The 63035-nt window shown below is 42.9% G+C and overlaps 1 protein-coding gene and 1 long non-coding RNA gene across 2 annotated transcripts; both read left to right on the top strand.

The window, feature by feature from the left end:
* The first annotated feature begins 28522 nt into the window (after positions 1–28522).
* Positions 28523–32534, top strand: LOC127338584 (uncharacterized). Its single transcript, XR_007874424.2, has 3 exons — positions 28523–30811; positions 30896–31077; positions 31940–32534. It is a non-coding gene; the product is annotated as an uncharacterized lncRNA (long non-coding RNA).
* Positions 32535–34952: 2418 nt separating this feature from the next.
* LOC127338583 (uncharacterized) lies at positions 34953–36003 on the top strand. The gene is made up of 2 exons (XM_051364639.2): positions 34953–35358; positions 35472–36003. Exons 1-2 carry the CDS (start codon positions 35079–35081, stop codon positions 35783–35785), a joined length of 594 nt encoding a protein of 197 aa, XP_051220599.1. The 5' UTR covers positions 34953–35078; the 3' UTR covers positions 35786–36003.
* The last annotated feature ends 27032 nt before the right edge of the window (positions 36004–63035 follow it).

Here is a 63035-nt window from a genome sequence, read left to right as displayed (position 1 = left end):
TCTTTATTTTATTTATAAACAGAACACGTATTATATTACAACGCACAATCAGGGAATGTCCAACTGAGCAAAAGGAGAGACTATCACTATATCTGCACAAAGTTTCCCTGGAGGCTCCCTCTGTTGCAGACTCTCCGACCTGTTGATGCAACCTTGATTAGAATGATTAACCAACACTAAATCACACGCTGGAGGAATCATCACAAGCAAAACAACACCTCCGTATAAATTAGATTGAAAAGCATGCATAATTACATAAAACCCAAAAATAAATGAGGGGATTTCGTTGCTGTTTGCCACTAGATTAATAAGAAATCTCAAGATCAAATGCAAGCACTATATTAACTGTTTTCCTGACTCGAGTTTTCGACAAATATTCAGAGCAATAACTACAGATCTAGCTAAGACATGACAAATACGGTGCACACTTATTAAAGAATGAATCACATACTGCAAAGTGTGAAACATCTGTACCAATAGACATTAGACAACGAGTTTCCATGTAGAAAAGAATTGAATAGAAAGAAGAAGTCACTGCCAGGCATATATGCATTAATTATTATTTATAAATAAGCATGATTCGTAAGGAGATCTGGCAATATTCGAGAGTGACTAGGAAGAGATCTAGCTGCAAATAAAGTGGAAAAAAATGACCATGGATAAAATCGAGAAAAGAGGAAGTATTCATCCACGTTTTCTTACGAAAAACCCTTTTATTTTGAATATAATTCTACTTACTTTTTTCCAATCTAAAAAAAAAAGATTCCTGCTTTTTTTGCTCCAGTTTCTATTACTCTCTTCAATAGATTCTATCTTAAAACATACATTGTTAACACAATAAAACTTTCTGTTTCTTTCTATTGAGATTAAAAAGGATAGCATATCTTCTTGAACTCAATAGCAAATGTGAAAAACAGATCAAGTGTAGTGGTATTTTCTTCTAACTATAGCATATAAGGACGACATCAGCGGAATCTAACCAAACCGGATCAAACCAAAAAAAGGAAATTGGCGAGCTCGCCTTGCAGATCACGCGCTACTCCAGACATATGTTCTGAATTATTTTACAGTTCATGTCGGTGTTGCTTAGAGAGACTTCAGCTGCTCTTTGCAGAAGCATCTGAAGTAGGTTTCCCTTCTCAAGTTACATGGCAAATAACTCTCGAGACCGATAATCTCCTCTGGTTGGTCGAGCAAAGGAAGGACGGAGAGGAATCCAGAAGCTGGTACCTTTGAATCCGATGCCGACAAGATCCTTCACGAGGGCGTCTTCAGGACGAACGGCTCGACCTCCTGCGACCCAGCCCGCGGCTGCGTGCTGCACTGTCCGCACCGCGCGCCGTCGAATCGACGCACGCGGCATCGACGAGCAGGCGAGTGGCGCCACCATGGCAACTGTGGCGAGTCGCGCCATGCGGTGGGGAAGGGGGCGAGCCTGGCGACGCCCGAGATCGTCTTCTGCGACCAGATCCGGTGAGCAGGTGGCGAAAGGGAGCCGGAGGAAAGGAGGGGATCCTGAGGATGGGGAGAAGGGGCTTTGGCGGCCCGGCGGCACGAACTTGGCCACCATCATCTCAATCGGTGGTGCGGGGAAGGGGATGCGCCCGTGGTGAGGCGGGCTCGGTGGGTGGCCGTCGCCGCCATGTCTGGGTGGGGAGGAAATGTGGATGTAGGGTTTTCTTTCTGTGTGAGCGACTTGTGCGTGTGTGGCGACGAGCGTGTGTAGGGTGTGGGGTGGAGAAATCCAAGATGACCAAATACCCCCGACGAAAACAAAACAGGGACGCCGGCGATAATTTCGGCCCAAATGGCTCACAGCAGCCCACTTTATCCCTGGCACGTGTAAATCGATTTCGCCGACGGTAGTTAATTTACCCCTGGCATTGATGACCCACAAGTATAGGGGGTGTATCGTAGTATTTTCAATAAGTAAGAGTGTCGAACCCAACGAGGAGCAGAAGGTGTTGACAAGCAGTTTCGATGAAGGATTCACTGTAAATGCTCACAAACAAGTATTCAGGGGGTTTTGATGTAGCAGATAAATAAAGTACGAGTAAGTAAAATGCGAGAGAAATAATTGCAGCGAGTGGCCCAATCCTTTTTAGCACAAAGGACAAGCCGGTTTGTTTACTTATAATGACCAAACGTTCTTGAAGACACACGGGAATTTAGTCTAGTGCTTTCGCTTCATATAGCTGATTAATCTTCATTGTTTTGATAAGTGTTGTGTGGGTGAACCTATGCTAATGCACTGCCCTTCCTAGGACTAATACATACTTGTGATTATACCCCTTGCAAGCATCCGCAACTACAAGAAAGTAATTAAGATAAATCTAACCACAGCCTTAAACTCTGAGATCCTGCTATCCCTCCTACATCGATATACCAACGGGGGTTTAGGTTTCTATCACTCCAGCAACCCCGCAATTGGCAAACGAGTACAAGATGCATTCCTCTAGGCCCATAAAGGTGAAGTATCATGTAGTCGATGTTCACATGACACCACTAGAAGAATAACACCACAACTTAAATATCATAACATTGAATATTACTCAACCATAATTCACTACTAACATTTAGACTTCACCCATGTCCTCAAGAACTAAACGAACTACTCACGAGACATCATATGGAACATGATCAGAGGTGATATGATGATAAATAACAATCTGAACATAAATCTTGGTTCAATGGTTTTACTCAATAGCATCAATAACAAGTAGAAATCAATACCGGGAGAGTTTCCCCTATCAAACAATCAAGATCCAACCCTAATTGTTACAGCGGTGACGATGTGCAGCGGTGGAGACGGCGGTGATGATGATGAAGATGATGGTGATGATGATGGAGATGATGTCCAGCTCGATGACGGTGACGATGGCGTCGATTTCCCCCTCCGGGAGGAAATTTCCCCGGCAGATTTCAGCCTGCCGGAGAGCTCTTTTCTCTCTGGTGTTTTCCGCCCCGTGATACGTCTCCGACGTATCGATAATTTCTTATGTTCCATGCTTGTTTTATGACAATACCTACATGTTTTGTTCACACTTTATGATGATTTTATGCGTTTTCCGGAACTAACCTATTGACGAGATGCCGAAGTGCCAGTTCCTGTTTTCTGCTGTTTTTGGTTTCAGAAATCCTAGTAAGGAAATATTCTCGGAATTGGACGAAATCAACGCCCAGAATCTTAAAATCCCACGAAGCTTCCAGAACACCCGAGAGCCACCAGAGGAGAGCCCTGGGGGCCCCACACACCAGGCTGGCGCGGCCAGGGTGTGGGCCGTGCTGCCCTATTGTGTGGCGGCTCCGTACCCCCTCCGACTCCGCCTCTTCGCCTATATAAAGGTCCCTGACCTAAAACATCGAGACGGAAAAGCCACGGTACGAGAAACCTTCCAGAGCCGCCGCCATCGCGAAGCCAAGATCTGGGGGACATGAGTCTCTGTTCCGGCACGCCGCCGGGACGGGGAAGTGCCCCCGGAAGGCTTCTCCATCGACACCGCTGCCATCTCCACCGCCATCTTCATCAACGCTGCTGTCTCCCATGAGGAGGGAGTAGTTCTCCATCGAGGCTAAGGGGCTGTACCGGTAGCTATGTGGTTAATCTCTCTCCTATGTACTTCAATACAATGATCTCATGAGCTGCCTTACATGATTGAGATTCATATGAGTTTTGTATCACTATTCATCTATGTGATACTCCATGATGTAATATTGACAGTGTGTGCATCATGAAGTACTTGGTATATGCTATGATTGTGATCTCTTGTAGATTATGAAGTTAACTATTACTATGATGGTATTGATGTGATCTATTCCTCCTTTCATAGTCTGTCGGTGATGGTGTGCATGCTATGTTAGTACTCGGTATAATTGTGTTGATCTATCATGCACTCTAAGGTTATTTAAATATGAATATCGAATGTTGTGGAGCTTGTTAACTCCGGCATTGAGGGTTCGTGTAATCCTACACAATTAGTGGTGTTCATCATCCAACAAGAGAGTGTAGAGTATAGCATTTATCTATTCTGTTACGTGATCAATGTTGAGAGTGTCCACTAGTGAAAGTATAATCCCTAGGCCTTGTTCCCAAATACTGAAATCGCTGCTTGTTTACTGTTTTACTGCACCTGTACTGCCTGCAATATTTCCACCATCATCCACACGCCAGTTGTAGCATCAAGCTATTTTCTGGTGCCGTTACTACTGCTTATATTCATTCATACCACCTGTATTTCACTATCTCTTCGCCGAACTAGTGCACCTATACATCTGACAAGTGTATTAGGTGTGTTGGGGACACAAGAGACTTCTTGCATTGTGATCGCAGGGTTGCTTGAGAGGGATATCTTTGACCTCTTCCTCCCTGAGTTCGATAAACCTTGGGTGATCCACTTAAGGGAAAACTTGCTGCTATTCTACAAACCTCTGCTCTTGGAGGCCCAACACTGTCTACAGGAAAAGAAGCGTGAGTAGACATCAAGCATATTTTCTGGCGCCGTTGCCGGGGACCTGAAGGAACAAGCTTTCCTCCCTCGTCAACTACGCGCCAGTCCTGGACAGCATCACCCCGCAGAGGCGGCTGTGACTCTTCGCGACTATCCCTGATAACCCACAAGTATAGGGGATCGCGATAGTCTTCGAGGGTAGTATAACCCAAATTTATTGATTCGACACAAGGGGAGGTAAAGAATACTTATAAGCCTTAACAACTGAGTTGTCAATTCAGCTGCACCTGGAAAAGCACTAGTAACAGGGGTGATGTGAAAGTAGCAGTAATATGAGAGCAGTAGTAATAGTAACACAGCAGCAGTAATAGTAACACAGAGGTAATATGATGACATGTAGAACAAGTATTTTATGATGAAATATGGACCGGGGTTCCCAGCGATCTACACTAGTGGTAACTCTCCAATAAGTGACAAGTGTTGGGTGAAAAAATTACAGTTGGGCAATTGATAAGAATCAAAGCATTAAGATAGAACATCAGGCTTATTAATTATGTAGGCATGTTTTCCGTATATAGTCGTACGTGCTCGCAATGAGAAACTTGCACAACATCTTTTGTCCTACCAGCCGGTGGCAGCCGGGCCTCAAGGGAAACTACTGGATATTAAGGTACTCCTTTTAATAGAGTACCGGAGCAAAGCATTAACACACCGTGAAAACATGTGATCCTCACATCACTACCATCCCCTCCGGTTGTCCCGATTTCTGTCACTTCGGGGCCATTGGTTCCGGACAGTGACATGTGCATACAACTTGTAGATACAATCTAAGCAACAATATAGAGCTTAAATCTAAGATCATGGCACTCGGGCCCTAGTGACAAGCATTAAGCATAACAAGATTGCAGCAACAATAACTTCACAAACTTTATAGATAGACTAATCATAATGTATCATCCATCGGATCCCAACAAACACAACACCGATTACATCAGATGAATCTCAATCATGTAAGGCAGCTCATGAGACCATTGTATTGAAGTACATGGGGGAGAGTATACCGACATAGCTACTGCTAGAACCCGTAGTCCATGGGGGAACTACTCACGGAGCATGGCGGAGGCGGTGGCGTTGATGGAGATGGCTTCCGGGGGCACTTCCCCGTTCCGGCAGGGTGCCGGAACGAGTTCGTCCCCGAATTGGAGTTTCGCGATGGCGGCGGCGCCCCTGGAGTCTTTCTGGAGTTTCGTCAATTGGTGATGCGTTTTTAGGTCGAAAGGGATTTTATAGGCGAAGAGGCGGCGCAGGGGGGCACCTGAGGGCGCCACACCCTAGGCCGGCGCGGCCTAGGCCTGGCCCGCGCCGCCTTGTGGTGTGGTGGCCCCCTGGCCCCTCTCCGACTCTTCTTCGGTGTTCTGGAGCCTTCCGGAGAAAATAGGAGGTTTGGCGTTGATTTCGTCCAATTCCGAGAATATTGCCCGAACAGCCTTTCTGGAACCAAAAACAGCAGAAAACAGGAACTGGCACTGTGGCATCTTGTTAATAGGTTAGTTCTGAAAAACGCATGAAATCATCATAAAGTGCAAGCAAAACATGTAAGTATTGTCATAAAACAAGCATGGAACAACAGAAATTATGGATACGTCGGGGACGTATCAGCATCCCCAAGCTTAGTTCCTGCTCGTCCCGAGCAGGTAAACGATAAAAAGAATAATTTCTGTAGTGACATGCTACTTACATAACCTTGATCATACTATTACAAAGCATATGAAATGAATGAAGTGACTCAAGGCAATGATCTATAGTTGCTAACAAGTAGATAACATATAGCAAAACTTTTCATAAAGAGTACTTTCAAGACAAGCATCAAAAGATTGCACAAGAGTTCACTCATAAAGCAATAAGTTCATAGTAAAGGCATCGAAGCAACACAAAGGAGGATATAAGTTTCAGCGGTTGCTTTCAACTTTCAACATGTATATCTCATGGATATTGTCAACATAGAGTAATATGATGAATGCAAATATGCAAGTATGTAAGAATCAATGCACAGTTGACACAAGTGTTTGCTTCTTGAGTTGGAGAGAAATAGGTGAACTGACTCAACATTAAAAGTAAAAGAATGGTCCTTCAAAGAGGAAAGCATCGATTGCTATATTTGTGCTAGAGCTTTGGTTTTGAAAACATATAGAGAGCATAAAAGGTAAAATTTTGAGAGGTGTTTGTTGTTGTCAACGAATGGTAATGGGTACACTAACTACCTCGCCAACCGGACTTTCAAGAGCGGCTCCCATTTTATTTAATTTTTGTGTGGCACTCCTTCCAACCTTTCTTCCACAAACCATGGCTAACCGAATCCTCGGGTGCCTGCCAACAATCTCATACCATGAAGGAGTGCCTTTTTATTTTAGTTTTATTATGATGACACTCCTCCCAACCTTTGCTTACACAAGCCATGGCTAACCGAATCCTTCGGGTGCCGTCCAACAATCACATACCATGGAGGAGTGTCTATTTAGTTTGATTAATTTGGGACTGGGAATCCCATTGCCAGCTCTTTTTGCAAAATTATTGGATAAGCGGATGTGCCACTAGTCCATATGAGAGTCCGTCAAAAGTAAATGACAAGGTTGAAAGCTAAACACCACATACTTCCTCATGAGCTATAAAACATTGACACAAATCAGAGGTGATAAATTTTGAATTGTTTAAAGGTAGCACTCAAGCAATTTACTTTGGAATGGCAGGAAATACCACATAGTAGGTAGGTATGGTGGACACAAATGGCATAGTGGTTGGCTCAAGTATTTTGGATGCATGAGAAGTATTCCCTCTCAATACAAGGTTTAGGCTAGCAAGGTTGTTTGAAGCAAACACAGGTATGAACCGGTACAGCAAAACTTACATAAGAACATATCGCAAGCATTATAATACTCTACACTGTCTTCCTTGTTGCTCAAACACTTTTACCAGAAAATATCTAGACCTTAAGAGAGATCAATTATGCAAACCAATTTTAACAAGCTTTACGGTAGTTCTCCACTAATAGGTTTAAACTACATGCAAAAACTTATGATCTACTTGAGAGCTCAAAACAATTGCCAAGTGTCAAATTATCCAAGACATATGAGGCATTTTCCTTTTCCAACCAAATAAAGATAAGTATTGTAGCTTCCAACTTTTATCATTGAACATTAAAAGTAAAACGAAGAACAAGTGTTCATATGAAAAAGCGGAGCGTGTATCTCTCCCAATCAAGGATTGCTAGGATCCGATCTTATTCAAACAAAAACAAAACGAAAATAAACACACAGACGCTCCAAGTAAAGCACATATGATGTGACCGAATAAAAATATAGTTTCAGGGGAGGAACCTGATAAGTTGATGAAGAAGGGGATGCCTTGGGCATCCCCAAGCTTAGACGCTTGAGTCTTCTTGAAATATGCAGGGATGAACCACGGGGGCATCCCCAAGCTTAGACTTTTCACTCTTCTTGATCATATATCATCCTCCTCTCTTGACCCTTGAAAACTTCCTTCACACCAAACTTCTCATAAACTTCATTAGAGGGGTTAGTACTCAAAAAAATTTGAATCCACCTTGGTCCTGTAGTGGCACATTGCAAGAACTCAATAAAACATTAGCTACAGCTCTCTACGTCTAGAAAAGCTCGCTTAAAGTCCACAAGAGACAATGCAAAAAACAGAGACAGAATCTGCCAAAACAGAACAGCCAGTAAAGACGAATTTTAATAAAATACTTCCGTTGCTCAAATCAGAAAACTCAAAACTAATGAAAGTTGCGTACATATCTGAGGAACACGGACGTAAATTGGCATGTTTTTCTGATTTTTCTACAGAGAAAACATCCCAGATTCGTGACAGATAGAAATCTGTTTCTGCGCAGAAATCCAAATCTAGTATCAACCTTCGATTAGAGGCTTCACTTGGCACAACAAAACACAAAACTAAGATAAGGAGAGGTTGCTACAGTAGTAAACAACTTCCAAAACACAAATATAAGACAAAGTACTGTAGCAAAATAACACATGGGTTATCTCCCAAGAAGTTGCTTTCTTTATAGCCATTAAGATGGGCTCAGCAGTTTTGATGATGCACTCGCAAGAAATAGTATTTGAAGCAAAAGAGAGCATCAAGAGGCAAATTCAAAACACATTTAAGCCTAACATGCTTCCTATGCAAAGGAATCTTGTAAATAAACAAGTTCATGAAAAGCAAAGTAACAAGCATAGGAAGATAGAACAAGTGTAACTTCAAAAATTTCAGCACATAGAGAGGTGTTTTAGTACCATACAAATTTCTACAACCATATTTTCCTCTCTCATAATAATTTTCAGTAGCTTCATGAACAAACTCAACAATATAACTATCACATGCATCATACTTTCCATGATTTCTAAACACATAATTTTTATCTAGTTCAAGAATAGTGGAATTAAAACTTTCAAACTTACTTTTATTAATAATATAACAAGGTAGTTGATCAATCTCAAGAGATATGGGACTCCTAGATAAAGTCATGAACTCTCCAATCCCATTTTCATTAGTAGTACAATTAATATTATCAAGTAACATAGGACCATCATCTAAAGCTTTATCATAAACATTTGCTAAGCAAAATTCTTTAGTACCATGCATTTCGACATCAGACACAAACAAAGCATTATCATAAGATTTATCAAAGTAGCATGGATTATCATATATAACAGTAGCATAATTATTCTCAGAAGTTTTACTCATAGGGAATATTTCAAGAGAATCCACAGGAACATAACATTCAGCCTCTTTCGGTAAGCATGGAGGACAATCAAATAGTGTAAGAGATGAAGAGTTACTCTCATTAGAAGGTTGGCATGGGTAGCTAATCCATTCTTCCTCCTTTTGTTCGTCGCTCTCCTCTTCTTTTTCATCCAATGAGCTTTCTGGTTCATCAATTTCCTCCTCTTTTTCATCCAATGAGCTTTCAGGTTCATCAATTTCTTCTTCCACCGGTTCCTGCAAATTGTGAGTGCATTCTTGTGCATTAATGTGTCTCTCTTTATAATCAATGATATAAGGATTATTACCGAAGCATTCTATGCAACAATTAAGGATAGAAGAGACATAATCTTTAAGGTCCTTACAAACAACACAAGTTTCATAATTCTCAACCATGAAGGATTCGATCTCAGAGGCTCCCAAAAACACGACAAATTGTTCTACCTCTTCGAACCCATAATGAATATAGCAATTCCGATTATAGTTCTTAATTAAAAATTCCTCACTAAAGCCACATTGAAATTTAAGATGTTTAGTATCCTGTTGAGAGCAACAGTTTATATCATGGCGTTTAAGCAAGATTTTAGCAATTGTATTCACTTTTTCTATCATAGCACTCATTATTTCACCAGCTCTTGATTTCCTATAATTATTATAACATTCTATGAGCTCCAAGTAGGTTGTTGGCTCTCCCATAACAGTAGTTTTTAATTTTTCGGTTTTTCAAATTTTTATGGATTTTTGGGTATATGAGACAAATAAAACAAGACAAAAATAAACTAAGCAAAAGTAAACTACGCAAACTAATACTAGACAGAAATAAACTAAGCACAAATAAACTAGACAAAAGTAAACTAAGCAAAACAAAATAAAATAAAACAGAGAGAGAGGTAGAGTGTACTCCCCAGGTGAACTTATGAGTAGAGCTATGCCTCCCCGGCAACGGCGCCAGAAAACAGTCTTGATAACCCACAAGTATAGGGGATCGCGATAGTCTTCGAGGGTAGTATAACCCAAATTTATTGATTCGACACAAGGGGAGGTAAAGAATACTTATAAGCCTTAACAACTGAGTTGTCAATTCAGCTGCACCTGGAAAAGCACTAGTAACAGGGGTGATGTGAAAGTAGCAGTAATATGAGAGCAGTAGTAATAGTAACACAGCAGCAGTAATAGTAACACAGAGGTAATATGATGACATGTAGAACAAGTATTTTATGATGAAATATGGACCGGGGTTCCCAGCGATCTACACTAGTGGTAACTCTCCAATAAGTGACAAGTGTTGGGTGAACAAATTACAGTTGGGCAATTGATAAGAATCAAAGCATTAAGATAGAACATTAGGCTTATTAATTATGTAGGCATGTTTTCCGTATATAGTCGTACGTGCTCGCAATGAGAAACTTGCACAACATCTTTTGTCCTACCAGCCGGTGGCAGCCGGGCCTCAAGGGAAACTACTGGATATTAAGGTACTCCTTTTAATAGAGTACCGGAGCAAAGCATTAACACACCGTGAAAACATGTGATCCTCACATCACTACCATCCCCTCCGGTTGTCCCGATTTCTGTCACTTCGGGGCCATTGGTTCCGGACAGTGACATGTGCATACAACTTGTAGATACAATCTAAGCAACAATATAGAGCTTAAATCTAAGATCATGGCACTCGGGCCCTAGTGACAAGCATTAAGCATAACAAGATTGCAGCAATAATAACTTCACAAACTTTATAGATAGACTAATCATAATGTATCATCCATCGGATCCCAACAAACACAACACCGATTACATCAGATGAATCTCAATCATGTAAGGCAGCTCATGAGACCATTGTATTGAAGTACATGGGGGAGAGTATACCGACATAGCTACTGCTAGAACCCGTAGTCCATGGGGGAACTACTCACGGAGCATGGCGGAGGCGGTGGCGTTGATGGAGATGGCTTCCGGGGGCACTTCCCCGTTCCGGCAGGGTGCCGGAACAGAGTTCTGTCCCCCGAATTGGAGTTTCGCGATGGCGGCGGCGCCCCTGGAGTCTTTCTGGAGTTTCGTCAATTGGTGATGCGTTTTTAGGTCGAAAGGGATTTTATAGGCGAAGAGGCGGCGCAGGGGGGCACCTGAGGGCGCCACACCCTAGGCCGGCGCGGCCTAGGCCTGGCCCGCGCCGCCTTGTGGTGTGGTGGCCCCCTGGCCCCTCTCCGACTCTTCTTCGGTGTTCTGGAGCCTTCCGGAGAAAATAGGAGGTTTGGCGTTGATTTCGTCCAATTCCGAGAATATTGCCCGAACAGCCTTTCTGGAACCAAAAACAGCAGAAAACAGGAACTGGCACTGTGGCATCTTGTTAATAGGTTAGTTCCGAAAAACGCATGAAATCATCATAAAGTGCAAGCAAAACATGTAAGTATTGTCATAAAACAAGCATGGAACAACAGAAATTATGGATACGTCGGGGACGTATCAATCCCCTGTAGCTTAGGTTTTCGGGACGAAGAAGTACGCGAAGGAGAGGAGGCCAGTGAAGGAGATATGCCCTAGAGGCAATAATAAAGTGGTTATTATTTATATCTTTATGTTTATGATAAATGTTTATATGTCATGCTATAATTGTATTAACCGAAACATTGATACATGTGTGATATGTAAACAACAAAGAGTCCCTAGTATGCCTCTTAACTAGCTTGTTGATTAATGGATGATTAGTTTCATAATCATGAACATTGGATGTTATTAATAACAAGGTTATATCATTGTATGAATGATGTAATGGACACACCCAATTAAGCATAGCATAAGATCACGTCATTAAGTTATTTGCTATAAGCTTTCGATACATAGTTACCTAGTCCTTATGACCATGAGATCATGTAAATCATTTATACCGGAAAGGTACTTTGATTACATCAAACGCCACTGCGTAAATGGGTGGTTATAAAGATGGGATTAAGTATCCGGAAAGTATGAGTTGAGGCATATGGATCAACAGTGGGATTTGTCCATCCCGATGACGGATAGATATACTCTGGGCCCTCTCGGTGGAATGTCGTCTAATGTCTTGCAAGCATATGAATAAGTTCATAAGAGACCACATACCACGGTACGAGTAAAGAGTACTTTTCAAGAGACGAGGTTGAACAAGGTATAGAGTGATACCGATGATCAAACCTCGGACAAGTAAAATATCGCGTGACAAAGGGAATTGGTATCGTATGTGAATGGTTCATTCGATCACTAAAGTCATCGTTGAATATGTGGGAGCCATTATGGATCTCCAGATCCCGCTATTGGTTATTGGTTGGAGAGAGTACTCAACCATGTCCGCATAGTTCACGAACCGTAGGGTGACACACTTAAGGTTTGATGTTGAAATGGTAGAACTTGAATAAGGAATGGAGTTCGAAGTTTTGTTCGAAGTCCCGGATGGGATCCCGGACATCACGAGGAGTTCCGGAATGGTCCGGAGAATAAGATTCATATATAGGAAGTCATATTCCAAGTTTGGAAATGATCCGGTGCATTTATGGTAGGTTCTAGAAGGTTCTAGAAAAGTCCGGAAGAAATCACCATGGAAAGTAGAGTCCCGGAGGGACTCCACCTTGCATGGCCAGCCAACCCTAAAGGGGAGGAGTCCAAGGTGGACTCCCCAAGGGTGGCCGGCCAACCCCCCTCATGGAAGGGGGGAATCCCACCCCAAGTGGGGTTCCCACCTTGGGTAGGTTTCCCTACACATGGAAGGTTTTTGGTTCGGGTCTTATTCGAAGACTTGTAGTCCAACACTTGGGGCTTCCACCTATATAATGAGGGGCATAGGAGAGGGGGCTGACCACTACAAGCCCATAGCTTGGCCGCACCCCTAGGTGGCCGGCCACCCCCTCTCCCAAACCCTAGCCGCCCCCTCTCTCCTCCTCTTCTCCCGCACGCTTAGCGAAGCTCCGCCGGAGATCTCCACCGCCACCGCCACCACGCCGTCGTGCTGCCGGATTCAAGGAGGAGCTACTACTTCCGCTGCCCACTGGAACGGGGAGAAGGACGTCGTCTTCATCAACACCGAACGTGTGACCGAGTACGGAGGTGCTGCCCGATTGTGGCACCGTGATCAAGATCTTCTACGCGCTTTTGCAAGCGGCAAGTGATCGTCTACCGCAGCAATAAGAGCCTACTCTTATAGGCTTTGGAAATCTTCAAGGGTTAGTTTTGATCATCCCCTCGTTGCTACCGTCTTCTAGATTGCATCTTGGCTTGGATTGCGTGTTCGCGGTAGGAAATTTTTTGTTTTCTATGCAACGAATCCCTACAGCCAGAGGGGGCTGTGGGCCCCCTCCCCACATGGTGGCGCGGCCAGGCATGGGCCCGTGCCGGCCTATGAGGGGGGCCCATGGGGCCCTCCTCGGTTCCTCCTTTTGGCTCTCTTCGTCTTCTGGAAAAATAGGATTTTTCATATAATTTCCGTCAATTGTTGATCTTCCGAAATATTGCATTCTGACGGCGCTTTTTCCAGCAGAATCCTGACTCCGGTGCGGATCCTCCAATAATCATGAAACATGCAAAATAGATGGAATAACATAAGTATCACCTCTAAATATGAAATATATCAATGAATAACAGTAAGTTATGATATAAAATAGTGATGCAAAATGGGCGTATCAGGCATCTTCGAGAAAAACTTGCCGGCGGTAAGGGGAGGCACATCCAGGTGCTCTTAGCCCACCTTACCCCTGGCTGTTCCAATCTCTATTCGCCGGTGGTAAGTGCCCTATCCCCGGCGACCTGAAACCAACTCGCCGGCGGTAACGTGAGGCGACCCTGAAAAGCCTTACCGCCGGCATCTTGGAATCGTACTCGCCGGTGGTAAGGAGTGCGGCTATAAGCCTTTTCCTAGTAGTGATATACCCCGGTCTCCCAACTAAACTTTGAGACCAGTAAGAAAGAAACCCTATAAAGACCAAACCTTAACCTTGCACATTTCACTTGGACTTGATGATGACGATCTTGACCGCAATAAGATGGAACACCTTTTTTGATTGTGATTGCTTGATGAAGTCTTGCGAGTGCTCCCCCATAATCCACTATTGGAGAGCTTCTAATTCGGCGCATCTTCACATATCCATGAAACATATGGATGACAAGATCAAGCTCATGATATCATCGGGATGGCTCATCTTAAACTTGCACACCATTCCTTCTTTCTCCATCTTGTTGATGTCTTGAAGATACACTTGAGAGATTACTCAATCTTCTTCTTCAATACATACATATCAGTTGATCTTTATCACATTATTCTATTTGCAACCTTGAATCCAACTTATGGTTCAAGTATTGCCTATAGAAACTCCTACCTCAATGCAAACATTAGTCCATAGTGATTGTCATTAATTACCAAAACCACACATGGGGACTCTATGCACTTTCAATCTCCCCCATTTTGGTAATTAATGACAATCTCTTTGAGAGGGTTTATATAAGAAATTTAAGTAACAAACAAGTTGAATATATAGAGCAAACTTCCCCATAATATATGCACGTGTGAATGAACTTAAATTTCATTGCATATATTGGCAATCAAAACCTAGTGGAGTTTCCTCTCAAGATTCAACCAAGCAAGGCAACAAGATGCAAAACATGAAAGGAAAATACTTTGGCACAAAGAAAGAAGCATAAAACCCAAATTCCCTTAAACCCTCGAAACTTCTCGCCCATTGGCATCCATTGCCGAAATGGGCAAAAAATCTAGAGAGGTGAATATAGAGAGAATTCCTTCATAAGATGTGCATTTATCATATTGTGAGTGGAATCAAATGCATGTATCCAATGATGAACACTCGGAGGGGTTTAAACTATATCTATGATCAAAGATTGCAAAAAGATAATAAAGTCAAGAAACTTCAACACATGAAGCAAAAAATCCAATGAACCCAAACATGGAACCACATGAAAGATAGATATTATGATAAGATCAAGAAGAGTACTCTAAATAATATAGGGAAACTCCCCAAGGTTTGTGCACAAAGATAGAAAATTTACATTGGAGTATATGTGCACACACATGGAATCATCACTCCCATAATATCATTCAAAGTAAAAGATACCAAGTGAAATAAAATATTATGATCACCTCAAAATAGCGCTTTAAATAAAATGAGGAAGCTCCCCAAGGTACATGCATAGATTAGATTGTTGCATTTCAATACAATATGCATAACATGGAATCCTCACTCCCTAATTACTATTTAAAACACAAACCATTGCAAGAGACCATATATAAGAAATTAAGTTCGACACTTGGAGTCAATTGATTGAGCAACTAGTAAGAGCCAAATTAATAAAAAGGCTCAACCAAAAGATATGTGAGAGGCATGGGAAAGCACATTATAAGACTAATATAAGATGAGAAAATAGCATCATCATAGTCTTCAAAGAATGTTTTTTCTTAGCATGACCAATCAACACATATCAATTAAAAAAGATATCAAATGGAGATGTATCCTCTCTCATGTATATAAGTTCCTCTAAGTAGACAATATCACGAAGATATTTATCCACAAAGAAACATGTACACACAAAATAAATATACAAGAACTAGAACATGATATCTAACATGAATTCATGCAACATACCAATAGGAATTTTTTGCTTAATAGCATGGCCAACGGCTAAATTTTATCTTATTGTATATTAATGAACTTCAACCACAAACACATCTAAACAACTATCAACAAGGGAAAGAAGATATTTGGGATGCTTGGAGAAAAGCAACAAGTATCACGACTAAACAATACCAAAAGAAAGAACTCAATTTTCAATAAGGAGGTTTCATTAAGACATTTGCAAATAGAGAGATTCATGCCAAGATGCAACCACGAGGTTGGATACAAGAAAAGCATGCATGAGAAGATACTTGTTACCAAATAGCATTGATGTGGATGTAGTAGATATGAGTCCGTTGATCATCCTAGCTTGCTTCAAATAATCATTTAGTAACCACTTCTTCCTTATGAAATTGGCAAGCATCAGATGCATCTTCATGTACCTAAAACAAATTTAAGTACAAAATGGTCCCCAAACTAATTGGGTCCAAAGTAGTTAGACACCAACATATAGGACAAACTCCACATAAATATGTGCTTCTTAATATGAAATTGAATTTCAAGCACATCTTAGCCCATTTAGGATCTGTTGGAGTTTACACTATATATTCGAACAAAGAAATCAAAGCATGCCATAGAATATACATATAGTAAATATGAATGCATGGACTCTCAAGAACCAAACGGAAATACAATTTGGACGAGACACCAATTAAATCAAGAACAATAGTTGTCCAAATTATATCAAAGAATCAAATCAACACAATATTGATTCCAAAGACTTATCTCATTACAAGAAGCTAATTAAACCCAAAAAAGCAATGAGATGACCAACTCCCAAGAGAGCAAGGTTCCAACAAATAAACCAAACCCTCATACTTTTTATGGTAGCACAAGTACCGAAAAGAAAAGGTTTGTCTTCCAAAATCAAGTACTTGATAAATATCAAGCAATGAAATGATATGATCATAAAAGTGGCATTCTAATAAAAATAGGAGAGCTCCCCCAAGATTAGTGAATTGTTTAGGATTTTGCATTTGAATACACAATGCACAAAAGTGGGATCATTACTCTAACCATATTTAATAAAACGCTAAGAAAGTTCAAGTAAACAAATTATATCCATAAGATGCAAGGAAGACAGATGGGAGTCAAAGGCAAAACCATTTAATGTAAAGAAATAAGGCAATTAAACACAAGAGCCAATATAAAGATGATCAATAAATATCTACCTCGTAATATATTGCCAATCGTCCTAGGACAAGAGGTTTTAGGAAATATTTCCCGATGGTAGTTTCCAAGTATATCCAAGATCATCTTCATACCAAAGAAAGCATATGGTAAAAGATACGAGTTAACCATCATGCAGCAAGAGTTTCTTGATAGCTTCAATTAATTACACCATCATGCAAACCAATGAATAGTATAACTTGAAACACATGATTTCCCAAAAAGGATACGAGACACACAATCTAGAAAACCATGCCAAGAGAAGCTCTTACAAACAAGATCCACAAAGATATTAGCAAAGAAGCCATTTAAGCAAATTTGGATTTGATTGAGCAAAACATACCACATAGGAACGAGATAATTTACAATATCAATACTATGTGACACAATCTCAAATGTACATATTTTCATGGCATGTAATATGCACAAAGCATAATACTCCCCCATAATGTGATATAGAATTTATTTTCACAAGAGGCAACAAAGAAACAACAAGAGATAATTAATGGACATTTTTAGAATTAGAATTTATCATGAAGATGACATACCACATAAAGACAAGATAAAATTGCAATATCAATTCTAAGTGGTATTCCTCATGTACACATATTTTTAGGGTTGTGACATTCCCAAGGGCATATCACTCCCCCAAAATGGGATAGTCCATTAATCACTCTCAAGAGCCATATAAGATATAAACAAGATGCAAATAGGATCCAACACACACACACACACACACACACACACACACACACACACACACACACACACGGTGCGCAACCTAACATGCATAAAATTGGTTTCTCAATATAAGTTAAGTAGGAAGCACAACATATACAAGCATATGCAAGGTACAAATGTAGGATAACGTTGCATAGAAAACAAAAAAATTTCCTACCGCGAACACGCAATCCAAGCCAAGATGCAATCTAGAAGACGGTAGCAACGAGGGGGTATCGAGTCTCACCCTTGAAGAGATTCCAAAGCCTACAAGAGGAGGCTCTTGTTGCTGCGGTAGACGATCACTTGCCGCTTGCAAAAGCGCGTAGAAGATCTTGATCACGATCGGTTCCGGCGCCACGAACGGGCAGCACCTCCGTACTCGGTCACACGTTCGGTTGTTGATGAAGACGACGTCCACCTCCCCGTTCCAGCGGGCAGCGGAAGTAGTAGCTCCTCTTGAATCCGACAGCACGACGGCGTGGTGTCGGTGGCGGTGTAGAAGTCCGGCGGAGCTTCGCTAAGCTACGCGGGCAATATGGAGTGGAGGAGCAAAGCTAGGGTTTGGGAGGGGGTGGCCGGCCACTCAAGGGGGGCGGCCAGCTTATGGTCTTGGGGTGGCCGGCCCCCTCCCTTGGCCCCTCATTATATAGGTGGATCCCAAGTGTTGGTGTCCAAGTCTTCGAATAAGACCCGAAACCAAAACCTTCCATAGGAGGGGGAAACCTAGCCCAACTAGGACTCCCACCCAAAGGTGGGATTCCCACCTCCCATGTGGGGGGGTGGCCGGCCCCCTATGGTGGAGTCCACTTGGGACTCCACCCCCACTAGGGCTGGCCGGCCATGGAGGTGGAGTCCCTTGTGGACTCCACCTTCCTTGGTGGTTTCTTCCGGACTTTTCTAGAACCTTCTAGAACCTTCCATAGAACCTTCCGCGACATTTTATTTCACATAAAATGACATCCTATATATGAATCTTATTCTCCCACCATTCCGGAACTCCTCGTGATGTCCGGGATCTCATCCGGGACTCCGAACAAATATTCGAACTCCATTCCATAATTCAAGTGCTACCATTTCAACATCCAACTTTAAGTGTGTCACCCTACGGTTCGAGAACTATGCGGACATGGTTGAGTACTCACTCCGACCAATAACCAATAGCGGGATCTGGAGATCCATAATGGCTCCCACATATTCAACGATGACTTTAGTGATCGAATGAACCATACACATATATTACCAATTCCTTTTGTCTCGCGATATTTTACTTGTCCGAGGTTTGATCTTCGGTATCACTCTATACCTTGTTCAACCTCGTCTCCTGACAAGTACTCTTTACTCGTACCGTGGTATGTGGTCTCTTATGAACTCATTCATATGCTTGCAAGACATTAGACGACATTCCACCGAGAGGGCCCAGAGTATATCTATCCGTCATCGGGATGGACAAATCCCACTGTTGATCCATATGCCTCAACTCATACTTTCCGGATACTTAATCCCACCTTTATAGCCACCCATTTACGCAGTGGTGTTTGGTGTAATCAAAGTACCTTTCCGGTATAAGTGATTTACATGATCTCATGGTCATAAGGACTAGGTAACTATGTATCGAAAGCTTATAGCAAATAACTTAATGACGAGATCTTATGCTACGCTTAATTGGGTGTGTCCATTACATCATTCACACAATGATATAACCTTGTTATTAATAACATCCAATGTTCATGATTATGAAACTAATCATCTATTAATCAACAAGCTAGTTTAAGAGGCATACTAGGGACTTCTTGTTTGTCTACATATCACACATGTACTAATGTTTCGGTTAATACAATTCTAGCATGATATATAAACATTTATCATAAACATAAAGATATAAATAATAACCACTTTATTATTGCCTCTAGGGCATATCTCCTTCAGTCTCCCACTTGCACTAGAGTCAATAATCTAGATTACATTGTAATATACCTAACACCCATGGCATTCTGGTGTTGGTCATGCTTTGCCCTAGGGAGAGCTTTAGTCAACGGATCTGCTACATTCAGATCAGTGTGTACTTTGCAAATCTTTACTTCTCCATCTTCGATGTACTCGCGAATCGAGTGGTAACGCAGCTTGATATGCTTCAGCCTCTTGTGTGACCTTGGCTCTTGTGCATTGGCGATGGCACCCATGTTATCACAGAAAATGATTAATGGGTCCAATGCACTAGGAACCACACCGAGCTCTACAATGAACCTCTTCATCCATACCGCTTCTGATGAAGCCTCTGAAGCCGCTATGTACTGATTCTCGTTGAAGACTTCGCCACCGTGCACCGCTTCGAGCTTGCCCAGCTTCTTTGCACCATTCAATATAAACACGTACCCAGATTGTGACTTAGAGTCATCGGGATCGGTGTTCCAACTTGCATCGGTGTAACTTGTTACAACGAGCTCTTGGTCACCTCCATAACAAAGAAACATATCCTTAGTTCTTTTCAAGTATTTCAGATATTCTTGACCGCTGTCCGGTGTTCCATTCCCGGATCACTTTGATATCTGCTAGTCAAACTAACAGCATGTGCTATATCCGGTCTTGTACATAGCATGGCATACATAATAGAGCCTCATCTTGAAGCATAGGGGATGTTACACATCCTTTCTCTTTCTTCTGCCGTAGCCGGTCCTTGAGTTTTACTCAATACCTTGCCTGGTAACATAGGTAAGAACCCTTTCTTACTTTCGTCCATTCTAAACTTCTTTAGAATCTTGTCCAGATATGTACTCTGTGATAGCCCTATTAGGCGTCTTGATCTATCTCTATAAATCTTGATGCCTAATATATACGATGCTTCACCAAGGTCTTTCATTGAAAAACTATTATTCAAATAACCCTTAACACCGCTTAATAGTTCTATATCATTCCCGATCAATAATATGTCATCTACATATAATATCGGGAATGCTACGTAGCTCCCACTCACTTTCTTGTAAATACAGGCCTCTCCATGACACCGTATAAACCCGAAGTCTTTGATCACCTTATCAAAGCGTCGGTTCCAACTTCTTGATGCTTGCTTCACCATAGATTGAACGCTGAAGTTTGCATACTTTGTCGCATTTTTAGGATCGACAAAACCTTTGGGTTGTACCATATACAACTCTTCCTCAATGTCTCCATTAAGGAACGCCGTTTTGACATCCATCTCGCCAAATCTCATAATCGAAAAATGCAGCTATTGCTAACAAAATCCTCACAGATTTTAGCTTCGCTACAGGTGAGAAAGTCTCATCGTAGTCAACTCCTTGAATTTGTCGGAAATCCTTTGCGACAAGTCGAGCTTTATAGACAGTAATATTACCATCAGCATCTGTTTTTCTCTTGAAGATCCATTTATTCTCGACAGCCTTTCGGCTATCGTAAGTCTACCAAAGTCCATACTTTGTTATCATACATGGATCCCATTTCGGATTTCATGGCTTCTTGCCATTTGTTGGAATCTGGGCTCATCATCGCTTCTTCATACGTCGCAGGGTCCTCATCATTGTTATCCACAATCATGACATTTAGACAAGGATCATACCAATCAGAGTGGCACGTTCCCTTGTCGATCTGCGAGGTTCGATAGTTTCCTCGTTCGAAGTTTCATGATCATTATCATTAGCTTCCTCTGTTGCCGGTGTAGGCGGTATAGGTACAACTTCCAAGATCGCGCTACTCGATCAACGAGTATAGATTCATCAATCTCATCGAAGTTCTACTTTTCTTCCAGTCACTTCTTTAGTGAGAAATTCTTTCTCAAGAAAGGTTCCGTTCTTAGCAACAAAGAGTTTGCCTTCGGATCTGTGATAGAAAGTGTACCCTATAGTTTCCTTAGGGTATCCTATGAAGATGCATTTCTCCGCTTTGGGTTCTAGCTTGTCCGGTTGTAACTTCTTTACATAGGCTTCGCAACCCCAAACTTTCAGGAACGACAGCTTAGGTTTCTTATTAAACCATAATTCATACGGTGTCGTTTCTACGGATTTTGATGGTGCTCTATTTAAAGTGAATGCGGCTGTCTCTAATGCATAACTCCAAAATGATAACGGCAAATCAGTAAGAGACATCATACTACGAACCATATCTAAGAGAGTTCGATTACGACGTTCGGACACACCGTTTCGTTGAGGTGTTCCCGGCGGTGTCAATTGTGAAAGTATTCCGCATTTCTTTAAATGCATGCCAAACTCATAACTCAGATATTCACCTCCACGATCAGATCGTAGAAATTTGATCTTCTTGTTACGTTGATTTTCTACTTCACTTTGAAATTCCTTAAACTTCTCGAAAGTTTCGGATTTATGTTTCATGAAATAGATATACCCATATCTACTCGGATCATCCGTGAAGGTTAGAACATAACGATAACCACCGCGCGATGCTACGCTCATTGGTCCACATACATCGGTATGTATGATTTCCAATAAGTCAAGAGCTCGCTCCATCATACCGTAAAATGGAGTCTTTGTCATTTTTCCCATTAGACATGCTTCGCATCTATCAAGTGACTCAAAGTCAAGTGATTCAAGTAATCCATCGGTATGGAGTTTCTTCATGCGTTTCACTCCAATATGACCAAGACGACAAGCCACATATAAGTAGAATTATCATTAAGTTTAATTCGCTTAGCATCAATGTTATGTATGTGCGTATCACTACTATCGAGATCTAACGAAATAAGCCATTCTTTTGTGGTGCTCGACCATAAAAGATATTATTCATAAAAATAGAACAACCATTATTCTCAGACTTGAATGAATAACCGTCTTGCATTAAACAAGATCCAGATATAATGTTCATGCTCAACGCAGTACATAATAGCAATTATTTAGGCTTAAAACTAATCCCGAAGGTAGATGTAGAGGAAGTGTGCCGACTGCGAGCACAGTGACCTTGGATCCGTTTCCAACGCGCATCGTCACTTCATCTTTCAATAGCTTGTCGTTTATTCTTTAGTTCCTGTTTCGAGTTACAAATATGAGCAACCGAACCGGTATCAAATACCCAGGTACTAGAACGAGAACCAAGAAATGAACATCTATAACATGTATATCAAATATACCTTCTTTCTTCTTCTTGACAAGGCCGCTCTTCGGATCAGCCCAGATACTTGGAGCAATTACGCTTCCGGTGTCCCTTCTCCTTGCAAGAATAGCACTCAAAGCATCGTGCTTAGGGCCGTTCTTAGGTTTCATAGGAGGCGTGGCAGCTTTCTTGCCACCCTTCTTGAATTTTCCCTTAGACTTGCCCCCTGTTTCTCGAAACTGGTGGTCTTGTTGACCATCAACACTTGGTGCTCTTTCTTGATCTCAATCTCAGCAGCTTTTAGCATGCCAAAGAGTTCAGGTAACTCCTTGTTCATGTTCTGCATATTGTAGTTCATCACAAAGTTCTTGTAACTTGGTGGCGATGATTGAAGGACACGATTAATCCCCGATCTGTTAGGAATCACTATTCCCAAGTCAATGAGTTTCTTCGCATGCCCGGTCATGGCGAGCATGTGCTCACTAACGGAGCTGCCTTCTTCCATCATACAGCTGAAGAAATGTTTCGATGCTTCATAGCATTCCACGGCCGCATGAGTCTCGAATATAGCTTTCAGCTCATTCATCAACTCATGAGGATCATGGTGCTCAAAACGTTTTTGAAGATCGGATTCCAGATCGCACGGGATGGCACACCGAACTTGAGAGTACCGAGTTTTCCGAGTCGCGTAAACAGCTTTTACTTCATCGGATTCATCTTCTGCAGGAGGGTCACCTAGCGGTGCATCAAGCACAAATTGCAGATTTCCGCCGAGAGGAAGATCCTCACATGACGGAACCGATCGGTGAAGTTGCTACCGTTGCTCTTAAGTTTCTCTTTCTCTAGGAACTGATTAAAATTGATTGGGGACGCCATCTCTACAACATATATTTGCAATAGTTTAGACTAAGTTTATGACAAATTGAGTTCAAATTTTAATTCAACATAATTAAAAACCTAAGTGAACTCCCACTCAAAACAATATCCCTCGCATTGTCTTAGTGATCACACGAACCAAATCCACCGCACCTAAACCCGATCATCACGAGAAAAGGTGTGATTTCAATGGCGAACACTCAAAGTGTTCATCATATCAACCATATGATTCATGCTCTACCTTTCGGTATCACGTGTTCCGAGACCATGTCTGTACATGCTAGGCTCGTCAAGGCCACCTTAGTGTCCGCATGTGCAAAACTGTCTTGCACCCGTCATATGTACTTATTGAATCTATCACACCCGATCATCACGAGGTGCTTCAAACGACAAGACTTGGCAACGGTGCTACTAAGGATGAACACTTTATTATCTTGAGATTTTAGTGAGGGATCATCTTATAATGCTACCGTCGCGATCTAAGCAAAATAAGATGCATAAAAAGGATTAACATCACATGCAGTTCATATGTGATATGATATGGCCCTTTTGTTCTTGCGCCTTTGATCTTCATCTCCAAAGCACGGATATGATCTCCATCATCTTCGGGCATGATCTCCATCATCGTCGGCGTAGCGTCAAGGTCAATGGCGCCGTCTTCATGATTGTCCTCCATGTAGCAACTATTACAACTACTTTGAAATACTACTCAACATGAAATTTAAAGACAACCATAAGGCTCCCGCCGGTTGCCACAATACAATAATGATCATCTCATACATATTCATCATCACATTATGGCCATATCACATCACCAAACCCCTGCAAAAACAAGTTAGACGTCTCTAATTTGGTTTGCATATTTTACGTGGTTTAGGGTTTTCGAGAGAGATCTAATCTACCTACGAACATGAACCACAACGTTGATACTAATGTTTTCAATAGAAGAGTAAATTGAATCTTTACTATAGTAGGAGAGACAGACACCCGCAAAGCCTCTTATGCAATACAAGTTGCATGTCGAACGAGGAACAAGTCTCATGAACGCGGTCATGTAAAGTTAGTCCGAGCCGCTTCATCCCACTATGCCATAAAGATGCAAAGTACTCAAACTAAAGATAACAAGAGCATCAACGCCCACAAACCATTGTGTTCTACTCGTGCAACCATCTATGCATAGACACGGCTCGATACCACCGTAGGATAACGTTGCATAGAAAACAAAAATTTCCTACCGCGAACACGCAATCCAAGCCAAGATGCAATCTAGAAGACGGTAGCAACGAGGGGGTATCGAGTCTCACCCTTGAAGAGATTCCAAAGCCTACAAGAGGAGGCTCTTGTTGCTGCGGTAGACGATCACTTGCCGCTTGCAAAAGCGCGTAGAAGATCTTGATCACGATCGGTTCCGGCGCCACGAACGGGCAGCACCTCCGTACTCGGTCACACGTTCGGTTGTTGATGAAGACGACGTCCACCTCCCCCGTCCAGCGGGCCGCGGAAGTAGTAGCTCCACTTGAATCCGACAAAGACGACGGCGTGGTGTCGGTGGCGGTGTAGAAGTCGGCGGAGCTTCGCTAAGCTACGCGGGCAATATGGAGTGGAGGAGCAAAGCTAGGGTTTGGGAGGGGTGGCCGGCCACTCAAGGGGGCGGCCAGCTTATGGTCTTGGGGTGGCCGGCCCCCTCCCTTGGCCCCTCATTATATAGGTGGATCCCAAGTGTTGGTGTCCAAGTCTTCGAATAAGACCCGAAACCAAAACCTTCCATAGGAGGGGGAAACCTAGCCCAACTAGGACTCCCACCCAAAGGTGGGATTCCCAACACCCCTGTGGGGGTTGGCGGCCCCCTATGGTGGAGTCCACTTGGGACTCCACCCCCACTAGGGCTGGCCGGCCATGGAGGTGGAGTCCCTTGTGGACTCCACCTTCCTTGGTGGTTTCTTCCGGACTTTTCTAGAACCTTCTAGAACCTTCCATAGAACCTTCCGCGACATTTTATTTCACATAAAATGACATCCTATATATGAATCTTATTCTCCTGACCATTCCGGAACTCCTCGTGATGTCCGGGATCTCATCCGGGACTCCGAACAAATATTCGAACTCCATTCCATAATTCAAGTGCTACCATTTCAACATCCAACTTTAAGTGTGTCACCCTACGGTTCGAGAACTATGCGGACATGGTTGAGTACTCACTCCGACCAATAACCAATAGCGGGATCTGGAGATCCATAATGGCTCCCACATATTCAACGATGACTTTAGTGATCGAATGAACCATACACATATATTACCAATTCCTTTTGTCTCGCGATATTTTACTTGTCCGAGGTTTGATCTTCGGTATCACTCTATACCTTGTTCAACCTCGTCTCCTGACAAGTACTCTTTACTCGTACCGTGGTATGTGGTCTCTTATGAACTCATTCATATGCTTGCAAGACATTAGACGACATTCCACCGAGAGGGCCCAGAGTATATCTATCCGTCATCGGGATGGACAAATCCCACTGTTGATCCATATGCCTCAACTCATACTTTCCGGATACTTAATCCCACCTTTATAGCCACCCATTTACGCAGTGGTGTTTGGTGTAATCAAAGTACCTTTCCGGTATAAGTGATTTACATGATCTCATGGTCATAAGGACTAGGTAACTATGTATCGAAAGCTTATAGCAAATAACTTAATGACGAGATCTTATGCTACGCTTAATTGGGTGTGTCCATTACATCATTCACACAATGATATAACCTTGTTATTAATAACATCCAATGTTCATGATTATGAAACTAATCATCTATTAATCAACAAGCTAGTTTAAGAGGCATACTAGGGACTTCTTGTTTGTCTACATATCACACATGTACTAATGTTTCGGTTAATACAATTCTAGCATGATATATAAACATTTATCATAAACATAAAGATATAAATAATAACCACTTTATTATTGCCTCTAGGGCATATCTCCTTCAACAAAACCAACACATGCAAAAGGAGCGAGTAACTTATAATCGTCCAGAACATAGATTTAGAATATCCATGTGGGGTGCTACTTTCAGTCCATAATTCACGTAAGCTCTAAGAAGTCGCTCCGATGCACATGATCAATTATGGTGAAATGTACTTTATGTAGATGTGATGCATTCTTGCTATTGAAATTTGTGTTCTTTGAATTTTAACGTTGTAATGTATAATCATGTGGTTTGTTATTATTCCTGTGGCATATGCTTATATTTCCTAGGGGATTTTTATTTCACTTTTTATAAGCATATTTTAGCTACCTAGAAGTTGAAAATAAGCATATTTTAACGATTTTTTTCTCAGCGTCTTCATTATCTGTTTTTGTAGGATTTGAGTAGGTTTTTGCCTACCAATTTATCTTGCAATAATTTTTGAAATTAAGTTCTCATCACACTCTAATCTATCAAAAATAATATTTTATTGGTACTAATTAATTTCATGAGAAATCGAGTATGCATGCCACTAAAATCTCCTACTCCCTCCGGTTCATATTAATTGACTCTAATATGAATGTATCTAGACACATTTTAGTTCTAGATACATCTATATTGAAGTCAATTAATATGAATCAGAGGGAGTATATACATTTTAATTTTGAGAATCAAAGATACTGATAAAAGGTAATTGTGCTAGACAAAGTAGATTCTATAGATACTGAACTCAGACCAGTTGATGTGTTGCTAGAATTTATGGAATTCTTTAAATGGATGTGCTGCACTTTTTGTAGGACCTAGCCTGACACGGCAGGCAGAAAAAGATTTACATGTAACATCTGGACATAACCAATGAATCGATGAGCGACCGGCACTCCATCAAGCGATTCTCCCGGCGTGATGTTGGTCATTGCCGATCTCTTTGTACGCGAGTAATTTTAAACGTTATAATTGAAATCCTTGATTTGTATTTTTTTGTTTGTGTTGATTAACTTGGCGCCTCAAAAAACACTTTTTATATTGTTTTTAGTATATAGCAATGCATCATGTAAATTTAGACAAATTTGAAACATCCTTTATTCGACGGAGGGAATAATAGATTTGACTGTGCACACATGCATATATCTATACACTTATATACGTTTAAACTTCACTATATTATAAGTTCAAGCTATAGAAAATATACTAAATCACCCTTTCAACTTTTAGCTAGCTATAAACCTGTACGGGTACATCTTTTTTTATGGTAATCTATACTTGTATCCCTTCTTATTCTGTTAATTTTTTTGTTTCCTAAACGGACCCGCGTAGCTAGACATTCCTTTTTGTGATTGGAGTCTCCTATCCGAACAGATATGCTCCGGCAAAAAATCAATTAGAAGTCGTTTGGTATCCATCATTTGAGCCTGGAATTATGGAATTCATTTTGGAACTTCACAGGTGGGTTGATTGCCACAGAATTAGACGATCATTTCATTTGGGAATCCAGCAAAATGAGATCACGGGTAAACACAATTCCCAGGTGAGACCTGTCATTCGCTTTTCTCTCGTTCCCCGTCCCCCGTCTGCGTCGCTGCGGCCTCCTCCCCCGACGTCCGCCTTGCCGACGCTCCTCCTCCGCCTGCGTCGCCGCCTCCTCTCCCCTCCACCTCGTAGGATCCTTCTCCCTCTACATCGCCCCCTCGTCCACCAACCGCATCGCCGCCTCCATCCCCGATCCCATCTCACCGGTCCTCCTCCCACCGCCTCGTCGGCCAAGAACGGTACGCGCGAGCTTCCTTCACCTTGCTCCTTGCTCTCCCTATATCTACCCGCTTGGATCTTGGTAGATTTGTGCTCTTCCGTAGCTGTACGTAGATCGGAGCTGGTGGAGAGGATTTGTGCCTGACGCGGTTTGTAGCGATTTTGGTGATCCGTGGTCGTGCCGACGTCGTGGGGATCCGGGCAAAGCTGGCCGCGTCCGCCTCGCGTGGCTGACAAATGGCTGCCCACCTACGGCCACGCCCCTGCACGCAAGATGCTCGACCGGATGGTCAGTGTTTAGTTCTTGGACCTGTTTGGCCTAGAATAGGATTCAGTCTGCCACCCACTTAATCCATGTAACTTGAATATTGCTGATGTTAGTGACGATCAGGGTCCACTTAGTCTTCTGATGGTAGTGACGATGAGGGTCTCAACAGCTTGAATATTGCTCTCAAATCCATGTAACTTAGATGGTACGTCCGACCATGATAGTATATTGCGTGCATCTTTGGCTTCTGCATAGGTGCATGGTCAGTGTGCTAGGCCCAGGCTCAAATCCCTCCCATGTTTACTATTTTTTAGAATTAATTGATGCTTATTATTGGTCAGATTTTTCTAAAGTATCAAATTACATTTGTTGCAGTAGTTCTGCTATGTATTTATTTACACTCACGACATTACTGATTAATCCATTTGTTGTGAACTGGTTGTTAGGCTGCCTTTACAATTTTCTCTGGTGGTTGGTGAATTGTGTGTCTGCTACATGGTTTTAAAAATAATGACTCACTTAGCCCTTGACTCTGCACCTGTTGGTGAATTATATTAGCCAGTAGCAAAAATCATCTTACCTATACACGTAACTATGAATTCTAATCCTGGGCTATAAATGTGTGATAATATATTGCTTCTTTCTTTTTTCTTGCTCGATCCTTCACGAATTCTTGTTTGCTTACCTAGTGGTGGTAGGCTGATTGATTGATTCTTAGAAAATATATTTGCAGATGGCTGATCTACCACTAGAGTTATATCATGAGAAGAGGAAGAAAAGGAAGCGGGCAACAGCTGGGTTCTTTATTACCGTAGTTGCAGTAGCTCAACATATGTATTGTAGGAGAAAGATAGTTGAGCTTGGTGATTTCAGTGAGGAAGAGGCCGAGACTAGAATTAGGAGGCAAATGCTTAGGAATATTTACCTGGGTCCAAATCTATATTGCTATGATACTCTAAGGTTTACCAAAGGGTCCTTCTTTGACCTATGTGCCATGTTACGTGAAAGGACTGAAAGACACCTTTCATGTGACTGTTGAAGAGGCTGTGACCATTGTATTGCTTGTACTTAGCCATGGCATGAAGTTTAGGTTGATTCATAGCACCTACAGGTTGACACTTGAGCCAATTAGTAGACATTTAAATGAGGTGTTAGGACCCATTCTTTCTTTATCCCATGAAATCATCAAGTTGCCAGATCCTGGTACTGAACTACCTGAGGATCACAAATGGAGGTAGTTCCCCGATGGGCATGGAGCCTTATATGGCACACATGTTGATGTCCGTGTTCCGCTACGCAAGCAAGGTAGATATAGGAATATGAAGAAGGCCATAACAACAAATGTGTTGGGCGTCTGTGACCGCAACATGAAGTTTGTTTATGTGTTGGCTGGCTGGGAAGGTTCAGCGTCAGATGGTAGAGTGCTGGGAGATGCAATGGATAGAGATGACTCTTTCAAAGTTACAAATGGTAACTCCTATCTTAGTATGATACAACTTTTGACTAGTTATTTGCATTTTTCAACTAAAATCTAATGTGGCCTATTTTCATATACCTTAGGAAAATACTACCTAGTAGATGCTGGATACACGAATGGTCTAGGCTTCTTCGCTCCATTTAGGAATACAAGGTATCACTTGAAAGTACAGCTGGGCATGGGCAGCCCGGCCCGACCCAGCCCAAAAATCCCGTGCTGGGCCTGGTCAGGCTTGCATGTCGGGTCGGGTTCGGGCCTCATTTCGGAGCCCGAACGTCAGGCCGACCCGGGCTCGAGCTTGCAGAAAACGGGATTATTTACACCTAGTTCGGGCCGGGCTTGTCGAGCCGGGCCGGGTTTTTCTCTGTTCGGGCCGGGTTCGGGCCTGATTTCTAAGCCCTAAGGTCGGGCCGGGCCGGCTCAGGCCTAGGAATTTTGGTTCGGGATTTTTCGGGCCTGGTCTGAAACCCGGCCCGGCCCGAAGAATGCCCAGGTGTACTTGAAAGAGTGGGCTGCCAATGGGAATAATCCAGAAACTCCACAAGAGCTCTATAACCGGCGGCATGCAATTGCTAGGAACTTAATTGAGAGGATTTGGGCTCTTATAAATATGAGATGGGCTACTCTAAGGGCTAGTTCATTTTTTGGAATAAAAAATCAGGTACCATCTATTTTTTTAATTCGAATCATTTGCTGGAACCTTTTGAGTTTTGTGTATTAACATGCCATACTAACTTAATGGCAGATTCGAGTAATCAATGCTTGTTGCATATTGCATAACTTCCTAGCTGATAGGCAAAGAGAGATGGATGATGTGATGTTGCAAGCAGTAGATAATCAGCTAAATAATGTTTTCATTGATGTGGATGAACCTGAGATTACCCACATTGAGGTGACGAAGATGACGTTTGGAACAATTATGCCAAGGTAATCTCTATATCACTTCCTTATTTGCTGCCTTTGAATCATTCCACTATACTGCATCTAGCATTAGTTGACAAAGATGATTAGTTTGCAACCTATGATCATAAGGTCACGTGACCACAGTCTACTGTCTACTGCGTAGTATGTAATAATGTTCCTACCGCGAGATGTGTGAGTATCCCATCTGTACTAGTGCACTTCCCCAAACTAGACAGTGAATTAGTGGACATGAGGTTAATTGCCAATTGAATGGCTGTCAAGGTTTTCTGCTTTGTGCCCATTAGGGAGGTGGACTAGGCGAAGACTGGATCTGGTGCATAATTGTCTGTATCAGGGATATTGTGGATATCTGGTGTATCATTTATGATAGTTCATGTGACATGTAAAACTGATCTAGGAAGTTGGCTTACTAGTGTAGTTTCCTGTGGTAAGCGCAGTGTCAGTGACCTGAACAATTGATTGCAATCTAATCACCACAAGCGATTGGTTGGAAATACTATCATCCATTGATGACCTGCACAAATTTAAATGGGCAGTGTAGTCTGATTAGGGTGTTTCAGCTTGTTAAATACTTAAAAATGTCCAATAGTAGTTGCTAAAATGTGTATCGTTTTCAATATTATATGCTACCCTGGTGCTTTGAGCCTTTCACACCATATAAATTTTGTTGTAGGTCTTCTGGTTGTCAAGTATTAATATTTATTTATTTTGTTGTTGTTTTGAGGGGTAACATGCAGTAACTTGTTTTCTGTGTACTGGTGGAACCGTCTATCAGACGTCACTGGTTTTGAACTTATTTCAGACAGTAGCATTAGTTTGACCATACATTGTCATTCATATTCACTGCTTATCCTATTATTTGCAGGCCAACAAAGATGCAGCCTCGTATAGGTACAAGGTCATCAAGTATTGGGACATGATCAATACACTTTACAACAGAGACCGTGCTACGGGCGAGGGTGCAAGGACAACAAATGAGAGCGCAGCTGAAATGGCGGAGGAGATTGCGAACACCACCGCAACCCATAAACATGCCAACTCCTCAACTAAGGATGGCGAAGATCGTCCAAAGAAGAGGTACCGATCTGATGACTCGATTGCAACAATGCTTGGAGATAAATTAGACAATTTTACTACTGTGTTCAAAGGTGATGCTCTTGAGCCACCACCAAAGCCAGCAGGTCCTGAAGAAATATGGGCTCTCCTTGGTGGAATACCAGACCTAGAAGATGATCAGTTGTTGGCAATATATGATGTTCTAGTTGCCGATGATCGCAAGTTCAAGTCTCTATTAGCACTGCCTGAAAGGATGAAGAAGTGGGTTCTGAAGCAAATAAGCACATGATTGAGATACTCCTTTGTAATGTGGCAGTCTACCTGGAACTTATTTAAACTCTGGAACTTGTTTAAACTCTGGAACTTGTGATGTAGCAGCCTTTGTGATGTGCAAGTTTTCTAAACTCTGAAACTTGTATTTATTGAGTTGATGCACTTATGTTTTATGGACTAGAACTTTGGAACTTGGAAGATATGTGGATTATGATCTATGATTCGGTATTCTGTAGAATGTTTTAAGGTAAAAAATTATGAGAAATACTTGTTGCAATCACGTGATGCATGCGTTTTTATTTTAGTACATGGAAACCATTTACAAATTCAATATTGAATTCTACTGTCATTTGCAATTCCCGTGGCAACCAAACAAGTGTACATTTCTGGAATTACAATGTAAATAAAATGAATACATGTATTCATTTCAAAATACTACAAATGAAATGAAAGCCTGGCTTCCAAACGAGCTCTTACCTTGTTTAAAAGACTACTATGGACCAGAGGAAAAAAAAGCTATAGATATGGTCTTATTTTTATATTGAATGTGTCAAACGAAGATACAACCCATTACGTAATTAATAATCATTCGTTAAATCACAACCATTTAATTTATATCTTACTGCTAATATAATTTAGATGATGTGGCTTAATTTGGTAGCTCTATTAATCATCCATATTTTGCTTTTAATATATAATACTACCTCCATTCCAAGGCTTAAGGCCTATATTTTTTTCAGAAAGTCAAAATATGTTAATTTTGACTAAATTATTATAAAAAAATATTAACATGTCAAATACAAAATTAATATTATTAGATAGATAATGAAATATATTTTCATGTGCTATCTATGAAATATCATATTTATTGATAGATTATTCAAAAAAAATTGGTCAAACTTTATTTGCTTTGGCTTTTCTAAAAAAATATAAGTCTTAAGCCTTGGGATGGAGGTAGTAGTAGATAGATAGATGTCTCTAATGTGAACCATTTGGCTATAGTCAAGTCATCCATTAATTCCTCCACGATGAGTACTACTTCATGGTGACTTGCTCACATGCGTGGCATGCACACATATACAAAGCATTACCTCTACACATTTTTTGAAACATTAAAATACCATTTTTTGATTTTTCTTTCTTCAAAAACCAAACTACATGTAGCTCTTACAACATTTGTGGTTTGCCGATCAAACTCTCCCTAAACTATCCACACCAAACTAATACCAACACACAACTTCCCATGCGGCCACATGGACCTCCTCCACTATAAGAGCAAGTACAATAAGTTCTAATCAACTGGCTATAAGGATTAAAATAGTATATTATTGCTTAGTTGGAGGAGAGAGAGGATGAGAGAGAAGGAGAGTAGGCTCTTATGCAAGAGCCAGCTCTAGCACGTGCTCCTAATCACTTTGTGAGAGTGAAAGGTAGGGTCATACATTGATAAAGTACTGCATTTTTGTAGCTCACTATTGTATATGTTGATTCTAAGTTGGCTATAAATGACATGACACTTGGCTTATAGCCAGCAGCTGGCTAGATTATTGGAATTGCTCTTAGGCCAGGTGTTACATGTACATTCAACCGCGAGAGCTCGAAATTTGAATCGAAGTGTTCAGTTAGTCCATCAGAACTGAATAACAAATGTTTAGTTAGTCCATCACGAGCATAGCCTGCCTTCCTCAGAAAGAAGGTTTGCCAGTGCATATGCATTATGTCTTGCCTGCATATATGCGTCTATTATGTTTTTGTTGTATCTTCTAAATGGACCGTACGACCTCAGAAAGAAGGTTGGACTGTAAATCTGTCAAACGGTCAGCGCCACGATCGAGTGCAGTTGGCACCTGACACACCAAAACAGAATCTGACGAAGCGACTTGGCACTTAGATTAACCAAGTAACCATGGTAATGCAGTGGATCCGGGATCCAGTTCCAGTCTATGGCGTCTCTTGGTTACTCTAATCTACATTAGCGATGCGAGCATTTATTGAGGAGATTAAACAATCGGCCGGCAGAGACGCAAAGCTGCCCGAGAAGAAAGGCGCAACCATTGTTGCATTCATCATGGTGAAGTGAAGTCAAACGAAGTCGAAGCTCTCCGCTCAAACCAAGGAGCCGCGCGCACTCTCAAGAACGGATCGATTCCGCTGCACCGGAAACCACATCATAAAACTGATCAACACACTTCCCAAACGAGCAATCCCAAGAGGAGAAAGAGAGAGCACGAGTTACCGTTGGAGCTACCACTGCTGCACCACTGCGAGCTGTTACCGTTGTGCAGCAAAAATTACAAGCAGCGGATACTACTGCTGCATCATTTGGGATCGAGACACACTCCCAAAAATTCTGATTTCCGATCGAGACATCAAAAACTCCGCATTTCTTATAGCCTAGTCTCGTACCGTAAGACATCAAAAACATTAACTGTGAATGGAATCTGATTTAGCCGCGCCGCTCCTCCGGTCAACTAGGAACCGGGCAAAAGAGCTGCGCAGATTATAAATAAGCCCGTGCCCAGACAGTCTGATCACCCAGTTCATTCTGACCTTAGCTTCAGTATTACCTAGTGGTTATACTCCAGCTAGCACCTGACACTAGTACCAGTGAGTAGTACAGTATTAGGGACCGATACACCATTGTTGACAGGCAAATCAGCGAGAGTTAAGCAGAGATGAGGAGCTACGCAGCTGTAGTCGGGGCCGCGCTGCTCGCCCTTGGCGCGCTGCTACTCCCCGCCCACCATGTGATGGCCGACACCAAGGCCATGGCGCCGGCCAATGGCATCTCCATGCCCCCGTCGCCGGCCAATGACACGGACATGGCACCGTCACCGTCGTACGTGATGCCGCCGCCGCCGGTCTACCCGTTCGTCATCGTGCAGGGAGTGATCTACTGCAAGACTTGCAGGTCCACGCGCTACAACCGTGACATGGACGCATCGCCCCTCCAAGGTTTGCATTTTTTGCATCACCCACGCCCATCCTAGCCATATATAGTTCGCGATCGACGGATTAATGCACGCACGCTCACGCCAATTGCCCGTCATGTTCGTTTCTGCCCGCAGGCGCGACGCTGCAGCTGGTGTGCTACGGGAAGAAGGTGGTGAACGTGACAGCGACGGCCTCCGACGAGAACGGCTACTTCCTGGTGATGTTCTACGACCTGGCCAACTTCAACCAGCGCAACTGCAAGGTCTTCCTGGGCACGTCGCCGACGCCGCTCTGCAACAAGCCCGTCTACCCGCCGAACAAGGGCGTTGGGCTCTCGATCATCAAAGAGACTATCACCACACCGCCGGTGGGGCTGCAGGGAATCTACTGCCCCACCAGCGTCCTCTTCTACGGCCCATCTGTCGCTCGGAACTGTCCATCAAACTGACCGCGCGCGCCGCATCTAAGTATCGACCCGGCTAGAAGCGAGTGAGTTAGTCCTCTATAGTTATATGCATTGTTGATGGATTTCTCAGCGTGTTGCAAACTTGCAATTGCAATGGTGTGTGTTTATGTGCGTGTTGTTACTTGTAGCCAATGTACGTTCGGTTCAGTTTTGCCAGTGTTTAGGCAATGGTGTGTGTTTATGCATCGTTTGTTTTTCTCTCCGATGGTTTTCATTGTTTTGCCCGCGTGCTTTTCTTCTGAGCTGTTGACATCTACAGCGGTCGATTACTATACATAAGCTGGATCAAATTTCAAACTATATATGCCTGATGTAGGAACCATGGAAATCGTCGGTGGATCTGTAAGCCTGCGTATTCGCACTTCAGTTCATGCTCAGATCTTCTAGAACGTGAGTACACGTGACTGCGAGGATCTCATGTGCATGTGCATCTTTTTTTTTCGGCGAAGGGCTTCAAGTGCATGAATTCCATCCAATTGATTCATTTGGTAGAGCGAAGTCAGATGCACATGAGATCGTCAGTCGCGTTGGATGCACATGCACTTCTAAGCCTCCAAAACATGAAACACCCAGAGTACCCAGTTTAATCTCGTAAAACATTAAAGTGAGGCGCTCTTATCCGCCAAAAGAGCGTCTCTTTCCATGAAAGAATGGGCGTATGGGTTTTCCAAAACATATTAAAGATTTTGTATTGAGAATATGTCACCCACTATTTTTCTCCGTAACCTTTCAACTCCAATAAGCTAAGTGCATGTAGAAAATAGATTTTTCTCTCCGGAATTCATTCAATGTGGTAATTAGTTCTGGGAGATTGCTCCTGAACGGAAAAAGACCCGTGCCCTCCTCTGTCGGTCCCGTGGGCGACGGGGAGGGAACACTAGCCTCCCCCACCTCCAGCCGCCCTCCTCCTCTCCTCCCCTCTCCTCGCCGCTGCCGGACGGCGTCGCCGGGCAAAGCCTAGGCGCTGGCGGCGGCGGGGCTCTCCTTCCCCCTCGCGCGCAGAAGCGGCACGGGTCGTGGCGGCCGTCGAGGGCGGCGTGCTTGGCGAGGGGCGCGGCGGCGCGGCCGGATCTCCGGTGGCGTGGTTACCTCGTGCTCGGGTGGGCGTGCTCGGGAGGGCGTGCTGCCGGCTGCAGCCGCGACGGCGGTGGCTTTTCTCGAGCGGCGTGGGCTCGGCCCCATTCTCTGGCGGCGGGGGTCGGCCTAGCAGCAGAGGTGGTGGAGCTGCAGGGTTTGGTTAGGACGGCGGCGACCTCCGGCGGCGCGGTGCGGCAGTAGGGCGACGCGGGTGAGATCTGGGCCCGATCTAGGCTAGGCGGGCAAGATCTGGGCCCGATCTGGGCCTCATGGGCCCCTGCTGTGTGCGCTGGTCGGCATCTCGCAGTGGCGCCGGGAGTCTGGGAGGTGGTAGTGCCTCTCCTCCGACTGCCGCGCGACCGGAGGCCATATCGGGGCCAGGCGGGCCTTCGTTGGCAGCCACTGCATACCGGGTTGGATGCTCTCTGTTCCCTGTCCGGTCATTGCCGCTCTTGCCCTCACTGCTGGTCTGGCTGGAGGTTGCTGCCGGCGGATGGGATGAGCTTGGATGCCGAGGCGGCGGCCTGGAAACTGCACGGTCGGCTCTCCGGCGGGCGACGTAGCGGTGGTGGTGGCTTTACTCCTAGGTCATGGGGATGGCGTGGAGTGGGCGGCGGGGGTTCCGGGCGTTGGTGCTGCTTCGGCAGTGCCGGCTCCCAGACCATGTCTCGGAGGCTTTGTTTGGTGTCGGCGGGCTGCCCATGGTTCCTTTGGTGTGGTGGGAGTTGATTTCGGGCGAAAGCCCAGCACTTTTGCGCCAACGGTGACGGCGCCTGTGGATGTCGTGTCCCTCTTGTGGGCACCATTGTGGTCGCTCCCTCATGCTAGAGTTCCGGGTGAAAACCTTTGACCGTTCTTGGTCACGACGGCGGCGGCGCCTAGCGTCGTCACCCACTTGGGGGCGTCGTCGTGGAGCTTGGGTACCTTTGGCTTGCCCTCGTCGTCATCGGTGGGCATGCTCAGATCCTCTTTTGCTGCTCTCCGTCCCGACATAGGGCGGACTCGGCGGCCTCTTATCTTTTACACGTGACATTGTGGTCTTCGTTCTCGGTACTTGTTGGCTGCTGGCAGGATCGGCGCTCCACGGCCCGGAGCGGGCAGGCGGCCCTTCCCAGCAACAACTTGGTGGTAGAGACGACGATGTCCGGTGGCTTAACAAGGAGGCGGGGTCTCAACTTTAGTCGGTTGTTTCGGTTGTATTGTGGAGGGTGTGGCATCTCCTGTACTTTCATTTTATTTTTGTGGTCTGCTTTGTAAGAGGTTTTCCTCTCTACCTAGTATCGGTTTGGTCGTGTGTGGCTTTATTTATAAAGCGGGGCGAAAGCCTATTTCAAGGAGGATGTAGAAAATAAGAAGACACATTCCCAATGCAAAATCCTTTAATTTTCGCATGTGATGAGGGAAGTAATTTCAGTACAAAGCCCAATAACAGTGAGCTAAGGCTGCTCATAGTGGGGAGTAACTTAGACTAGTAACATAGGCGGGGTCTCAACTTTAGTCGGTTGTTCATAGTGCATGTTATTTGCTTTGATTTCCGTGTGATGAGACATAAGTAACTTTTTCCTACTTTCGTGCATTGGAAACAAAGAAGTGTACTCTTTTATGCATAAATTTTAAAGCTAAACATTCACTTATTTATGGATGGAGAGAGCAGAGCGCCCACTACCTATTTTTGATGTACATGCAACAATATCACGTCATATTTATTTTCCATTTTACAGAGCAATGCCTGAAAACAAGTTGTCTTTTCCCCTTCGTAATCCAATTTTCAAGCATAGAGCCTCCCCATTTCTTCTCAGAGCAATTTATATCTCTAGAAACTCCGAGGGAGCTTTCACTCCTCCTCGGTCATCCCCTCTTAGTCTGGACATGAGTGCTCAATGTTTTTCTTTTTGGAATTGAGGAGGCATGGCCCTCGATTTCATTAGCCGGATGAAACCAACTAAAACATATGGTTCGAGATTTCTTGTGACAACTCTCCAACTCACAAGCTCCCCTAAAACTTAACAGTATAAACTGAAAATAACAACCAAAATTACACGCAACGAAACACCAGCCAACACATGTGATGCTCACAAGTATAGGGGGTCTCTGAAATCTTCGATGGGAATTATTACCAATTTATAGTTCGACTCGAGGGAAACACAAGAATATCAATAAGACTTTAGCAATTGAGACGCGTCACTCTCAACCACACATGTATATCAATAAACTCACAAAGAAAATAGTGATTTTATAGTAGTTAATTCAAAGCAGTAAAGACAAGTACTAGTAAACAACAACATCAAATTTTCAGTTTTCACCGAAAGTAGTATTATATAACTTTCAGTGACTAAAAGCGTAGACATAAGGTAGTAGTGGGATGTTGTATGAATGATATTGATCATATAATGTAATCCAACTAACATAGCATCCATCTCTAATTTAGTTGTGTGTAAGTCTGCGATCCAAATATAGATATGCATACTAACAAAGAGAATTTACATAACCTCTTTTATCCTTCTTGCCCATTTTACCGGGGCTAACTTGGAACTACAAGCCATAGGGGGAGGACGCGCCGCATGCTCTCTTTCCCAGCATGTTGGGCGCCTCTGGTCCTTCTTTGGCCTGGTGGATGCGTCTCAAAAAATTGAAGCGTGGTGTCTGATCTTGCCCTTTTTAGAGTCTCATAGCTCATGTAATGTCAAAATACTAACAGAAGGTGTTTTCTGCCAGGCAGAGTTAAAACAAAAATAAAGGAACTTTACAGGAAAGTTCCGGAAATCAACTAAAAATGCATAAATAACGATATATGATGGCAAATATAAACTAAAACTAATCATATATGTCAGAATATTGATGATGTAAAATGTACGTATCAACTCCTCCAAGCTTCAACCTTTGCTCATCCTCGAGAAAATAAGCGGATAGATCATATCATGCATCAATGATCTTATGGTTGATAATAAAAAATACGAGCATTCCATCATGAACTGATGCATACTCAATTGCCTTGTAAAATCTCTAAACTAACAACCATACAAATGTGGATTTCATATGATAGAAATTCTAGCAACTACCTCTTACCATTTAAACAAAACTAACCATTACATGTTAGAAAATTGAACATTATTCATATATTTCTTTTCTATATGCATGGTTTTTTACCTGCTTCCTTTGACTTTTACTTTGCCTTTACAATGAAAATAAACTCTCCTAGAGCAACTAGTTACAAGAAGAGAATTTGCTAAACAACAAGATAAACATGGAGTTTGAATTTGTCAAACAATTTGCCATATTTTGACTGGGATCAGTTAATAGTCTTGCCCCCTAGTAACTAGTATAAATCTTATTGATGGATCTTTCAATCATGTCATATGTTTTACATCCAGCTCTGCCTTTCACTTTTCATGGCTAACCAAATCCTCGGGTGCCTACCTTTTAATTCACATTCTTGTTTTGATCATATGTATTGAAATATCCATGACCATCAGTTTACATGTTGATTACTAAGTAGCACAAGAGTATCGCATGTCCCTTGTCATCATCTCTTCCTAACTATTTCTTCTCTAGGACCACATCTCCACCACAAATTCAAGGTATTTTCTTTCATTTATTAGTATTATTTGCATGGATATTTCATTTGTTGCAAGCTCTACTTGAAAAGTTCTATGCTTGTTCATGCTCGAGTTAATTTAGTTCAAGACAAGGTCTAATAGAAACTTCTAGATATGAGACGCACATCTGCATAAGTGTTACCCATAAATCTTCAGACAAGAAAATCATGGACGACACCATACTTTATATTTCATTAAGAACCGCTTTACAAAATATAGATGATAATGCTCTATGAGCTTTCCAAACTACGAAAAATCGATAACTACTAGATGAAAGCAAAACCAAAGTAAAGATAATGACTAAGAGCGATATGATAAACTAAAAAGAAAAAAAAAACTGGTAGAACTCCCCTAAGCTTAGGTTGTTCATGTGGGTCCTAATTAAGCAATGACTTTCATGATGAACACGGGAACCTTCCCATTGGGGCGCTCCACGGCGAAGACATGAGTAGTTGCAAAGATGAGATCTAGAAAACAGGGATAAAAAGAATGTTCGCTCGAAAAGACTCGATGCAAGATTAGATCAACAAAGAAGGGTATGTATATTGACAATTTTTCAAACCTTCCGCCTTCATAAGCATGTCATCCTCCCATAGATGTTCTTCATCGAGGTTGATGGAGACTTTTGAGTTTCTCCTTGACCTTAGCCCACTAAAGAGGCCCTTTTGCTTGTCCATGGTGGATCAAACCTTGCTGCACCTTAATCACAAACCACTAAACAAATTAGATGTAGCAAGTTATATCCACTTAAAAGTACTCACAGAGGCTCTACCATGTGTGAAACTATTAGTTATTTCCACCTAAAATTGGCAAATCCATGGGTTTCTCTGGCATAATATGTGACACCAAGAGCAGCATCCTCCTCTAAATATAAAGCATTATATAAAAAAAAAGTTAGATAGGTGGAGGAGTCACATACCAAGGAGTAATCCCTCCAAAGGGATTAGAAAATAGTTGCCCAAATTTGTAGATCAAAAAAGGAGCAGCAATGGAGCAGGAGAATTTTTTTCGAATGGTACTTGGTCGGGTTTTGAGTCGAGGGGAAGAACCTGGGAGCTTGCTCCTCACCTAACAACACATGTGGTGCTCACAAGGCTAGGTGGCGCGCCCAGGGCAGGGGCACGCCACCAGTGTTATTTTCTCCCTTGTTTAATGTTTTTCTTTGTCCTTTCGCCTGGTGGGTCCTCTGTGCAGAAAAAATGACCTGGGATTTGTTTGGTGATATATGAAGAACATTTTCGGTGTAAATTTTTTCAGAACTCAAAAACTGTTAAAAACAGGCATAAAAATATTAAAGGAGTTCAATACCAAGTAAGAGAATGCAAATAATTTCGGTACTAATGCATCAATAATTTAATGGGAATCATCATGGAAAAAAATGGGAGAAAGTTTTGTGTTAAAGTTTTTTCTTAGGAAATGAAGGAACACCGTACCACGATATATCTAAGAATGATGAAAACCAAAAGATTGGGGACGCCCTAGGCACCCCATTGGAGCTATTACACACACGGTTTGCACACCTCTAAATTTTATTTTTCGAGCAATATAAGATTTCCACGTATATTTGGAGCGTCTTTATCTTTACTTTTGTGTTAAATTTGCATTTTATTCATGTTTCCAATACCATTATTAATAAAGTTGTTGGAGAAATAAAGAAAATGGATGCACAAAAAGAAGGGGAAATGAAATAATAGTTGTATAACAAGTTATGCATGTCGTAACATCTTGTTATTTGTTTCATTTATTTTAATTAGGGATAATTGCAAGTGTAGTATTTAGTAGCTTTTATCCACAACATAGATGGATAAATTCATGTTAATATTGTCTACTAATAAATGATTAGTACTATGGGCACTTTTGCAAGCTTGTATATAGTCAACTAGCTTCCCCTTGCTAGCCCAAATAATTAAACAAACAAAGAATTGTGCATCCATAATCCCTTAAACTAAGTTATTCCAGCAGTGTCCACTATATCTACCTACATAGTATTAATGCTATTCCAAGTATACTTCCCATGTGGGTTTTATCTAGCTTCCAAATGTTATTGCTTATGGTTGGGTTTTTCATAGAGAAGTTGGTTGTGGGGTGACCCTGAACTCAAATAATTGAACTTGACTCATTGTGATTGGAATTATGTAACGATGTGTTTGACATGTTATGGGTTGAGTGTTAGTAGAACCATGTATCATGGGTAACGTTTTCAACTCGGGAACCATCTGTTGATATCATATCATTTGGCTGTGGTTCTTAGCGGTGTGAAATAAGTTGGATGTAATCAAGTATTTTCGAGTATGGATATGTGTCAGAGGGAGCATTTGGCCGCAAACTTAAGCCATGTTATGCATCATGGTGGAAATTTATAGCATGGACATTGAATGAAGCATTTTAAATAAAAAGATATGCAAATAGTAAATAAAAAAGAAACACCGAGGGGTTCATTTTTCTGTTTGTCTTGTCATCCAAGTATGGATATTCCCTCACAAAGGGACTCCTCATACAAAGGAGTAAGAGGTACCTCAGTGAAACCTCGCTTGGAACTGTATGCATATGATGACGAATTTCTTGTGGGTTGAGTAGTGTGTGGACTTAGCAATTGTGGTCAATGGGTATGATGCATTTAACTTGTAATAGAACAAGCATATAAGCCATATTTTTTTCGCTTTAACATTAAAAATGAGATGCCGAGGGGCAATGGAACTAACACTAGTGATGTACTATTATTTAAGCATAAATTTGAGGGGTAGTGTTTGGAAGCTAAATATCTCTTGTACATGTTTAATCAATGGTTACTTTGTATTTCTTCAGGTGTCCAGAAATATGAAATATAAAATATGATTTTAAAACTAGAATAGAACAATATACAATGAACCTTTATTTTCTTCTTCCACCGTTTACATGCTTAACGGTCCATAGTACTTTGTGCATTTGTTATATACAAGATTGACATATTGTTAGCTATAGATGAGGTTTATGAAAGATATCACATTATAAGATTATTTTCTTGCTATCATTCTTTAAGGAGATGGACTAATGAACTTTATGTAGCAATGATGAGGAGGTGGTGTTTTGGCACATAGGCGCATACGAACCTATTATACAAAATGCAGAAAAAATAAAATGCGAACATGCCAAAAAAAATCCAGAATAAAATTTCGTGTGTATATTCAGATGTTCTATATTCGCTCAGAAGTTTTCGGGGGAAACGAACGTAAAAAGACAAAAAAATGTTCCCGTGAATAGTCATGTGAGAAACATAAAAAATTGCCCTTTTTTACACGGGACACAAGAAATGTTCCTTTTTCCCGAAAACTTATGTGCGGACATAGAATGTCTAGATGTACATGCGCAATTTTATTTTAGAACTTTTTGATATTTTGGAATGTGTTTTCACACAGTGGGTTCATACGTCTCCGACGTATCGATAATTTCTTATGTTCCATGCCACTTTATTGATGATACCTACATGTTTTATGCACACTTTATATCGTTTTTATGCGTTTTCCGGAACTAACCTATTGACGAGATGCCGAAGGGCCAGTTGCTGTTTTCTGCTGTTTTTGGTTTCAGAAATCCTAGTAAGGAAATATTCTCAGAATCGGACGAAATCAACGCGCAGCATCTTAGGATCACGCGAAGCTTCCAGAACACCCGAGAGAGGCCAGAGGGGGGCCACAGGCCCACCAGATGGTAGGCCGGCGCGGCCTGGGGGTGGCCCGCGCCCCCCTAGTGTGTCGTCGCCTCGTTGACCTTCTGACGCCGCCTCTTCGCCTATAAGAAGCCCCTCGACCTAAATCTTCGATACGGAAAAGCCACGGTACGAGAAACCATCCAGAGCCGCCGCCATCGCGAAGCCAAGATCTGGGGGACAGGAGTCTCTGTTCCGGCACGCCGCCGGGATGGGGAAGTGCCCCCGGAAGGCTTCTCCATCGACACCGCTGCCATCTCCACCGCCATCTTCATCACCGCTGCTGTCTCCCATGAGGAGGGAGTAGTTCTCCATCGAGGCTCGGGGCTGTACCGGTAGCTATGTGGTTAATCTCTCTCCTATGTACTTCAATACAATGATCTCATGAGCTGCCTTACATGATTGAGATTCATATGAGTTTTGTATCACAATTCATCTATGTGCTACTCTAGTGATGTTATTAAAGTAGTCTATTCCTCCTCCATGATGTAATGTTGGCAGTGTGTGCATCATGAAGTACTTGGTTTATGCTATGATTGTGATCTCTTGAAGATTATGAAGTTAACTATTACTATGATGGTATTGATGTGATCTATTCCTCCTTTCATAGTGTGATGGTCACAGTGTGCATGCTATGTTAGTACTTGGTTTGGTTGTGTTGATCTATCTTGCACTCTAAGGTTATTTAAATATGAATATCGAATATTGTGGAGCTTGTTAACTCCGGCATTGAGGGTTCTTGTAGCCCTACGCAATTAGTGGTGTTCATCATCCAACAAGAGAGTGTAGAGTCTAGCATCTATCTATTTATTCTGTTATGTGATCAATGTTGAGAGTGTCCACTAGTGAAAGTATAATCCCTAGGCCTTGTTCCTAAATACTGCTATCGCTGCTTGTTTATCGTTCTCATCGCATCCGTATCGTCCGCAATATTACCACCATCAACCACACGCCAGTCCTGGATAGCAAAGCACTTTTCTGGTGCCGTTGCTACTACTCATACTTATTCATACCACCTGTATTTCACTATCTCTTCGCCGAACTAGTGCACCTATTTGGTGTGTTGGGGACACAAGAGACTTCTTGTATCGTGATTGCAGGGTTGCTTGAGAGGGATATCTTTGACCTCTTCCTCCCTGAGATCGATAAACCTTGGGTGATCCACTTAAGGGAAACTTGCTGCTGTTATACAAACCTCTGCTCTTGGAGGCCCAACACTGTCTACAAGAATAGAAGCTCCCGTAGACATCAAGCACTTTTCTGGCGCCGTTGCCGGGGAGGAAAGGTAAAAGGCACTCATACTCCGGTTCTAGGTAACAGTACTTTTCTGGCGCCATTGTGTGTGTGCTCGAAGCTATTTCCTTTAGATCCTGCAATTGCATCTTTTTGTTTCTTGTTTACACTAGTAAGGCATAATGGACAACAATGAGCTTCTTATTCTATTTCCTGATTTAAGACATGGATGGTTTGATCCGAAAATTAAAAAGCCCATGGAACATATTAGTATGAACACTTTGAACACCATTGTTGCTAATGCTATGGAAAATTCTAAGCTTGGGGAAGCTGGTTTTGATGAGCATAATCTTTTTAGTCCCCCAAGCATTGAGGAGAAAATTTACTTTGATGATACTTTACCTCCTATTTATGATGATTATAATGATATTGGTCTTTTGTTGCCACCTGTTATGGAGGATAAATTTGATTATGATTACAATATGCCTCATATATTTAATGATAGCTACTTTGTTGAATTTGCTCCCACTACAACTAATAAAATTGATTATGCTTATGTGGAGAGTAATAATTTTATGCATGAGACTCATGATAAGAATGCTTTATGTGATAGTTATATTGTTGAGTTTGCTCATGATGCTACTGGACATTTTTATGAGAGAGGAAAATATGGTTGTAGAAATTTTCATGTTACTAAAACACCTCTCTATATGCTTAAAATCTTGAAGTTGAGCTTGTCTAGTTTTCATATGCTTGTTGCATTATGTTTCTTGAACTTGTTTATTTACAAGATTCCTTTTTATAGGAAGCATGTTAGACTTAAATGTGTTTTGAATTTGCCTCTTGATGCTCTCTTTTGCTTCAAGTACTATTTTTTGCGAGTGCATCATTAAAACTGCTGAGCCCATCTTAATGGCTATAAAGAAAGAACTTCTTGGGAGATAACCCATGTGTTTATTTTACTACAGTACTTTGTTTTATATTTGTGTTTTGGAAGTTGTTACTACTGTAGAAACCTCTCCTTATCTTAGTTTTGTTGCATTGTTGTGCCAAGTAAAGTCTTTGATAGTAAGGTTCATACTAGATTTGGATTACTGCGCAGAAACAGATTTCTTGCTGTCACGAATCTGGGCCTAATTCTCTGTAGGTAACTCAGAAAATTATGCCAATTTACGTGAGTGATCCTCAGATATGTACGCAACTTTCATTCAATTCGAGCATTTTCATTTGAGCAAGTCTGGTGCCTCAATAAAATTCGTCTTTACGGACTGTTCTGTTTTGACAGATTCTGCCTTTTATTTCGCATTGCCTCTTTTGCTATGAGGGATGAATTTCTTTGTTCCATTAACTTCCACTAGCTTTGGGCAATGTCCAGAAGTGTTAAGAATGAATGTGTCACCTCTGAACATGTGAGTTTTTGATTATGCACTAACCCTCTAATGAGTTTGCTTTGAGTTTGGTGTGGAGGAAGTTTTCAAGGGTCAAGAGAGGAGGATGATACAATGTGATCAAGAAGAGTGAAAGCTCTAAGCTTGGGGATGCCCCGGTGGTTCCCCCCTGCATATATCAAGAATACTCAAGCGTCTAAGCTTGGGGATGCCCAAGGCATCCCCTTCTTCATCGACAAAATTATCAGGTTCCTTCTCTTGAAACTATATTTTTATTCCGTCACATCTTATGTACTTTACTTGGAGCGTCTGTTTGCTTTCGTTTTTGTTTTTGTTTGAATAAAGTTGGATCCTAGCATTCATTGTGTGGGAGAGAGACACGCTCCGCTGTTTCATATGGACAAATATGTCCTTAGGCTTTACTCATAGTGTTCATGGCGAAGGTTGAAACTGCTTCGTTCATTGTTATATGGTTGGAATTGGAAAATGATACATGTAGTAATTGCTATAATGTCTTGAATAATGTGATACTTGGCAATTGTTGTGCTCATGTTTAAGCTCTTGCATCATATACTTTGCACCTATTAGTGAAGAAATACATAGAGCTTGCTAAAATTTGGTTTGCATAATTGGTCTCTCTAAGGTCTAGATAATTTCTAGTATTGGGTTGAACAACAAGGAAGACGGTGTAGAGTCTTATAATGTTTACAATATGTCTTTTATGTGAGTTTTGCTGCACCGGTTCATCCTTGTGTTTGTTTCAAATAGCCTTGCTAGCCTAGCCCTGTATCGAGAGGGAATACTTCTCATGCATCCAAAATCCTTGAGCCAACCACTATGCCATTTGTGTCCACCATACCTACCTACTACATGGTATTTATCCGCCATTTCAAAGTAAATTGCTTGAGTGCGACCTTTAAATTTCTATCCTTTACCTTTGCAATATATAGCTCATGGGACAAATAGCCTAAAAACTATTGTGGTATTGAATATGTACTTATGCACTTTATCTCTTATTAAGTTGCTTGTTGTGCGATAACCATGATCCTGGGGACGCCATCAACTACTCTTTGTTGAATATCATGTGAGTTGCTATGCATGTCCGTCTTGTCTGAAGTAAGGGAGATTTACCACTAGAATGGTTAGAGCATGCATAATGTTAGAGAAGAACATTGGGCCGCTAACTAAAGCCATGATCCATGGTGGAAGTTTCAGTTTTGGACAAATATCCTCAATCTCATATGAGAAAATTAATAATTGTTGAATGCTTAAGCATTAAAGAGGAGTCCATTATATGTTGTCTATGTTGTCCCGGTATGGATGTCTAAGTTGAGAATAATCAATAGCGAGAAATCCAATGCGAGCTTTCTCCTTAGACCTTTGTACAGGCGGCATAGAGGTACCCCTTTGTGACACTTGGTTAAAACATGTGCATTGCGATGATGATCCAGGTAATCCGAGCTAATTAGAACAAGGTGCGGGCACTATTAGTATACTATGCATGAGGCTTGCAACTTGTAGGATATAATTTACATAACACATATGCTTTATTACTACCGTTGACAAAATTGTTTCTTGTTTTCAAAACCAAAGCTCTAGCACAAATATAGCAATCAATGCTTCCCTCTGCGAAGGGCCATTCTTTTACTTTTATGTTGAGTCAGTTCACCTATTTCTCTCTATCTCAAGAAGCAAACACTTGTGTGAACTATGCATTGATTCCTACATACTTGCATATTGCACTTGTTATATTACTTTGCATTGACAAATATCTATGAGATATATATGTTATGAGTTGAAAGCAACCGCTGAAACTTAATCTTCCTTTGTGTTGCTTCAATACCTTTACTTTGAATTATTGCTTTATGAGTTAACTCTTATGCAAGACTTATTGATGCTTGTCTTGAAAGTACTATTCACGAAAAGTCTTTGCTTTATGATTCATTTGTTTACTCATGTCATTTACCATTGTTTTGATCGCTGTATTCATTACATGTGCTTACAATAGTATGATCAAGGTTATGATGGCATGTCACTCCAGAAATTATCTTTGTTATCGTTTACCTGCTCGGGACGAGCAGGAACTAAGCTTGGGGATGCTGATATGTCTCCGACGTATCGATAATTTCTTATGTTCCATGCCACTTTATTGATGATACCTACATGTTTTATGCACACTTCATATCGTTTTTATGCGTTTTCCGGAACTAACCTATTGACGAGATGCCGAAGGGCCAGTTGCTGTTTTCTGCTGTTTTTGGTTTCAGAAATCCTAGTAAGGAAATATTCTCGGAATCAGACGAAATCAACGCCCATCATCTTAGGATCACGCGAAGCTTCCAGAACACCCGAGAGAGGCCAGAGGGGGGCCACAGGCCCACCAGATGGTAGGCCGGCGCGGCCTGGGGGTGGCCCGCGCCCCCCTAGTGTGTCGTCGCCTCGTTGACCTTCTGACGCCGCCTCTTCGCCTATAAGAAGCCCCTCGACCTAAATCCTCGATACGGAAAAGCCACGGTACGAGAAACCATCCAGAGCCGCCGCCATCGCGAAGCCAAGATCTGGGGGACAGGAGTCTCTGTTCCGGCACGCCGCCGGGACGGGGAAGTGCCCCCGGAAGGCTTCTCCATCGACACCGCTGCCATCTCCACCGCCATCTTCATCACCGCTGCTATCTCCCATGAGGAGGGAGTAGTTCTCCATCGAGGCTCGGGGCTGTACCGGTAGCTATGTGGTTAATCTCTCTCCTATGTACTTCAATACAATGATCTCATGAGCTGCCTTACATGATTGAGATTCATATGAGTTTTGTATCACAATTCATCTATGTGCTACTCTAGTGATGTTATTAAAGTAGTCTATTCCTCCTCCATGATGTAATGTTGGCAGTGTGTGCATCATGAAGTACTTGTGACATAGGCATCCCAAATGGGCCTGCCGAAGATGGTACCCGGGGTTTACTGAAGGCCCACTACTCGAAGAATAAGAAGATTCGGAAGCCCAAGATATTATTAAGGAAAGCTAGAGTTGTAATAGGAAGCATTATTTGTAATTTTGCGGGATGAATTAGAAACCTTCCCGGACTCTGTAACTTGTACAATACGAATCCCTCGGCTCCGCCTCCTATATAAGGGGGAGTCGAGGGACGAAGAAAGCATCGGATCATTGTCTCTCAAACCCTAGTTTTCATAATTGTCGAGTACTTTCCGGCTGAAACCTTCGAGATCTACTTGCCCTCTACTTCCAACTAAACCCTAGTCTACAACCCGTAGGCATTGACAAGTTGATACCTTATCAATTGGCGCCGTCTGTGGGAACTAGAGGCGTCAAGGATACGATTTCGATGGCACGTTCAAGATCGTCGACTTCATCAACCGCAAGCAACGCAATGGATCGAGGTAAACAGATCGCAACTGGTCTTGTCAATTTTGTTCCTCACCCGCCCTCCCGTTTGGATGCATATGCGTATCTGGAGGAGCCTATGGAGATGACGTTCGGAAGATTTCACTTTCGCGTCGAGAAAGAGGGATCGTATCGTGTCGAAATTCCGATTTCATCGGGATCGTCGGTGGTCGATTCCGATTTTTCAAGCTATACATCGTCAACCGAATCAGGAGAGGAAGAAACTTCGTCATCACGCTTCATCAGCACCAGGGCGAGAGAAAAACTTGCCAAGATCTTCAGCGACATGTCGTTTGAGTCATCTGCGGACTCCTATATAAGCGATGGCTCAAGCAGTGTCGATAGCTACGACTTCATCGACAAATCTACTACAGTGGGCAAGGTCTTCGCCAATCTTCATGATGGTGTCACCAAACCCAACATAGATCTGAATACGAAGTATCATCAGATTTATGTCATCGGAGAGCCAAGTCATGATCAGGAGGAAACATCTGAGGCTTTCGACGATTTGGGAAATCCATACGTCGATCCCTCTGATTTGCGACGAGGCCTAGGCAATAAATATATCGGGCCACAGCCGCGAGATAGAGTTCGACTCCCGCAAGCAGCATGGGATAGAGCCACAAGAGCTATGGATGGCTCAGAACCAATGGCTACCACAGCCACGCCGGAAGAATTACAAGCATATCAATATAGGCTTGCACGAGCTGCAAGGGAATTGGAAAAACAGACAGCTGAGCTAAACAGAAGAAAGGAGGCAGCCTCTGCATCAAGTAGGCGAAGGGCAGAGCTGAGTCGACAATCTAGAACTTCGGGTGATAGCCACAGAGAAGCTCGGAACAGAGCAAGATCAAGGTTACAAAACGTACCTGAAGGAGAAAGAGAGCACTTGGTGCAAAACCTCGACATGTCTTTTATGTCGATAGACACGAGAGGGAACATCATACCCAAGACACCAGAAGCTGGGTATATGGCGACACAAGCTTTCATCCTTGCATCCAAACCACCCCCCAGGAGATCCAAGGGAGGCATTGTACAACATGGCAATGGCAGGAGTTGGAGCCATGGGAACGGCGTTTGTGTCGACACCTCCCGAAGGAACAGCAAGGCAAAATAGTCCACGACCTGCGGCAGCAACAGCAGCAGTTCCCGAAGGACCAAGTGGAGCAAGGGACACGGCAGCACAAGCAAGGGTCGACAGAGCGCGACAAAGCAGAAGGGAACATCGACAGTCCCCAGAGTTAAACGACGAGGATATGTGTGGCTTGCCGTGCTTTACGAGGAGAGTCCGAAAAACTCGAGTCCCTTCAGGATTCAAATTACCTGATAACTTCAAGAAATTCGACGGCCTTCAAGATCCAGAGGATTGGCTGGTGGATTATCTCGAGACAGTGAAGCTCACAGGAGGAACCAGAGCAACAGCTATGCAAAGCATCCAGGTACATTTGAGTGGAGCCGCACGATCGTGGATAAAGAAACTTCCTCCAGGATCTATCGACAGCTGGGAAAGCTTCGAGGACGTGTTCGTCAAGAACTTCCGGTCCACGTGCAAGAAACCTGCGTCATTAGAGGAGTTGCGAGCATGCCGACAAAAGCTAGACGAGCCAATGAGAAAATATATCAAAAGGTGGAACATCATCAAAAACTCGGCAGAAAATATATCTGACGAGAGAGCGATTGATGCGTTTGTCGCAGGAATCAGGCGTGGAGATTTTGTCGAGGATTTGGGGAGGACCAATCCAAAGACAAAGATTCGCTTTAATGGAAATAGCAAACAGATGGGCAGATGGAGAAGATGCTGTTCACAACAAACGGCATAGGTCGCCAGAGGAAGACCGCGGTCGAAACTATCAACCAAGGCGACGATTTCCTCGGCAGTACCCGAGCTATGACGCCCCAGGTCAAATTTCGGCAGGCTTCCGAGCAAACACCGGAGGAAACAACAGAGATGATTATCAGAGAAGCAATGAGCAACGAGGCGACAATAGAGATGACTCTCGAAACAATAGGCAAAATAGTGGGCCAAGATTTCAGAGGCCTTTCGTGTCTCCCGAAGAAATGATGAACTGGCCGTGTCAGATGCATTTTTTCCTCGACAGCAACGGAAAAAGACAGTCAGGACATCTGCAGAAAGATTGTCGCAATTTCCAGGCAATGTTAAGGTGGGCAGGGCATGCTAATGCTCAGGCAGCACAGAGAAATCCTCGAGAACCCAGGAGTGAGATTCACTTGCCACCTCCTCCCGCGATTACGGACGACAATCGACATCAGCTCAGAATAGCGGCAGCACCTCCACCACCGCCCTACGTTGATCCTAACTCTAACGGAGCGGTCTCGATGATTCAGAAGGGAAGGCCATCCAATAGAACTCAGAAAGTAATTTCGCGACAAGTGTTCATGGCAGAAAAAATGCCTCCACCAACAGTTGAGTACCTCAATTGGTCAGGGCAAGACATCGGCTTCACCATAGCAGATCATCCACAGCAAGTTCCTCGACCAGGGCAGTCAGCACTTATCCTACCAGCAGTTATCGCAGGGTTCGATGTCTCTCGCGTGTTCATAGATGGCGGCAGCAGCTTAAACCTTATGTACGCAGATACACTAAGGAAGATGAATATATCCTTAGCAAACCTGAAACCAACGGACACGAGGTTCCATGGTATCACACCGGAGAAGCCAAGTTACCCACTGGGGAAGATCAATCTCGACGTTCAGTTCGGAACCCGAGAAAATTATAGAATCGAGAAGTTGGAGTTTGAAGTCGTCGATTTTCCGTCACAGTACCACGCTCTGTTGGTTCGACCAGCTTATGCTAGATTTATGGCGGTACCACATTAAAATGTACCTGTTATGGAGGATGCCTGGACCTAAGGGACCAATCACAGTCAAAGGAAGCTTCGCCCTAGCCGATAAATGTGATAAGGATTTTCATCGAATATCAGAAACTTTCGGGATGCAAGCTGAGTATTTGGCGTCAAGGCTCATGACTGATTACGACGTGCTGCCAGACGTTGGAAGGCCAAATAAAGAATCAGCTTTCAACACTGAGAAAAATTCTAAGGAGGTGCAGATTCACCCGACAGATCCGAAAAAGACGACATCCATCGCAAACGACATGGACCTCGCATAGGAAAGCGCGCTCGTCGAGTTCCTCCGTGAGAACTGGAAAATCTTCGCATGGTGTCCAGCTGACATGCCAGGAGTACCCAGGGAACTTGCCGAGCACCACCTAAACTTGGATCCACTAGCGAGACCAATCAAACAACCCTTGCGACGTTTTTCGGAACCAAACCGCAAGGCTATATTGTCAGAAATTGATCGACTAAGAGAAGCTGGTTTTATCAAGGAGCTGCATACAGAGGCCACATGGGTAGCTAATCCAGTGTTGGTGCCGAAGAAAAACACTAAGGTCCTTCGCATGTGCGTCGACTTTACGTGTCTCAATAAACATTGTCCAAAGGATCACTTTCCCCTCCCGAGGATCGACCAAATTATCGACTCCACGGCAGGATGTGAACGTCTTTCCTTCCTGGACGCATATTCTGGTTATAACCAGATCAGATTAAAAGAAAAAGATGAAGTAAAAACAGTGTTCATCACACCTTACGGCGTGTTTTGCTATAGAACAATGCCCTTTGGTCTGAAAAACGCGGGAGCAACATATCAGAGGATGATGCAGAAGTGTTTGGCGACACAGATTGGAAAAAATGTGTAAGTATACATCGATGATGTCGTCATAACATCAAAAAAGGGGACGACACTGATCGAGGATCTCAAGGAAACCTTCGACAACCTCGACAAATTCTGTCTCAAGCTGAACCCAACGAAGTGCTCCTTCGGCGTCCCAGCAGGAGAACTTCTTGGGTTCCTCGTTTCAGCAAGAGGAATTGAAGCAAATCCCGACAAAATACAAGCTATCGTAACAATGAGGAAGCCAACAAAGTTAAAAGAAATACAGCAATTGACTGGGTGAGTCGCAGCTTTAAGCAGATTCGTCGCCAGGCTGGGAGAAAAAGCGTTACCGTTCTACGCTTTGATAAAGCAGGGGGAGAAATTCCAGTGGAACGAAGAAGCCGATAGAGCTTTCGAGGATCTGAAACGCACAATCTCGACACCACCAATCTTGGTGGCGCCGAAGGAAAAGGAACCTCTCCTGTTGTACATTGCAGCCACACCCCAGGTGGTTAGCACGGTGCTAGTTGTCGAAAGAGAAGAAGAAGGGAAACTCCATGGAGTGCAAAGGCCGGTATATTTCATCAGTGAAGTTTTATCGCCTTCCAAACAGCGGTACCCGCAGTACCAGAAGCTAGCATATGGAGTAATTACAACGGCAAGAAAGTTGCGCCACTATTTTTTGGCACACCCGATAATAGTAGTCAATGAAGCACCTCTCTCAAATATACTGAACAATCCAGAAGCTACAGGGCGTGTCTCCCTTTGGGGAATAGAACTTTCCCCTCGGGACATCACGTATGAAAAAAGAAAGGCAATCAAGTCGCAAGTTTTGCCAGATTTCATTGCAGAGTGGATGGAACTGCAAAACACGGGACCTCCAGATTTGTCGAGAACTTGGACTATGAACTTTGATGGATCCAAGAGAGTAGAAGGAGCTGGCGCAGGAGTGATACTTATATCACCTGAAGGCGACAAGTTAAAGTATGTCCTACGGATGACGTTCCCAAACGCATCCAACAATGAAGCGGAATACGAAGCCCTCATACACGGGATGAAGATGGCGAAAGCTTGCGGCGCAACTCGACTAAAAATCTTTGGCGACTCACAATTGGTAGCTCAGCAAGTTATGAACCAATGTGATGCAGTCAATGATAGCATGATAGCATACAAGGAGGTGTACAATGAGCTTGAGAAGCTGTTCGATGGATGCGAGGTAAATCACATCAGTAGGTTGAGCAATGATGAAGCCGACGTTCTCGCAAACATCGGGTCGCAGTGCCTCCCAATCCTGCCAGGTGTATTTTGGGAAGAAATAGCGGAGAGATCCACAAAGCCGAAGAAGGCGCAGAAAAAAGCAAAAGAAGAAAAAACTTCGGTGCCCCTCAAAGAGGCCGTGGAGGACGAAGAAGACCAGGAGCTTGTGATGATGGTAGAAATCCCTTGGATGCAAGCCTACATATCGTATATCCTCAGGAAAGAAATACCCGACGATCCAGTTGTGGCAAGGCGAATTATTCGACGGTCCAAAGCTTTCATAGTGATTAAAGGTGAGTTATACAAGCGAAGTATCTCAGGCGTCCTGCAAAGGTGTGTCACACCCGAAGAAGGAAGAATAATCCTAAAAGATGTGCATGAAGGAATATGTGGTCACCATGCGAGCAGTCGAGCTATTGCAGCAAAGGTTTTTCCGGCAGGATTTTACTGGTTGACAGCAGTCGAGGATGCGAAAGAGATAGTAAGAACCTGCGACGCGTGCCAGAGATTCGCCGCAAAACCTCACTCTCCGGCGGCAGAGCTGATACCATTGTCGTGGCCTTTTGCTCAATGGGGACTCGATATGGTGGGCAAGTTGCACAAAGCCTCGCCAGGAGGATATGAGTACCTGTTGGTTGCTGTCGACAAATTCACAAAGTGGGTAGAAGCGAAGCCAATAAATTCACCAGACGCATCGTCGGCAATAAAGTTTGTAAAAGGCCTCGTTTTTCGGTTCGGAGTGCCTCATAGCATCGTCACAGACAACGGTACAAATTTTACATCCAAAGAATTCAAGGAGTACTGCGCAGAAGTAGGCATTAAATTGCACTTTGCGTCAGTTGGGCACCCGCAAACCAATGGCCAAGTCGAGAAAGCCAATGGCATCATCTGCAACGGTATCAAAAAGCGCTTGCTAGGACCGCTTGAAAAGGCGCGACATACCTGGCCAGAAGAATTGCCAAGTGTTTTATGGAGCATCCGAACAACACCAAATACGGCGACACAAGAAACTCCGTTCTTCCTCGTCCACGGAGCTGAGGCAGTACTACCAATTGAGATAGAGCATGATTCTCCAAGAGTAACAGAGTATGACGAGGAAACATCACGAAGAGCTCGAGAGGACGATATGGACGCACTCGATGAAGCTCGAGATGAAGTACTTTCACGAGTCACCAAATACCAGCAGGACCTCAAAAACTACCACAGTCGACGGTTAAGGCCAAGATCTTTCCAGGTCGGAGATTTGGTCTTACGGTTAAATCAAAAAAGTACTGAAAAGCTCGAATCACCATGGTTAGGCCCTTACGTCGTCACGGAAGTCATCGACGGAGGAGCATACAGGATCAACGACAAGAAGATGGGGGCTCCCGAGAAAAACCCCTGGAACGTGGCGCAGCTCAGGCGGTTCTACGCCTAGAGTCGAAATATAGTCCTCCTTTGTAAAAATACAATGTACTGAAACGCCCGCGAGTTTTCAGACGCACTCTTTTCCTTTTCGGGGCACCGAGTGGGGCCGGAAAGGTTTTTAATGAGGCGGGTGACATGGGCATACCCTTCGGGTACCCATTATTAGTATACCTGGCTCGGCCCAATATGGAGAAGACTCAATATGGAGAAGGCCCAACAAGGCAACCCGAAGAAGTAGTCGACTAGGACTCTTGTAAAACCCTAGGTTGGTTGCATATATAAAGCCAGCCAGGGCATCCAAAATAAGGAGGACAACATATAGACAGAATATAGACAACATAGCTCCGCCTACGGTGACACCCTGTAAACATACTTATGATCTTATACTGGATTGCTAGCAGCACGTAGGGATCCTCCACCGAGGGGACCCGAAGCTGGGTACGTCGTGTGCCTAATCTCGTCCCCGGAATCTCCATCGTCGCTCTTTCCCGAAACCCTAGTCTACAATACGTAGGCATTGCCGAGGTGATCCCTCGTTAATTGGCGCCGTCTGTGGGAATCGCGACGGATGGATTTCGTTATCCGGGCGAGACTCATCATCATCAACAACATCGAGATCGTCTACTTCGTCTGGCAGCTGGTCGGATTTTTTCGCGTACAACAAACGCGGATCGAAGAATCGGAGTCTATAACAACTCCCCTCAAGAGCATCTGCAGAACACGTCCAAAGAAGGGCGTCAATCCAACTCGTCGGATTGGAGTACCAAAAGAAAAAGGACTTCTTGTTTCATCATTGATACGCGCGTTGCCGGATCACGGATCAATGAAGTTACGGGAACCAAAGATTCGATTGATTTCTACTAAAAGCAAAGCTAAGTACTACTTTACGTACATACATGAAACTATTGCTATATGGGTCTTTTGTTTCTTTCGCTAGCGCACTATTTAATGGTAACAGCTGTTCGTTTTTACTAATTCATTGCATCAAGCTATCCGACAAAAATAGAAGAGCAACCACATTGGTTCCGGAGCGGAAATTCATCAGCAAACGATCTTTTGACCCAAAAGTTATTAGGTGCTATACTTTTAATTACACAAAATTTATTTCGTTAAATATTTTTTGGCTCGTACTATTATTTGTTCGTAGATTTTTTGCGCCGTAATATCATTGCAGATTAGAAAAAAATTCGACTACTTGGCTTTGACGATCCTATTTGTCATTGCGCTATCGCCATATTCGGGGGCTCGCCTGTCGTGAACTCGACATCGTGCACCTCGCCACGCTCGGGGCTCACCCGCCACGGACTCGCCGATCCACTATGTCCGTCATATCGACTGCGTCTGGCACACGACCTTCTTCCACAACGATACCGTCGCGCCAGATAAAGCTAAATTCCTCGGATACTGCAAATGAATTTATCTTCTTTGGCTCAGTGGACATATCTTCCCCGGCTCAGTGGATTTGTTTTCTTCGGCTCAGTGGATATATCTTCTTTGGCTCTGGATATATTTTCCCTGGTTTATTTCGGCTTAGTGGATTCATCTTCTTCGGTTCAATGGGTTTATCTTCTTCGGCTTACTGGATTTGTCTTCTTCGAATTCATCCTATTAAGTTATCATTGGTTTCCCCTAATATAATACTACCCGATGTATTTCCGGGTCAGTGGATTTATCATCTATGATTATTACTGGATTTATTTTCTTCGGGTAAATGGATTCATCCTTTATGATATCAACGGATTCATCTTTTATGATTATTACTGGATTCTTCGGGTCAATGGATTCATCCTCTATAATATCGGCGGATTCATCTTCAATATATGATGGTGTAATCTTTAATATGGATTCATCTCAAAGTACTTCATCTCGGACTTCATCTTCAATATTTCATACTTAATGGCCTTCTTTCGGTGACACGGATAATACTCGGGGGCTCGACAAACGAATTCGTCCCGAGTAACAATGGTGACACGGCGTCTAAGCAACAATCATGACATCACCCCAGCAGTGCTCGGGGGCTTGGCTATTTCTTCGTCAATAATATGGCGGCATCTACTTTCGTTATTTGGTGGTTTCTACTTTGGCTAGATTTCTTATCTACACTCGAAGACTTCATCATGCATCGACTTCGTCGTGTCCAAAAAGCTAAGTGTTCTTTTATTTTGCACAAAGTTGATTATCATCTACTTTTGCCGCACCCGATGCTCGGGGGCTGCGTGGCGTATATTCATTCTACATATCATCGAATCCGAGCATCTGACACTGTAAGCGAAAAAGAGAGTCATGGAAAAGATAGAAAAAGTTTGTTTATTTGTGCAGGAGATAGCAAATTTCAAAGTATATAAGAGAGAACCCGACGAAATCAAAATAGCACCCGGCGAAATCTTCTTCAGGGAGGAACCCGATAAAATCGTGAGAGAACCCGACAAAATTTTCTTCAAAAGAGAACCCGACGAAATTTTATTCAAGGAGGTGCCGAAGAATTATCCTTAAGGAGGTGCCGAAGAATTATCCTCAAGGAGGTGCCGAAGAATTATCCTCAAGGAGGTGCCGAAGAATTATCCTCAAGGAGGTGCCGAAGAATTATCTTCAAGGAGGTCCCGAAGAATTCTCTTCAAGGAGGTCCCGAAAAATTACCTTCAAGGAGGTCCCGAAGAATTATCCTCAAGGTGGTCTCGAAGAATTATCTTCAGGGAGGATCCGAAATTTTTTTCTCAGGGAGGACCCGAAGAATTGTCCTCAAAGAGGACCCGAAGAAATTTTCCTGAAAGAGGAACTTGACGAAATTTTCATCAAGGAGGAACAAAAAAAAAAAAAAAAAAAAGGGTGGACAAATCTTCGGGTCCATTGACTCGTTATATTGTTCCGAGCAAGAGCATCGGTGATGTACCCGACAATATAGAAGAACCCAATATATTTGGCTGTCTCATCAAGCCCGAGAGAAAAATAGAAGAACCCGCAAAATGGGTCATTGCATCAGCCAAACAAGGCACTTGACAAAATATTCTCAGAACGCCAAAGTTGCGAACAATTTCTGAATGCCGCAAAACTCTGCGAAGGTAAGACCCCAGATCCGTTCTGCTGGGCGTGGCATCGCCGAAGACTGCGCTCTGCTACTTTTATCCGTATCAACAGATACGAAGAAAAATCCTAACGGACGCGTTAGGTACCCGATAAAATATGACTGGGACTCGACAGAATGGTAAGACCTTAAGCGGCACCTGTCGAGTTAACACCAGTATCCCGAGATCATGTCCAGGGACGTGATCTTGAAGTAGGTTTTTGCGGATTGCCACTAGAGCAGTTAACTAGTACCTGATCCGTCAGATGAACTAGCCCCAATTACCATTATCCCTGTACAATATAGATATGGATGTCAAATAAAAATAGCAACGACCTGGAGTCGATAAAAAGAAGGGATGCGCCAAGTTGTTTATCGAGTAGTAAAACTTCAGCCTATGCCAGGTGCAAGCACCTGCTCATAGGCTCGGGGGCTACTCTTATCGAGAGCATTGTTTACCCTCTCGATAAGATACAAGAAAGAGAAAAATTGTGGAGTCGATTAAAAGCACGTTGAGCCTACACCCAAGTGCAAACACGCTCGGAGGCTCAACGCCTTCAAGTTACAAAATATATACAATATAGATAAACTAGATTTACCGAAATATTTCGCCTTGGTACAATAATACCTCGCCAAATAGAACATCGGAAGCTAACAACTATAAATATAGCATACTCGTCAAAATCTTATTGCTTTGGTGTGAAAACCTCGCAACAAAAATATAGAACTTCGACACCAAAACACTCGGGGGCTTGTAACCCATCGATGGAAAAATAAATATACCTTCTTGCAACAAGAAGAAGAATTTTCGAGATAGCAAAATAGTATAAACTCTAGCCAGAGGCTCGGGGGCTCCAACAATATAGGCTGCTTTACAATATAAACAAATTCTTCGGAACCAAAGAGATAGACAAGATATAGACATAATTTCTCGCAATATAGTACAGTTCAGTTCAGGCCTAGTATACTATCTATGGATAAACCTCTGGTTGTCTTGTGCTCAGCATAGGTTCCCTTGATGAAGAATTCTGAATCCATCCGAAGAAGTTCATCCATCATCGCCTCAGCCACAGGAGTAACCATCTCATTGATTGAGTCAATGTTATTTTTCCGCCGCGATTTCTTGGCCAAGCAATCAGCAACAATCTTCGTCAGGTCCAACTTGGGATGGCAAATGTGTATCATAATCATGGCAAACCTTGCGCCAGCAGTCAGTTGAGCTCGCACAAAGTTGTGAATACGAGGAGCATCTCTAAATTTCTCCATCAGTCCAAGAAGAGTTTCGGGAGCCTCATCTCGAGGAAATAAAGTCTTGTAAACAAGGGTCAAGGTTCTCGTGCAGAAATTGAGAAAGTCACGCACCTGACAAGCGCGATCTTGGAACCTGACAATTTGCTGGGTTCGCTTAGGAGTGGCCCAGAAAAGACATCCTTGGTTAAGAGAAAGATTGACGAGGAGATTCGTTCTGACATTCACTCTTTCGTCTTCAGCGGCAGCGTCGAGAACCGAGCCTATTAAGCGACAAAACAAGAAATCTAAGGGGAGGCACAGTGACAAAAAGAAAGAAGCAGTGTGAGGTTGGAAAAACATACCTAGCATATCCGCGCTAGCTTCAATCATTAGCTCGAGCATGCTATTTTCTCGAGTAGTGGCTTTCTCAGCTTCCGACACAGCAGCATCCTTGGCAGCTATGGCCTCTTTGGCTTGTTGAAGAGCGATTTTCTCTCTCTCGGATGCTTTTCGAGATTGTTCCATCATTGCCAGAGTTTGTTTTTTCATAGATTGAAGTTGCTGTCGAAGTTCTTGCAAATCTTGCGACAAATGTTTGCTTGAAGAACCTTCAATGAGATTATCATCGACTAGTGTTTTCTTCGAGAAGGAGGAAGCAGGAGAAGTATCGGCAGCATGAGGACTGGCAGAGTAGTTATCAAAAATCAACTGGAAAAGAAAATTTCAATATCAAATGATCGCGCAAGACAGAATTCCATTGATCTTCAGGAAATTTACATAGATATTACAGAAGGAGTTCTTCAAAAGGACTACTAAAGTAATTGTCGCCAAAGCTAATATGGCGACAATAGCTAAAGAAACAGGAAAATAAAAAAGAAGAGGCATTCAACTAGACCTCCGGCCTTGATGAGCTAGGAGTTGCAGATGGCTTGATCCCGAGATAGGCCAAGATTTTCTTCGTGTTGGGCTTGGCTGCCTTGATCAAAGATCGCCATTTTGTTTGCTCTATCTGGTCTGTGTCGCCTACTTTCGCCCAGTCGATAGTTTGTTGGCTATCAGCGACCAAGGCAACAGTGCTTTCAACAGCAATCTTCATGTTCTCCTGGCGCATCTTCAGTCCAAGATCTTCTGGTGGATTGAAGTTCTTGGCAAGAGCAAGAAAAGTCTTGGGCTCCTCTTTCTTCGGGAAGAAGTAAGGGAACAGCCTTGATAATCCTGTGCCAGCATGCTCCATGCCTTCGCGAACTTCGGTTCCATGAAACTCCAGGAAAGATAGTGCGTCAAGGAGAGGATCATTGTCGGGATCTTCAAGCTCAAATTCTTGGTTTGTTTTACCTGCCGCAGAAAATATATGTTGGTCGACAGCAAGCAAGGAAAAGCAAGTCTAAGAAAGATAGAAGGGATCGACAAAATTACCGAGGAAGCGCCGATTCTGCGTGTTCAACCGCTTGGTGATCGCCTGTTCACGAGTAGCCTGGGCGGCCTTGTGCTCATTCAAAGCAGTTTCGGCGTCATCAAGTCTTTTTTGCAGATCTTCGACATCAGCAGCTTTTGCCTTGGCCTTCTCAGCCTCTGCTTTAGCTTGGCTAGCGTCAAGTTCAGCTGCCTTGCGAGCCGCTTCACTTTGCTCCAGTTTCTGAGCAAGAGTGTCGACAAGCTTGTTAGCTTCTGCAAGTTTCTCTGCCAAAATAGTAAAGAATCGTCAAAATTGCGACAAAACAGGAGCAAGAAGTTGTGAACAAAAGTCATCAAAAAAAATGTTATTACCTTCAGCTTTGCTGGCATATTCACGGTATCCAATGAATTGGGCACCGATACGAACAAGCTCTTTGATCATAGGCTATCAAAGAAGGACAAAGAAAGAAAACGTTGGTATGGGAAAAATATGAAGGTATAAAGAAGCAAACGGAGGAAATATAGATAGCGACAAGCAAATTAAGAACTTACATCATCCAAGAGAGGATTGGAGGAGCTACCCAATTGGAGGGTAGGCTCCACGATCGTTTCCACCCTTGTCCTTTTTGGTGAAGGGACAAGAGGGCTTGAAGGAGGAGTGGGAGCGCCAACGTTTTGTTGAGGAGGCGAGGATTCCTCTCCTTCAACAGGCGTCTCCGAAACAATTAAAGTATGTGACGTACTCGTTCGAGCAGCCACATCAAGAGTTGGTACTTCCTCCTCATCATCACTGCGATTAAAAGTCGACAGCATAAAAAGCAAGATAGACGAA

The sequence above is a fragment of the Lolium perenne genome, chromosome 3 (assembly GCF_019359855.2).
Source record: "Lolium perenne isolate Kyuss_39 chromosome 3, Kyuss_2.0, whole genome shotgun sequence".
Lineage (NCBI taxonomy): Eukaryota > Viridiplantae > Streptophyta > Magnoliopsida > Poales > Poaceae > Lolium > Lolium perenne.
This window is presented reverse-complemented; position numbering and strand designations above follow the sequence as displayed.

Excerpts from the sequence above, each read along its gene's own strand:
- LOC127338583 (XM_051364639.2), top strand. The coding sequence starts at position 35,079 with ATGAGGAGCTACGCAGCTGTAGTCGGGGCCGCGCTGCTCGCCCTTGGC. Across the intron at positions 35,359-35,471 it reads GGACGCATCGCCCCTCCAAG|GCGCGACGCTGCAGCTGGTG; the intron begins GTTTGCATTTTT and ends TTCTGCCCGCAG.